This window comes from Silene latifolia, chromosome X (assembly GCF_048544455.1).
Source record: "Silene latifolia isolate original U9 population chromosome X, ASM4854445v1, whole genome shotgun sequence".
In the NCBI taxonomy this organism is placed as follows: domain Eukaryota; kingdom Viridiplantae; phylum Streptophyta; class Magnoliopsida; order Caryophyllales; family Caryophyllaceae; genus Silene; species Silene latifolia.
In genome coordinates this window covers 211,951,954-212,024,042 of record NC_133537.1, presented here as the reverse complement: position 1 = coordinate 212,024,042, position 72,089 = coordinate 211,951,954, and the positions used below count along the sequence as shown (strand labels likewise).

The 72,089-nt window shown below is 37.9% G+C and overlaps 1 non-coding gene across 1 annotated transcript; it reads right to left on the bottom strand.

Annotated features, from left to right (window-relative positions):
- Window positions 1-45,407: 45,407 nt before the first annotated feature.
- Window positions 45,408-45,514, bottom strand: LOC141625439 (small nucleolar RNA R71). Its single transcript, XR_012535219.1, has one exon. It is a non-coding gene; the product is annotated as a small nucleolar RNA R71 (small nucleolar RNA).
- Between the last annotated feature and the right edge of the window lie 26,575 nt (window positions 45,515-72,089).

Genomic DNA, 72,089 nt, shown 5'->3' with positions numbered 1-72,089 from the left:
GTAAATAACAGATACAAGTATATCAAAGATGAATTCCAGAGATTCAATATGAGTAAATCGAACCTCTAAAACCCGAATTAATTTCAATGACGAAAACCCGCAAATATGAATTATAAGGGATTTAAGTCGGGATTTAATGATGGATTAATTAATGATGATTTATTTACATGTTAAAATTATTATGTTCAAATTATCGGGTTAAAAGAAAGATGAACAATTGAAAACGAAACAAAACAATCGAATTATCAAAGACGAAGGAATAAGAAAGGAAGCAGGAACTGCGGCAGCCTCACGAAGAGGCGTAGCAGTTGCTGCGTCCTTTCTCGACAGTTGTCCACTGATAATCCGTAAAACGGGTTTTTAAACAAGGTTTTAAAAATCGGTTTTAAGAATACTTTCGACATAAATCTTACAATATTGATTACGATAATAAAGAACAATAAACAAAAAAAGGATTTACACCCTCAGACTTACATGTTTGACGAAACAAGATGAACTAAGTTAACGTTTAGTGATGCTCGACACGAATGTAGACGAAAGTGCCCTCTAGGAGGAAAACGAATAAGATTGATTAATGTTGATTGATGTGGAGTTGGTCAAATTGGTCGGTCATGCAAAACGAGTCTGGTACTCAGAACGATCCGAGCTTACATGGTCGAAAGTTCAAGCACGTAAACGCCAAGTAAAAACGTGGTTTAGAATACAAAGGGAGAAGAGAAGGGTGTACACTCGCGTGACAAATATGTGAGACTGAAGGTCTCTATTTATACTAATCACACGGAGAAAGTAGGGTTTTCGGAGAAACTTTGGAAGTGAATCTCGAAAAGATATGGAAAATATGTAAAAAAAAGGACTGCGGAAGAGGCGCAGCAGGCACTGCGTCTGTTGGAAGAGGCGCAGCACTTGCTGCGTCCTTTCCTCAGTGGTTTCCTCCTGCGGAAGAAATATTTCCGCGTTTCTATTATGGAATAGCGGATTAATCTCGTTTCCTTAATATTTTGTGTGAATATTACGGGAGATATTTTACCAAAGATTAAAAGATTGGAAAATATGGAATAGAAATATCCGGAACATTCCAGAACATTCTGACTCGGTTATTAGAAAATGAAGACGGTTTTTGACCCGGACTCCAAATGTACTCTAATTACTGCCAAAACGACCGTATCGGCACATAGATGACAATTAAGAGGTAGACACAAGTGTTTGAGCGATCACTTGACGATAAACTTACGAACTTTCATAAATCATTCCGTATACCAAACATGCGGCCCAATCATCACCGGGTGGTTTGCAGGAGGTGCAGAAATGAGGTATCTACAGAGCCCCCACTTTGACTGAGGCTTGGACAAGGCGAAAGTCTAAGTATAGCCATCGGGTCAATCGAAGATTACAACCTGACGAATATGGCGACGCGAGGCGACTCATGGGGTCTGAGCCAAGGACCTGTCGTCGGGAACATTTTAGAGTTTGTCGACTATCGGGGAGGGTCGTTCAAAGTCCATTAGACTACGTACACCAAACTGGGGGCTCGAGCCCGAAACATACAACCCAGCAGCAAACATAGTGTATAAAGTGCAGGTACAAATATACAACCTAGCAGCAAAGGCACTCATGCCATCATATATACAACCAAAAGGAATATGTACACCAAACTGGGGGCTCGAGTCCGAAACAAAGTGTATAAAGTGCAAAATGAAGGCCCTAAAATGTATAAAAGTGTGTAAAGTATAGCCAACAGAAAAAAAAAGCAACAAACTACTGTTGGTCGCCGTCTAACTCGGTAACTCTCACCTCGAGAGCAGCGATCTCGGCGTCGCGGACCTCTAGCTTCATTAGCAGGCGAGCCGTCTCCTCTCGGGACTGGGCTAGCTCTCGCTCCAAGTCACACTCCCTCTGCAAACGACAAGAATTGGCTTATGTCAATCATTTCAAAGAAAAAGAAAGATAGAAAATTCAAAAAGGAAGTAAACGGAAGGCTCATACCTGGCGTCCTCGATTGCCAGCAAGTGCCTCGATGTCACTAGCCCGTAGCCGGTTGGCTACCCTCCACAAAGCCACAAACCGTGATGGCGCAACCTACATTCCAATGAACAAGGATTCTCAATGATTGGATACGTTTAAACAAATGTGTTCTTATACAAAAATTAAACAAGTTGGGGAACATACCCTCCGAATCAGATGCCGCCACTCGTCCAGGCAAGCATCTGTCACCGCCACGTCAAAGTCGCGAATCTCGGAGATCGTCGTCATCCCTGTCGCATCAGTGTACTCGAGGGTCTCGGGGTACACTAGGGGCTCGATGCCCGCCACCTCAACCTCCTGCAAAATTCAAATGGTTTCAATTAGTTGATGATCATTCATCATGTTTTTAAGATAATCGAAAGAAGAATAAAGCACTTACCACAACTGGCCAGTACGCCAACCTCCGGTAGAGGAACGCCGAGTAGTCCTCACCAGGAAGAAGGAGGGCGTCGCCACCGACGTCTGCCAAATCAGCCTCCCTCTCAGCATCGGAAGGCTCCCTCAACATCGTCAGAGGAGGATCGATGGGGACCGTCAAGACATCACGAGAGCACTGACGAGTCAAACGCTAGCCCAAGTACCACACGGGACCCATCGACGTCCGCAGAAGCAACCGGCTCGAGCTCCTGGGTCGAAGGACCTCAACCACATAAGGAGGGATGCCAGTGTAGTCCGCCTAAGGCCTGGGCACCCACTATTAAAAGCAAACAAGAGGTCATTCTTATGATCAGTTCTAAAAGAAGCAATGAAGAAGCAAACAACGAATGGTGAGTCGAAGGTACTCACGCCCTCCAACTGCAGAGCGTTCACGTCCCGTCGACAAACGTCGTGAAACGAATGCTGGCTCTTTGTGCGACACATCACCCAATCCCTCACAACGGGATAGGCTCTCTCCACTGGCTCCGTCCTCTTGGGCGTGGGACTCGGAGAGTAGGAGTACACCCACTGCTGCAAGACAAGATAATCAATAATGATCTTTTGTGATTCGATAAGAAAAGGAAATGATCTTCCATGATACGAAATGAAGGTTCATACCTCCAGCAACAGTCCAGGGCCAACGGTGGTAGGAGAAGTCCCCTTCTCCATCAACTCCGGACGAACCATGGCTCTCATATAGCGAATGAGGACCGCAAAACCATAAGTGACCCAGTCCCAACGGCCTAGGTCACTCAAGTCAGAAAGGAAGGGAAAAAGCTTCGTCGACAGCCTCTCTCCCTTGTGTCCGTCGTAGATCGAAGACAAGAACCACCAGAGCCATAAAAGAGCTCTTTGCTCTGAAGTTCAAGGAGGAGGAGCCGTCTCCCTCCCATCGATCACCACCATCGTCGGTCTCTTCCCAGCGAAGTAATCCCGGACGTAGGAACTCAGCACCAACCCAGGAACTGCAGCTGCCTTCGGCATCAGGTTCCAACCGATCAAGCTCATAGCCTCGGCCGAGTCCACCAACATGGTTGTCTCCGGCCACACCATAACCTCAGTCCCACACGGCAAGCCATAAATCATGCCGTAATCCTCCAACGTGACCCCAACCTCGCCAAAAGGCATGTGAAAGGTAGAGGTCGTATCCTAAAACTGATCAAGAAAAGCTCGAACCAGGCTAAGGTTAGCCCGAATCTTCCTTCCCTTGATGTCCCTCCAAGCTCATACCAAGGCACCAAATGCTCCCCGCTCGATGATGGTCCGCTCCTCCGCCGACAACCTCCCGTAAAACTCCATCATCGTCGTGTAGCCCGAGAAAGACCTGATGTTCCCGGCCTGTTATTTTGATTCGAACTAAGTGCTATCTTTAGCTCGATTGAAAGAGAAAAGGAATAGCAAAAAATAATAAAAGAAGATAAATGAAAGAGTGATGAATTCAAATTACCAAGCTCTTCATCGTCTTATAGGACAGGTGACTCTTCGCTGCCCAGATGAGGTGTCTGCTGTCCCAGCTCTCAGCCCACTCCGGTGCTCCCCTCAGCTGACGACCACCTCGTCCAACGTTAGCCTGCCTTGGGGCCTCCTCCTCCTCAACATCCTCCTCCTCGACGACCTCGTCCTCAGCAGCTGTCACTACAGTAGTAAAAGCCTGCTCTAACGCCTCCTCGAGCGTACGAGAAGGGTCAAGAACGGTATCCACGTCCATAGGACATTACCCTGACGTAGACGCCTCGTCACTTGCAAAATTATAGTGAATTAGGCCGCGTCAAATGACGACGAGCCTTAGTTAAGGGATTTTCGAGTTTTCAAAGCTCTGAAATCGCTCTTTTCTCGCCATCTTTGGCCGTTTTCCCACAAACCTGTCCGCTCATGTGGTAGTATGGGTCAAGTCATGTCTAAGTTGAAGCCTAGTCATGGGTTCGAGTCGGAATTTCGACAACATTTCATTATTACGATGATTATGCCCTAGAAAAGTGTCCTGAAAATGCCGTCACAAATCGAAAATCCGAAATGGTAGGAAGTTTACCCATCATACAATGATTCTAAATATCAAATTTCGTCACAAATGGGCAATCCTAAGGCTATTTTCGAAGCAATTTACGGTTCAGCTGTGAGACCATCACAATTTCACTCAAATTCTCAAAACTCAATGAAAATTCGAAATGAAGACATGGTTATGATCCTTATACTACCAATTATCCATTTACCAATTAAATTTTACAAGGCAAAATTGTTTGGGGGAAAAGCCCCAAATTTTCGACATTTTTAAGGTTGGTAACCCTAATTTCTCGATCCAAACTGATCAAATATGGAAGATTAATGCAAACGTAATACACATAGCTCGATTAGTCATGGCAAATGCAAGCTTTTGATCAAATTTTGGCTAGAAATGGTTGGAATTTGAGAGAGTATTGTGACTATTTGTGAATAAAACCCGTGTTTTATCGAGTTTTTACCCAGACAAAGCCACATCCAGGAAAAGACGCAGCATGTGCTGCGCCTCTTTCAAGAGACGCAGCTCTTGCTGCGCCTCTTCCTGAGTTTCCCTCCAAATTAATTTTCTAAGATTCGTTATAAGTTCGTTATTTGTGGGCCCATCTTTGGTGCGCCTCTTCCTCAATACCATATATCATATATTTGGTCCTTTTGATGTTTATTCTTCACCCGGACCCGCATTTTCAAGCTAACTGCGAACTGTCGTGGTACGCTATGAAGACCTCGCTTGCCACAACGAGCGAGTACCCTCTGACAGGTGTTTCGACACACCTCTATTTTGTTCCCCCAGCGAGAGTCCTGGACAGACAATTGTCCCTCTCAAGACGTGGAGATCAGTCCCGATTATGTTCCCCCAGCGAGAGTTCCGGACAGACAGTCGTCCCTCTCAACACATAGAGATCAACATCAACCTCAAGTTTTGCCGAAGATTGTTTGAAAACCGACCCGAGCAGATTTCCCCAACAGTTCCTGCCGACGTCCTGCTACCTCTTCGATTTCACGTTTTGCCTTCCCTTGGAGTCTCAAGGAAGCTCGGGTATGGTCTCTTCTTATGGCTGGCGAGCCTCCATACGTAGTCTAATGGACTTTAAACGACCCTCCCAGATAGTCGACAGACTCTAAAATGTTCCCGGCGACAAGTCCTTGGCTCAGACCCCTTGAGTCGCCTCGCGTCGCCATAGTCGTCAGGTTGTAATCTTCGATTGACCTGATGGCTATACTTTGATTTTCGCTTTGTCCAAGCCCCAGTCAAAGTGGGGTCTCTGTAGATACCTCATTTCTGCACCTTCCGCAAGCCACCCGGTGATGATTGGGCCACATGTTTGGTACGCGGAACGATTTATGACAGTTCATAAGTTTATCCTCAAGTGCTAGCTCTAACACTTGTGTCTACCTCATAGTTGTCATCTACGCGCCGATAAGGTCGTTTTGACAGTAATTAGAGTACATTTGGAGTCCGGGTCAAAAAATGTCTTCATTTTCTAATAACCGTTTAAAATGCCTAGTCAGGATATTCTGGAATGGTCCGGATATTTCTATTCCATATTTTCAATCTTTTCATCTCCTTGGCAAATTATATCCGGGAATATTATATAAAATATTAAGGAAATTGAGATCAAACCGCAATTCCATAATAGAAACGCGGAAATCTTTTTGACGCAGGACGAAACGGTTGGAGTTAGTGTCCTCCACAATAGTGCGTTAACATAATAAATCTCATTAATGGAATATCATCAGATATTTAATTATTTGATCCTCGTCAGTTGATTAACGTAAATCGATAACGGTTGGCTAACTAGAGTTTGACGTTATTGTCGTGAGACGGCGGTGATCAACTGACCCCTTTCGATCACACCTATAGGAACGAACCCCAATAGACAACTAATTAATTGTATGAGATACAATTTATTTAGTCCCTTGATTTGTAGACTAAAAGGTTAGTCAATTATTTTAAGAGAGGTTTCGAGTTGCGAACTCGTGGAGCGGCAGTTATTATTTAATTATGTGATAATTGAATAATAAATTTTGGGAGACGGGTTTTAGTTAATTAACTGTTAATTTACTAAAATTGTACTAATTGATTAATGTGATTAATATTAGTACGTAATTAATATGTGTAGTGGTACACGTATATTTACGGAGTGAATTGGACGAATTAATTATGGAAGTATTTAAACATGAAACGATATTTAAAATAAAAATTACACGTATTTGTGCGACAAATATAAGAACCAACATAGACCCGTAAATGGGCAAGTGGACCGTGTAATATTGAGTAGTGGATGATTAGGAACATAATCATTTCACCTTACTTTGTATACTACCATAAGTTATCTTATATAAGATTTTGCATGTGATGTAAGATAAAAATATAAGATAAATTTTACACTCTTCCTCACCTAACACTCTACCCACCCGGTTTTCCCTTCCCATATAGACCAAAATTATTGTTCTTTTTATTACTTACTTCTTCACTTTGCATGTGAATCATTTTGGTCTTTCTCTCTCTAAAATAATACACATCTCTACTAAGATTGTTAGTATACATAAATTTTATGAATAAGAGAGTTAGTAATATTACAAATAATATCAAGGGTATAATATAACAAGTTCTAGTAAAATACTTGTTATTATTTTTGGGTAAGTTCTTGGGTGCAACAAGAAGGAGATATTCTCTTTGAATATTAGTAAGGAGGATCATCCATTTGGAATAAGCTCAAGAACAAGCTAGTAAGGTGAACTAGTTGGTGCCCTTTTTACCACAAAATCAATGTAAGGAAATTGTTTTTCCTTATACTTTTATATTATGCTTTCATAGTAGCATGCATGTTACATAGATCATCAAAATGACAAATTATGAGATAATTTAATTTTTATTAGAGAGTCTAATATGGATCTATGATCTTTCAAGTGGTATCAGAGTATAGGCTTGTAATTTGCATGTTGATTTTAAGCATTTTAATGAATTATGAGATAATTTATAAAAACTCAAAAATTGTGTTAGAAGAGGTTTTAGCACGAAATTTTAGGGACATGCATACCTACTGATCTCAAAAGGTTTGTGGTATTTTTTGGTGATTTTTGAAGTTATTTTGCTATTTTTAATGATTTTTGGTAGAAAACCGAGTCAAAATGTAGTATTTTAGTTAAAAATTGACAAAAATAGTTAAAAGTTGATTCGGTGCATGGATTTTTTATGGCATTTCATACATGTTTTCTACTGATTGAATGAAAAAATTTGAAGGTTTGTTCGAATTTTTGCATGTTAATTGATTTTATGAGATAAAAGTCGATAAAAATCAAATTAATTAATCATAATTTGGAAACATTTGATTCTGCCCATGATAAATTTATGTACATATAAAAATATTATTTAAATGTTAAAAGTGATTTTGCATGTGTATTTTCACTTTGTTTGGATGTTTAATGGTTTTAGTGGTTAAAAACCGATAAATATCGATCTTTTTCTTCATATAATTTATCCGGAATTTTTGGGCACTTTTTATGACATTTTGGTGTTCTTGGGAGTGTTCCAGAATATTAAAAATTTTTGTTTCAATTTTTTGGGTAATGTTTCAATTATTTTTGATTTTTACTTAAATATTATGATTTTATCGATTAAATTAGCAAAATATCACCAAATCAAACTAATTATTTATCATAAAATTAGTGAGTACTAATTTTGAGGTTCAAAACAGTTTGGACAATTAGTTTGGACTCAAATGAGATTTAAGAGTTGATTATTTATTTTTACATGTTAAAAATCGATTAAACCCACAAAAACCGAGATGGATACAACGAATGATAGATAGGGCGATTTTGGCATCATTTTACAGCATTTTAAGCACATTTATTTAAGTTGAATGAATGATTGTCATTTATTTAATGTATTTATCTTGTTGTACCTAGTATGGCCTAGTTAATTTTAATCGTTATTACCCGAAATGAATGGGAATATCGATTTGTTTGTAATTAAATACGATCTCGTATCGTCGGTTTGTAATTGATTAATAGTTTTATTTATTTTATTAATTAATGTATAATAGGAATAGGTATGTAATTCATTTGTAATAGTTATTTTTACCGGCGTTTCCAAAAGACGGATTACATCGAGACGGAATCTATTTTTGGAAGGTGTTCCAAATCCCACAAGGAGCCACTTTTGGAATGAAGAGGCAAGGGAGCAAGGAGTTGATTTCCGAAATGTAATAGACTAGTTTTTTATTAACTAGGTGGCCATACTAGGATTTATTCATATGCTTACATGTTTGCTTGTTTTATTTTCGCGCATGCCAAAATCGCCACTCACATGCATTTTATTTTCGCGGTTGTCAATTCACGTCATTTACATTCACCGAATTAATTCACTTATATGGAATTTATGACTAAATTGACAAGATCTCTCACATAACTAAAATTTAGATTAGCCTTACCAATTAGTAACACCTATGAATCTCTTGTTCATTAGAGCCACGCTCGCCCAAGCGGGGTGTTCTCTTTTTACCTTGAGTAAGTAGGGTGGTAAACGGTTATCACACGCTAAAATTGGTTGGACTAAACGGGATATAAGACGGTCTTGTGTTCCGGGGCTAGTAGATGGATTTAAGTAAATTCGTCGACCAAGAGTTCTAGAGGTAGAATTAGTCAACGTGACTTACCGAATTTACACAATTATAGGATGTTTCGCCCAAGCGATGCTCATTTTTGTTTAATATTTGGGTCTTGGAATCATTTATATAATTTAAAGGGAGATCATTATATAAATGTTAAAACTTGTTGAACATGTTTTTCACAAGTATTTTGAAAACATTGATTGTTAATTTTTCCTATTTTTCGTTCTTTTTCATTAATGTATTTACTATGACATCGCGCACTTCATTCTCTATTTATTATTATACTCGTTTCGTTCTTTCATAGAAAGCGGTTTCTTTAAAGAATTTGGTAGCAATGATTGGTAACATGATTTACTAATTCACCTACATAAGCTTACAACAATTATTGCGATTATTATACAACTTAACATCCATACATATTTAAAAAGGGGTTTTCATGTTGCAAACTCATATTACGAGTTTAAAAGGGAGTCAAATTTTATCAAGAGAGTCTTGATTTCGAAAGTGACACCTCCGTCATGATGATGACATATTAATTTTAATTACTCAAGAGTAATTTAAATGTTTGCGAAAAGAGTTTTCAAAAACACAAAGAATACTCCAATATAATACCGTCAAATGGCTCAATTCAATAAAAGCCAAATCTATTGTTTATGCGCTAAAGAATTTAGGCATATGATAACAATTGAACGGTTAGGTAGTCCAATTTCGCAAGAAGTTGAGATTTTGCCACATGTTTCACTCACTTTATAGTAATTCACTCTTACTAAGTGTATAAAATATCACAAATGACATGAAGAGAGGTCTTCATGAGATTCATTTTTGCTTGATTGAAGCAAAGAGGAATGTGAAAGTTAGTGGGAGTTAAGAAGTATCAACCTTAGATGTATGCGATAGAACAAAGTTGAAAGAGACATCTACTTAATGGATAGGCTAGTTCCACTATCTTGGTATGAAATAACAAGTACGGGTCATTTCTTTGTAAAGAAGTTTACATGAATTGATAAAACGTAAGACGTCTAGCATAGGACATTTTGTATCGAAATGGTGCTAGAGTAGGAATGATTTCGATGGGGACAAATGTACCTAAATTTGGTTTTAAAAGACTGTAATCATCTATGTTTATACATAGAAGCCATCACTTATGTGATTTAAAGCAAAATGTTGTACCTACTCCTATGATAACTTGGTGGTTGGTTTAGACCACTTAAGTTAGAGGAATTTTACATTTTTCATGAATACTAAGTGTTATACTATCTTGTAGATTTTAAAGTCTCTATTCCGGTGAACCCAATTGATCAAACATCAAGTAAATTCGTTTCAAACGAGTAAACAAAAAGCACATTGAACAACCATTTGATTGTGAGTCTTATGGTATGTGTGCATGTATTATGTTTTCTTTTGTAGAAAAGAAACACAATAGTGAGGTGATTGACCATATACATACGGATGTGTAAGGCCGATAGTTGGTAATATACATACTTGGTTACTTTTACCGTATTGTTAAGTAGATATGAAAACCTCGTATCTATTTAATAAGACATAAAAGTGATTTTTGAAACGTGGAATATTTTCAAAATAAAGTAGTAAACCAACAGCACGTCAAGATCAAGATGTTGATCGGAAGTTTCAAAGTAATGACTTTGAAGATCAAATGGGTAATATCAAGTAATGACCTTGATAATCACTAAGAAGATTGTGAACCAGTTCACATAATACATTCTCCTTGGGACACCATAGAGTATGGTGTAGTCAAGTATATAAACCGAACTTTATGAGATATAGTTTGAGGTTTTTCGCAATTTTGTAAGCTATTTTCTCACTAAAAGTTTAAAATCCTACTATAATAGCCTAAATGATTCCATATGAGATATGGATAGGGAGAGTCCCTAACTTGTCTTCACAGAACTAATTTGTGTATTTGTGAGGGTTATCCAAAATTGAACCACTTGGTTTTTACTCCTCCAAAACGAGAACAAAGAGTTTGTGGCTCATAATGCTGTCTTTCTAGAAAGATTTTCATTTTCTGGAAGACAGAGTGGGAGAAATTTTGAACTTACGGAAGTCCAAGACCCACAAACTGAGTACAATAAAAAAAGATGTTCTTTATTGAGTCTCATTGGTGAGTAAAATGCAAGAAGACGTTCTTTATTGTGTCTCAGTGGTTATAAGGAGGTAATTTTGCGATAATATTGCGTTACTTTTCAAAAGTGACGAATCTTAAACCCTTATCAAAGGCTTTTCTATAGTATGAACTCTATGTGATGGCGTGTTGCCATGCAATTCGAATTGATCTTCTTGCACACGATGTGATAAGGAAGGAAACATGAGATGTTTTCGAGACTTGATTTAAGATGAATACTTTGATTGGTTACCTTGATCTTGTCGTAAAGGTTACATAAGATGTTTAAAATTTTGGGCTTGTTATAGAGAGTTTTGTGACAACCCAAATGCCTTTATCAATTCGTATGTTCTTAGCAATATAGCTTCTCATGAGGATGAGATTCGGCAAATGAATAATGAAACTTTCTCCTTGGGAGAAGTTTTGTTGATGTTGTCAATGCTAGGAAGCCTAGCATGCTTGAAAGATCCCTTTTGTGATCTATATACGTCAAAGAGTTGGAACTTTGGGTTCAATCATGTAGTCTATCAAAATGGTATTACTCAAGTGTTGAGGTAACATGATGATACATGGAGTTTAGTGGGAGCTAAAGTGAGTTTCTTAGTCTAAATATGTGCTTGGCATATTAGTGACTAGAAATGTAGCTAAGGTGATGTTTCTTAGTCTAAATATGTGTTTGACATATTAGTGACTTCAAATATTCTCGGGTGAATATTTGAGAGTAGCATGGCGCATCATAAATATCCGGATCTAATGAGATAGATCTCCATGGATATTAGCATTATAGTCAAGAGACTTATGTCATAAGAGTCTTAACTCGTTCAAGTTGTTGAACAATTAAAATGATCTCTTGTGCTTCCGCTGCAGCATCTATTAAATATGCTAAATGCTTCTCTCGTCGGGACTTATCATGTTGAGAATATGAGAAGTCATTACTAATCATTTTCTGGTGAGTGTCACTATATTATTATCAAGAGCATCCTTGAGTACTTGAGAAGCACTGAGGATTTACTCTTATTGAATGGAGGAATTAATGAATTTCATGTAATAGGTTATACGGTTACATTCCTATGCTTATAAGATGTTATGAGTCTCGTTAAGGAATGGTTAGCATGTAAGAGTGTTATGTGCATAAAGAATAATATGTATAAGAAGTTATACATATATGTATAAGAAGTTATACATGTATAAAGCAAATATGTATGAGTAGTCATACATTAAAGATGTCATTGAAGGATGTGTATGTATAAGTGTTATACGTACAAATCATGAACGAAAGCTAAGTATATTACAACATCCGATGTTGTAAGAGAGATACTTGATAACCGGAATTTAATGGAACTAGAGTAGTTTCGTTAGCCGAATATCGTCTCCCGAGAAACTGTGAAAACAGTGGGAGTGTTTGATTGGCTTTAGAACCAGAGTCATAAAACTTGTTTAGACGTGTACATAGAAATGCTCTATGTGATGAAAAGATTGCATAGAACAAAGGAAAATAGCAATGGAAATTAGAGTGATGCAACTGTTGCTTATCCTCTAACCAAAGCCGTAGACATGATGGTTATGGCATCTCAATGTGAATTGAGGAGTATACCTTAATTGCTAAAGATCGTTATGTAAATATTGGATAGAGTATTGATATTTACATAAGTGATGATCGCATTCATTGTTCGAGTTTCTTTAAGAACTCAATTATTCAGTTTGACTGAAAACATTGAATACCTTGTTTATCTGAATAAGTTGTGGAGAAAATTTTGAACACTATTCAAGTGAATAAGATGAACATTGTATTTTGTCCCTAGTCATTTAATGAGGTGACGTCTCGGAGTGACTAGATTGTAAGTCGATTGATGGTTGTTCAACACCATAAGGTCATATATGATGACTGGTCGATTACATAGGTAGAGTGTGTGACACTTTGCCGGACAGTGACCATTTAGAGAGTCCCTAAGTTCTATTATAGACGCCTGGTCGTGGCGGGGATCTCTAAGATGTTCTAATAAGTCGATTCTTTTGACTGGAGACTATTATCTGAGCAAGTGCAGTTTCCGAGTGACTTTGATTTTTGTCCTAGGTCGTGCCGTGAAAGGAGGCCAAAAGGGCATTTACTAGGTCATGGTGAGCTGTAATGTGCAATAGGATAGATAGGGCATACAGGAATTGTCCACCCACGTTGGGTAATTATATTTCAAGGCCACTCGAGGAGTTAATGACTAAAAATGCATGGCCACGCTCGGAAGTAATCTGTGAGAGATTTTTCCGGTCAGGTAGTCACACTCCCGATCGAGAAAACCACTCGCGATATGTTCGTGTGCAAGTGCGACCTGAAAGACACCTTGCATTGAGTGGGAGATTAAAACGGACAAGAGAATTGGTAGCGCACACCTTGTGTCGGACAAGTGGGAGATTGTTGGAGTTAGTGTGCTCCACAATTGTGCGTTAACATAATAAATCTCATTAATGGAATATCATCAGATATTTAATTATTTGATCCTCGTCAGTTGATTAACGTAAATCGATAACGGTTGGCTGACTAGAGTTTGACGTTATTGTTGTGAGACGGCGGTGATCAACTGACCCCTTTTGGTCACACCTATAGGAACGAACCCTAATAGACAACTAATTAATTGTATGAGATACAATTTATTTAGTCTCTTGATTTGTAGACTAAAAGGTTAGTCAATTATTTTAAGAGAGATTTCGAGTTGCGAACTCGAGGAGCGGCAGTTATTATTTAATTTTGTGATAATTGAATAATAAATTTTGGGAGACGGGTTTTAGTTAATTAACTGTTAATTTACTAAAATTGTACTAATTGATTAATGTGATTAATATTAGTACGTAAATAATATGTGTAGTGGTACACGTATATTTACGGAGTGAATTGGACGAATTAATTATGAAAGTATTTAAACATGAAACGATGTTTAAAATAAAAATTACACGTATTTGTGCGACAAATATAAGAACCAACATGGACCCGTAAATGGGCAAGTGGACCGTGTAATATTGAGTAGTGGATGATTAGGAACATAATCATTTCACCTCACTTTGTATACTACCATAAGTTATCTTATACAAGATTTTGCATGTGATGTAAGATAAAAATATAAGATAAATTTTACACTCTTCCTCAGCTAACACTCTACCCACCCGGTTTTCCCTTCCCATATAGACCAAAATTATTGTTCTTTTTATTACTTACTTCTTCACTTTGCATGTGAATCATTTTGGTCTTCCTCTCTCTAAAATAATACACATCTCTACTAAGATTGTTAGTATACATAAATTTTATTAATAAGAGAGTTAGTAATATTACAAATAATATCAAGGGTATAATATTAACAAGTTCTAGTAAAATACTTGTTATTATTTTTGGGTAAGTTCTTGGGTGCAACAAGAAGGAGATCTTCTCTTTGAAGATTAGTAAGGAGGATCATCCATTTGGAATAAGCTCAAGAACAAGCTAGTAAGGTGAACTAGTTTGTGCCCTTTTTACCACAAAATCAATGTAAGGCAATTGGTTTTCCTTATACTTTCATTTTATGCTTTCATATTAGCATGCATGTTACATAGATCATCACAATGACAAATTATGAGATAATTTAATTTTTATTAGAGAGTCTAATATTGAATCTATGAAATTCATTCATTGATATATTTCCATTTGTTTATTATCATTGCCATCATTAGTTTGTCATTAATAACCTAATTAATTTGATTAGTTTGTTAATTTGTATCATTAATCCCGTAATTAGCCTTTTTATTGATTTGTCCTGTTAGTTTTACCCGTCATTTATTGTTTTTATGACCCAATCATATGTAAATAATATGTTAAATCACTTCTAACCGAGTCAAATGTCCATAATCGATCCTTAAATCACCAAAGAATATTAATAATTTGCAATTCCGGCTTCACAGCCAGAACTGAACTCAGGAACAGACGCAGCGTTTGCTGCGCCTCTTCCAATGGACGCAGCTCTGCTTTGCCTGTTCCGGGTTGAATTCTGTCTTTGAACTCCCGTTTCTGCCTTGACCTAGTTTATTAATTACGTATTAATTAACAATTATTCGTATTATCACTAATAATCTGTTAGTTAGTTTGTTTATTCTTTCTTTTCTCAAATCATCCATTTTAAATGTATTTTCGACATAAATGTGACACCCCCATACTCCAAGTGCCTTACCAGGACCACTCAGGTATAAGAACGTCATCATCTCGATTTCCCGAGGCAATGATAATCAAATGACAATAAAGAAACATAATTTAAATAGCTAAATTGTTTAAGGTGATTACAATTCCAAATCCAAACTGACAAAAGGTACAATACATGTTCTCAAAAACCAAATGTCTAAACAACTAAAATATGACAGCGGAAGACTCTAATCAGTTCGTGGTGATACATCCCAGCTAGCCCAAATGCCTCTAGTTAAACCTGCTCAACAACTGCTCACCATCCCCGAATGGATCACCATAGTTTTTAATACAATTAAACGGGTTTACTACTAATTACACAAAACAAGATACAATACAACAATTACCAAACAGCTCAATCATCACATCAAACCCCGGTCTCCATAATCAATCTCCACGTAACTGACTACACACTAAAGTCTGTAGCCCTGCCAGAGTACCCATCGCAACAGATACTCCACACCACCAGTGGGGGACCGCAACCGTACCCACCAAATCCCCGCTCATCTCCATCGAGCGATAAACCCAAGTCCATTAATGTGCACATCCCTTCTGTGGCGGGTTCCACAGAAGGCAAATCATGGGCGTGAAGCCACTCCCACAAGTGACTCCACTCAGCCTGGGATATGCCCCGAAGAACACAGACAGAGAAACAGTAACCATAACACAAAAATCAACAACCGTCTGAATCAATCAACAAGATATAATCACAACCGTCTGAATCAATCAACAATCACTAACTACAGCACAATTGGCCACACATATCATGTAACTACTACTGAGTAGGGAAAACCCTACCTGAAATGCAATCACAAACAGCAGACGATCTAGCAGCTGTCTCAAAATCGTTCTTCCACAAATCCTCCTCCTATTAACATAATCATATAATCACTACCAACACAACAAATCATAAAAACCCCCAATCCCAAAATTAGGGTTTAAACAAAGTCAACCAAACGCTATAAAATTGGTATGTAGGACTTACCCTTGATGCAAGGATCACAAGGACACAAAGAACAATGAAATCCGACCTCTCAAGCTCTGTGATTTGCCAATAATGCGGATAAAGAGAACAACGTAGTTTGAATCTCCTTTTTTAGTGTATTAGGTTTATAAAAGTGTTTAGGAAAGATAACGACATAATATATATACTAATCCGCATTATTAACAAAACCCGTCAAAACATAACCCGCTAACCGACTTACTCGATCGAGTAAGCAATGTACACGATCGAGTGCCTCTTACTCGATCGAATACCAAGGCTACTCGATCGAGTACCCTACAGACAGAATACTGTTTCATAAATCAAAACACCCTTACCCGACAGAGTAAGGCCCACTCGATAAAGTACCCAGAGACCCATAAAACCATAGTTTTACTGTCTTCCCTCCTTAAAAAGAACTTCGTCCCCGAAGTTCAAACCACAACAAAACAAAAACACACTAACCCTCTGCCGACACAACAACAAAAACAAAACTCAACATAAACAAACTCAACATAAAAACTCCGATACATACTACCAACCAACTCAACCCGACTCAAACCACTACTATCAATACCAAAGACAACTTAAAAAGATGTAAAAACTCTTCGCGATCATCTCCTACCCCCTAAAAGAAACAAGGTTACGTCCCCGTAACCATACATACCCGATAAAAAAGGAACATATACCGCTCTCTCATGGCCTCTTCTGCCTCCCATGTAGCTTCCTCAACCTCATAATTAGACCAAGGAATCTTAAGCAAGACCGTCTCACCATATCTAGTCTTCCTAACCTTCCGGTCAAGAATCTGCTTAGGCACCTCAAGATAACACAAGGACTCATCTAACTCTATCTTCTCCACCTCTAACACATGTGACAGATCACTCACATACTTCCGCAGCTGAGAAACATGAAACACATTATGTACCCTATCCAAAGCAGACGGTAAAGCCAAACGATAAGTAACCTCTCCAACCCGGTCTAAGATCTCATATGGTCCTATGAACTTCTGACTCAGTTTGCCTTTCTTACCAAATATCATGACCCCACGCATAGGAGACACTTTCAGAAGAACCTTTTCCCCAACCTGAAACTCTATATCCCGGCGATGTAGATCTGCATAACTCTGTTGTCTATCCTGAGCCGCTCTTATCCTCTCCCTGATCAGCTTAATCTGCTTAACCATCTTATGTACCATCTCTGGTCCTTAAACCACTGCCTCAGCACTGTCGTCCCAACAAATCGGACTCCTACATCTCCTCCCATATAAAGCCTCAAATGGCGCCATGCCAATACTGGTGTGATAGCTGTTGTTGTAAGAAAACTCAATCAAATCTAGCCTCTGTTCCCAGCTACCACCAAAATCCATCACACAAGCTCGTAATATATCCTCAAGAGTCTTGATTGTCCTCTTTATCTGACCATCGGTTGCAGGATGAAACGTTGTACTCATCTTCAATGTCGTTCCCCAAGAATCCTGCAACTCCTTCTAAAACCTTGAGATAAATCTCGAATCTCTGTCAGATACTATGTCTTTAGGCACCCCATGTAATCTCAGTACATTCTTTCGATAAGCTATAGCCAATTGTGCCTTAGTCCATGTATCTTTCATTGGCACAAAATGAGCTGACTTGGTCAGTCCAACCACTAGAACCCATATCATGTTGTTACCCTGCTGACTCTTCGGCAAACCCATGATAAAATCCATAGAGATGGACTCCCACTTCCAGTCAGGCACCTCTAAAGACTGAATCTTACCTTGTGGTCTTCGCTGCTCCCCTTTAACTCTCTGACATGTCAAACAAAGGGCCACGAACTCAACTGTTTCTTTCTTTATCCCAGGCCACCAGAAAGTCTTCTTTAAATCCTTGTATAACTTTTCACCACCTGGATGTACCGAATATGGTGTACAATGTGCCTCTTTCATGATTGTCTTTTTCAGTTCCTCATCATTAGGGACACACCACCTCCTATCAAACCTCAAACTACCATCTGTATGAATAGAGAATCGAGACACTGTCCCTTTCTCTACTCCAGCTCTCCACTCCACCATCTTGGGATCCAACTCCTTTTTACCGCGAATATCATCATAGAGATCAGGCTGCACCGTCAAATCTCCCATGGCATCCCCTTTCTGGATCATATGTATCCCAAACCTCCCAACCTCATCTCTCAATCTCATCAACGATATAGCTGTGCACAAAGAATTTACACTCTTCCTACTCAAAGCATCTGCAACTATATTGGCCTTCCCCTCATGGTAGATAATATCCATGTCATAATCGCCAATCAGCTCCATCCACCTCCTCTGTCTCATGTTCAACTCCTTTTGAGTGAAGATGTACTTGAGATTCTTGTAATCTGAAAATACCTTAAAGGTCGCCCCATACAGGTAATGTCTCCAAATCTTGGGAGCAAACACAACTGCACCCAACTCCAGATCGTGTGTAGGATAATTCTCCTCGTAAGGCTTCAATTGCCTAGAAGCATAGGCAATCACTTTACCATTTTGCATCAACACACATCCCAACCCATTCTTTGAAACATCCTTATACACTTCGAAGTTATCACTCCCTTTAGGCAATGCTAAGATTGGAGCTGTGGTAAAACGCTCCTTTAATGTTTGGAACGCCGTCTCATAACTCTCATCCCAACGAAAACTGTTTTCTTTCCTCATCAAAGCTGTCATAGGTCTAGCAATCTTGGAGAAATACTTCACAAACCGTCGATAATATCCAGCTAAACCCATGAAACTCCCGATCTCAGCTATATTCTTCAGTGCTTCCCACTTGGTAACTGCCTCAATCTTTGCAGGATCCACAGCTACCTCTTACTTTGAAATCACATGCCCAGAAAGGCAACTTTCTCTAACCAGAACTCACACTTGGACAACTTGCCACATAACTCATGCTCCCTCAAGGTATGCAACACAATCCTGAGATGCTCCTCATGCTCCTCCTTAGTCTTGGAAAAGACTAAGATGTCATCTATGAAAACCACCACAAACGTGTCCAAAAACTGACTGAAGACTCTGTTCATCAAGTCCATAAACAAAGCTGGTGCATTAGATAACCCAAACGGCATAACTACATACTCATAATGGCCATACCTCGACGTGAAAGCTGTCTTTGGTATGTCATCCTCTCTAATCTTAACCTGATGGTACCCTGACCTCAAATCAATCTTAGAAAAGACTGTTGCGCCACTCAAATGATCAAACAGGTCATCTATCCTTGGCAAAGGATACTTGTTCTTCACCGTCACTCTGTTCAACTCCATGTAATCTATGCACAACCTCAAACTCCCATCTTTCTTTTTCACAAATAGAACTGGCGCTCCCCACGGTGATACACTAGGTCTATTGTATCCCCTCTCAATCAAATCATCCAACTGCTTCCTGAACTCCTCCAACTCCTTAGGACCCATCCGGTACGGTGCCTTAGAGATTGGCCCCGTCCCCGGTTTCAGATTAACACTGAAATCTATCTCCCTCTTCGGTGACAACCTAGGAATATCCTCATGAAAGACATCTGGAAACTCCCCCACAACCGGTATCTGCTCAACTGTCGGACTCTCCATCCTGTCATCTCTCACATGGCACAAGATCAACGGGCACCCTTTCCTCAGATAGGACTTCAAGGTCACAGCTGCAATCAACTTAACTTTGGGTTTGACAACAAACCCACAGTAAGACACACTAATGCCCTTAGGACCTCTCAGAGACACTTTCTTTTGATGACAGTCTATCTTAGCCTTGTACTTTCCTAACCAATCCATCCCGACTATCATCTCAAAGCCGTCTAACGGAAACTCTAGCAAGTCTACAGGTAGTTCAACTTGCCCTACTATCATTGATACATCTCTATACAACCTCCCACACGATACAGACTCACCCGAAGGTATAAAAACTTCCTCTCTTATAGACTCATACTCTCTCAGACACAACTGTTTAACATGACTCGAAGATACAAACGACTGTGATGCTCCTGAATCAAACAAAACGAAGGTATAAACACCATTAACAAGAAAAGTACAAGTGATAACATGAGCGTCGTCCTCAGCCGCTTTCTTCTCCATCATAAACAGACTTGCCATTTGGTCTTCCGCCCACCCTCGTGGACGAGATTAGTGAAGTAGTCGGTTTAGCACCCGACCCCTGGTTGTTGTTGGTGTTCGTAGCTGGTTTATGATAAGAATTACCGCCATTGCAGTTGCCCCCACCGTTGTTGTTCTAACCTCCCCTGTTGTTCCATGACCCAACCGGTTTGTTACTCGCATAACTCTGTGCAGGACCCTGAGAAAAGCTCCCCTGTCCCGGCCTCTGAAAACCTCCACTCACCGCACTGGTGCACTCATGTCTCTTGTGGCCCATACCGCCATAGTTGTAGCAGGTCATACCCCAGCTACCACCACTACTACCACGGCCTCGCCCCAATGAATCCCCAGCACTAAACCCCGAGCCCGATGAATATCCTCTCGCCTGAGTGTGGTTACCCTTCTTATAGTTGGATTGGCCACCTCCCTCACTCTCAGCCTTTCTTTTTTCATCACCTCTCTCTCGGGTCATCTCCACTTGCCTCTCAGCCCTCCCAACTCTCTCATAATCTTCCTTAGCATCCGTAAGGACTCCCACAGGTAGTTTCTCCATGATCTTGGGGGTTAACCCCTTCTCAAATCTCAGAGTTAAGTTCTCATCACTCAACCCTATGTCCTCAGCATACCTAGCCTTCTCATTAAACTTACGATAGTACTCAGCCACCGTCATGTCAAATGTCATCTTAAAATCATCGAACTCCTCTCTCAACTTGCTCCGCACATGTTCCGGTACGAACTCTCGCCTCATGGCTCTCCTGAACTCATCCCAAGGTATAGGAGGTAGTCCCTGCTTCATGTACATCTCCCTAGCACCCACCTTGACCTTATCCCACCACTCACCTGCCGCTTCCCTCAAGTAGAACGCAGCTTGTTCCAGTTTCAACTCATCCGGACAACGAACTAACTCCAAGATATTCTCCATCTCCCTGTGCCAATTATCTAGAAGAATTGGCTCCTCGGTCCCCTTATACTCTTTCGGGTTGAATCTCGATATGTGGATGTTGATCTTTGAATGATCAGCCTCCTTATCCTTTCCCACTCTTTTCAACGCTTCCGTAAGAGTATCCTGGTGCTCCAACATCTTTACTATATCATCGGTGGTCAAGTTCTCAGCCCTAGCATATAGGGCATTTCTCTTTGGCGGCATCTTGAAACTATATAAGAAAAGGTAGATATAAACACACATACTATAACCCAAAACACGTATATAACCTGCACAAACCCCACTCGATCGAGTACCAGAACCCACTCGATCGAGTTGAGGCCACTCGATCGATTGGCCAACCTACTCGATCGAGTGCCTCGACTCCAGAACATAACCAGACTTCTGCCCAAAAACATACTCGACCGAGCTGACAAGCCACTCGATCGAGTGCCCCCTACTCGATCGAGTGCCCCTACGTACTCGATCGAGTACCCAAAAACACGATTCTGTCCAGAAAACATCAAACTACCTACTCGACCGAGTCACACCCACTCGATCAAGTACGTCACCTACTCGATCGAGTGCCCCCCACTCGATCGAGTCATGCAGACTTGTATACACTACCCGCATGTTCATCTCACTTTCCCAACATTATATACAGCTACTATACTTTCAATAAGATAGCAACAACTACGCATACATTTCTACGAAACTCTTTACGTAATCAACAAATGATCTATTCATATTATCAATATGCCACATTATAAACATTCAACATACTTTTCATTCAATTCAACATATAAAACACTTATCTTTCAACTTTATCCATACTTCCAATTCTCCACATCTAACATCCAACAATTCACAGCACATGCCACTATGTACACATATAGACCAAAAGACAACAAATACGACCCTGACACGTACCCCATGTGACCGGTTCAAAATTGCAGGGCGAGTTTGCGACTTTAGGACGTCTCCCAAGCCTTTGCATTAGTTCCTACAACTTCTACCCAGGGTTCATTTTAATAGACACCCTATGTTCATTAGATTCATTGGTACAGGTTTTAGGATCGTCGCTCTGATACCACTTTGTGACACCCCCATACTCCCAGTGCCTTACCAGGACCACTCAGGTATAAGAACGTCACCATCTCGGTTTCCCGAGGCAATGATAATCAAGTGACAATAAAGAAACATAATTTAAATAGCCAAACTTTTTAAGGTGATTACAATTCCAAATCCAAACTGACAAAAGGTACAATACATGTTCTCAAAAACCAAATGTCTAAACAACTAAAATATAACAGCGGAAGACTCTAATCAGCTCGTGGTGACACATCCCAGCTAGCCCAAATGCCTCAAGTCAAACTTGCTCAACAACTGCTCACCATCCCCGAAAGGATCACCACAGTTTTTAAAACAAGTAAATGGGGTCAGTACTAATTACACAAAACAAGATACAATACAACAATTACCAAACAGCTCAATCGTCACATCAAACCCCGGTCTCCATTATCAATCTCCATGTAACTGACTACACACTAAAGTGTGTAGCCCTGCCAGAGTACCCATCGCAACAGATACTCCACACCGCCAGTGGGGGACCGCATCCGTACCCACCAAATCCCTGCTCATCTCCATCGAACGATAAACCCAAGTCCATTAATGTGCACATCCCTTCTGTGTCAGGTTCCACAAAAGTTAAATCATGGGCGTGAAGCCACTCTCACAAGTGACTCCACTCAGCCAGGGACACGCCCCGAAGAACACAGACAGACAAACAGTAACCATAACACCAAAATCAATAACCGTCTGAATCAATCAACAAGATATAATCACAACCGTCTGAATCAATCAACAATCACTAACTACAGCACAATTCACCACACATATCATGTAACTAATACTGAATAGGGAAAACTCTACCTGAAATGCAATCACAAACAGCAGACAATCTAGCAGCTGTCTCAAAATCGTTCTTCTACGAATCCTCCTCCTATTCACATAATCATATAATCACTACCAACACAACAAATCATAAAAACCCCCAATCCCAAAATTAGGGTTTAAACAAAGTCAACCAAACGCTATAAAATTGGTATGTAGGACTTACCCTTGACGCAAGGATCACAAGGACACAAAGAACAATGAAACCCGACCTCTCAAGCTCCGGGATTTGCCAATAATGCGGATGAAGATAACAACGTAGTTTGAATATCGTTTTTGAGTGTATTAGGTTTATAAAAGTGTTTAGGAAAGATGACGAAATAATATATATACTAATCCGCATTATTAACAAAACCCGTCAAAACATAACCCGCTAACCGGCTTACTCGATCGAGTAAGCAATGTACTCGATTGAGTGCCCCTTATTCGATCGAGTGCCAAGGCTACCCGATCGAGTACCCTACAGACAGAATACTGTTTCGTAAATCAAATCAACCTTACTCGACAGAGTAAGGCCCACTCGATAGAGTACCCAGAGACCCATAAAACCGTAGTATTACAGTAAATCGATTAACCTATTGTAATTATTGTAATTTTCTTTATTGTATTTCTTTATTATTTATTATTGCTTGTATGCTCTCACATGTAATTAACATTAAATTTCTACTTTAAACCAATTTGTGTGTTAATTACGTGTTAACTGACTTAGTCTAAATTCACATGCTAGGATTAATTTATTGGATGTTGCTATTGTATATATTTTATATTTTGTATTTTGTGAAAGTGAATAAAACTTGTGGTTTGCTATTGTATATATAGTAGTAAGGTAGAATCGTTTTAGGAAAGTTTATAAGTTGTAAGATATAATTTATGGCAGGTAAAATAAATAATAATAATAATAATAATAATAATAATAATAATAATAATAATAATAATAATAATAATAATAATAATAATAATAATAATAATAATAATAATAATAATAATAATAATAATAATAATAATAATAATAATAATAATAATAATAATGGCAGGTAGAATCGGTTTGGTTGATGGGCATGGTGGCTCTCTTCGTCCTGCGGATTTATTGCTTTATTCTTGGGACAGGGGGCGTGATGTGTGCGTCGACCTGACAGGTTCTTCACCTTTGACTCAGACTGGGTTAGCGGATTTTGTGCCGGGCCGGGTTGTCGCTGATGCTGCTCAGCGAAAGTGTGCTAAGTATGGGGTTTTGTGCGCGGTAGCGGGTTATGGTTTCCTACCTTTCTCTTTCTCTTCACTTGGGGAGTTGAGTTCGGATGCTGTTGCCTTGCTCAAGCGGATCCAGAAATTCTCGGCATCTCAGGATGCTGGGGCTCGGGTAGCCGCTTACATTTTTACTCGTATTAGCTTTACTATTGCTAAGGGTGTGGGAGCCCAGATTGTCTCTCGGCTCCCCACCAATTTCATGTAAACCTTTTATTTTTATTATAATGAAAGCTGCGCGCATTTTTATAATAATAATAATAATAATAATAATAATAATAATAATAATAATAATAATAATAATAATAATAATAATGGGATATAATATTATATTATTATGAATATTATAGTAAGGTGCGAAATTATGAAACTAATTAGCGCGTAACATCACTCATCTAGTTCAGCTTTGCGCACTGATTTTCAAACAGCTGTCATTTATTCGTTACTCATCGGAATCAAGCTTGTGACCATGCGTTGGAAAGCTAAGACAATAAGCTTTCACCTAAAATTTGAATCACCCTCATAGAGGCTGTAAAACTCTAGATATTTCATTTCAAATTACCCCTAAAACAAGTGATCATATTTCCGTAATTGGCATGTTTGTGCAAGCTTCCTATTAACCTTTCATAGTCTACCTTGTACTTTAGACACACACAAAGGTCATATAACCATAAAATATGAAGGGTATTACAGTCTTCCCTCCTTAAAATGAACTTTGTCCTCAAAGTTCGCGCATACTAACAACCACTCAAAACCTATTCCACCTAGACCGTGCATGCTAATCAAAATGTTATCACTGCTAACTCACATTATGACGCCACTTACACATATTACCCAACATATATACCATTAACGTCAGTAGTATTACATTCTACCTCACTTAAAAATAACTTCGTCCCGAAGTTCCTCCTCTATCTTAACACCACTATAATCCCAAATATTAACAGGCTACGTGGTCTTATCCAATTCTCTCCCCCAGATACTCACACGCTACGTGGTGCACCACCAACATTTACAACAACTAAATCCTTATGTCAACTCTAATGCTACAACAGATCTCATCACGCTTACCAATATTTCTTAAGACAACCAAATAAAAAATAAAAAGAAGTGATACTAACAAAATAAGACATCCAACCCTACTTAAAATTAAGGTTACGTCCGCGTAACCTCAAAGACTACACAACACTCACCAAGATCCTCCAGACTTGTTAACATGACTACCAACTTACTTATATTTACAAAATATTCGTGCTTACATTCCACTCATCGTTCTGCCAACAAGAGTCCATAACAATTTCTTGTGTAATAAATATCAATCTTTCAAATTATAACATTCTTATCTTATCAATCTCAATACACCATATGCATAAATCATACTCATTGTCAAGAATTCTTAAGTTCGCATAAATCCTTATTCATCTTACTCATCTTAAAATTATTTAACAACCCAAATCATTACTCTTACTATTTAATCCTCAAGGCTCGGCTATTTTATCTTTACTCCTTACCTAAATCCAACAATTCATAAAAATAGTTTTTCTCCGAAACATGTTTCAGTTATTTGCTCCCTTATCAAACACATTATTTAAATTCAGGCACTCTAATTCTCAATTGCCACCATTAAATTCAATCATCCGTCGACATTTCATCTTTAGTTATCATACCCATCATTAATAATACCCAAAATCTAAAATTTTACCTCATCCTGGTAACTCATAACTGACATACACCCTAAAGTTACCTCTTAGTAACCCAAATTTCTAAGCATCCCAGTCATCTAAAATTTCATACAATAACATAAAACAAATTAAGCTCATTAAATAAAATTCACTTCTATCCTATTATAATATATCGTTCTCATGAACATTTAACTTTTTTTTTTTTAATTTCTTATCCTTACCTACACCTTATTCCTGTCACAATCAACAAGAAAACCACACTAATACTTCACTAAATTTATTGTCTATATCACCCTTTAAATCACATTACTTACCTTGTTATCGCATCAATCATCAATCTCACTTCTCTTATACACCTGTGTTTCCCAATAATCTCAGACTATATATCTTTCTTATATGATCCATAAAAATATTAAAAATATCGTTCACATCTGATAACCTTTCTCACAAAAAAATTTTAAGGTAATTGTTGTCGTAAATCTCACCTTAGATTACCCCACAATTCCCTTATAAGACACATTTATTCCCTTAGGTTCCCTCAAAGACACTTTATTTTGATAGCAGTCAATAAATCCTCTATTTTTTTTCCCAATCAATTCATCCCTAAGATGATCTCTAAATCTCTCAAAGATGTTCAATTAAATCCATAGAGAAACAATTTTTCCGATTAAAATATTCACACCCTGATGTATCTTCCCAAAGGTTAATGACTCCCCCCAAGATATTTCTACATCAAATTTTATCACATCAAAATAATTTCAATTCTAAGGTGGGAGCATGCTTACTAGAAATAAATAAATGCGTACAAATTATTTTGCCATGATTTCTTTATAATTTGTCACAATTTCCTCATAACTTACCACAATTTTGTTGTAATTTGCCACAATTTTCGTTTTTTTTTTCGTGTCACTCCATTCATGCCTACCTGCCTTTCTTTTAAACATTTATCATACTACTTAATCTTTGACAATTAAAAACTTTTATAACAATTCTATAGCATAAATGTCACAAATCGGTTCAGGGTAGCACATTCCGCATATCTCTAGACATGAAATTTCTAAGCATGAAATTCACATATATATATATATACAACCAATACATATAAAGATGCAATAATTCACAGTTCATGTTCCTCCAATTTATGTCACTCATGACATGCCAATAAAATTTCCATGCGCAATTATGCAACGAATTAAAACAAATTCAATTCAATGTGACCGCCATCTCATAGACCACACGCCTTCCCTTTTTATTCGTCTCAAAATTTCATACCTTTTTGTTCTCAAATTGCGATAAAATTAGTATTTCTCACATCTTCAGGGCACAATTAGACCCTTAAGTTAAAACATCCACGCTAACTACCCTTCTCTCTCCTTAACCTTTCTCGAGGTGACCGGCTCAAAACTGAAAAGGGCCAGGTCAAGGACGTCTCCCTAACCTAGAAGAGGGCTCCTAAACAATTTCTACCCTGGGTTCATTTTATTAGACTCATCCTAAGTTCATTAAATTCATTGGTTTAGGCCTTAGGATCGTTCGCTCTGATACCACTTTGTAACACTCTCATTTATTCAGGAGCCTTTAGCTAGACATTCCCAAATAAATAAGACTATTACCATCTCGGTTTCCCAAGGTAGTGAATAACAAAAGTCCAACTCACCAAAGTACTTTAAATTAAAACTTTAACGAATACATATGTATTACAGATTAATCAACTAAAACTTAATATAAAATAATTATAACTCACAGCGGAAATAAATAAAGTGATCTCATAATCTACGTGGTCTAGACTTCTAGGTAGATTGGCCAAGTCCTCACCTATCCCATAGCTCCCAAGTTAGCTAATCTTTAGTACCTGTCAAATCTGCTCCCCATTATGGTTCACCACAGGTGTTCACGAATACACTGTCAACCACGAGGTTGAGTAGGAATAGCTAAACAACAACAATAAATGAATACAAGACACTATCAAATGCAAATGAAATGCATGCTCATGATCAATCCTCCGACGCTCTCGTTCATCCCGCCAATCCCTGGCCGGGGTAATCTCAATAACATCCCAGAGACAAGTCCTGCAGAACCAGCCTGGGGAAACCAATGCAAGTGCTCATGAAATGATATGGAAACAATATATTTACCATCCCAAACACGAGGTTGGGCAAACCAAATCAATATAAGCATCTCAGTCACGAGCTGAGGTAGTCAATTATCAAATCATCTCACTCACAAGCTGAGGTATTCATTAAACAATATATCTTAATACAACCAACCAACAATCATATATCATCCATCATAATTCAACTTGTAAAATTAGATAATACCATTCAAGTAAACATTAAAGTGATTGAGTAGCTATCATACCTGTATAGCAAAGCGGCTCAACAAAATCCAAATATCAAAGCATATGAATCCAAGCAACAAAACCCGTCTCAAAAAAGCGTCACCAAATAACCTTAAGATAAAAAAAGATGAACAAGCTCCTTATCTCTCTCTATATATATTTTATGTTTTGTGAATGTGAATAAAACTTGTGGTTTTCTATTGTATATATAGTAGTAAGGTAGTATCGTTTTAGGAATGTTTATAAGTTGTAAGATATAATAATATTATAATAAAATATTTATGGCAGGTAAAATAAATAAATAAATAAATAAATAAATAAATAAATAAATAAATAAATAATAATAATAATAATAATAATAATAATAATAATAAAAATAATAATAATAATAATAATAATAATAATAATAATAATAATAATAATAATAATAATAATAATAATCATAATAATAATGGGATATAATATTATATTATTATGAATATTATATAAGGTGCGAAATTATGAAACTAATTAGCGCGTAACATCACTCAGCGAGTTCAGCTTTGCGCACTGATTTTCAAACAATTGTCATTTCTTCGTTACTCATCGGAATCAAGCTTGTGACCATGCGTTGGAAAGCTAAGACAATAAGCTTTCACCTAAAATTTGAATCACCCTCATAGAGGATGTAAAACTCTAGATATTTCATTTCAAATTACCCCTAAAACAAGTGATCATATTTCCGTAATTGGCACATTTGTGCAAGCTTCTTATTAACCTTTCATAGTCTACCTTGTACTTTAGACACACACAAAGGTCATATAACCATAAAATATGAGGGTTATTACATGACCTCTTTAGCTTGGCTATCTTTTTGCATTTGGGTGAAAAATTCTTGTTGGTTCTTTTGCATTTGGAGGACCGCTTTTTGAACATCAAAGCTTTGGTCATTTGATTGGTTGTAGGAAGGTTGATTTTGGTAACCTTGGCTTTGGTTGAAAAAGAGTTTTTGAGCTTGGTTTCTCATTGGAGGTGGGGGTTTTGGACATTTTGGCTCTTGTATGAAAGATTTGGATGTAATTTGGTATTCTCATTATAGTAGTTGGAATAAGGGGTGCCACTCTTGTATGCTTGGAAAGCAATAACTTGTTCATTTGTTCCCCTACATTCGCTTTGATCATGTCCCAAGGTTCCACAACTTTCACATACTCCACTTGGGATTGAGGATGATGCCACCATAGCATTAACATGTTGTTTGGGTGATTTGGAAGCTTCATCAAGCTTAGCCATGGCTTTCTCAAACTTCAAATTGATGGTGTCGATATGAGCACTTAGTTGAGCACCCAATTGAGTGATGGAATCTACCTCATGCTTTCCTTCTTCTGTGGCCTTTCGAGGCCTACTATATTGGGAATTATGAACCGCCATCTCTTCGATTTTGGCCCATGTTCGATTGTCATCAACTTCGGTAAACATCCCATTGGACCCCATATTGAGAATATTGTGGGAATCATCATATAAACCTTTCCAAAATTGTTGCACAAGAAACCACTCACTAAGCCCATGGTGTGGACAAAAACGACAAGTGTCCTTAAATCTCTCCCATGCTTCATATAATGACTCCTTATCCCTTTGTTTCAACCCGGTGATTTGGGCCCTTAACATATTAGTCTTCTTCGGAGGATAGAATTTCTTGTAGAAGGCAAGTGCTAACTTCTTCCATGAGTCAATACCGAGGGTAGCCTTGTCTAGGCTCTTCAACCATTCCTTTGCTGTATCGATTAAAGAAAAAGGAAAAATACCCATCGGGTTTGATCTTGAGTAACTCCGGTTTGAGAAATTGCGTCACAATAGTCACAAAAAGTCTTCAGATGTAAATGGGGTTCTTCGCTAGGCATCCCTCCAAATTGACTTCTCTCAACTAATTGTATGAATGTGGATTTGGCAATGAAATTACTGGTTAAATGTGGTGGTGTAGGAGTACTGTTTGGTAGGTTCTCCTCGGTTGGTACGGAATGTGATGAAAATTTAGGCATTGTAGGTTGATTTTATGGTGGGTTTTGAATTCGGTTATCCTCTCCTTCTCTTGCAAAAGGGTTGACAAACTCAATGTTATTTGGTTGAATGTCCACAATCTCACCAATACCTACAACTCTTGAAGTACCTCTAGCAACTCTTCTATTGTTGGTTAAGGTCCTTTCAATCTCGAAATCAATAGGTAATAAACTATCTTGTGATCTCCTAGTCATGCAAAATATCAAACAACTCGAAAACAATTAGAATAACCTTGAGGAGAATGACTTCCCCTAGGTAAAGAAAGACACAACTAAAAACAATTAAGGAAAATAAAATCGATTGAACACCATCCTCGGTAACGGCGCCACTTTTGGTTCGGTTAAAACTCGTCGTCAAAAGCTACCATTTCCATTATACATTCCATTCTCATGGCATATTCGACTTGTTCTTCAAGTTCATCAACCTCATCATATTCAAATTCCATGATAAATTCATCTAGCTCCTCGGCTTGTATGGTATGATCTTCGGTTGCTTGTTCATCTTCAATGGATTGGGATGCTTCCTCAAGAATGTCATGTTTCAATACGTATTGCTCATAAGTAAGTTCTTTGTTGTCTAGAGCGGCCTCAAAGAGATCTACTTCCAATTCCCAATGCTTATTTTTGGCCTCACTTGCTTCTAAAGCTTCTAATGCTTGCAAAGGGTCTTTGAAGAAAGGGATACTCAAGTGGTTCTCAACAAAACAATCTATAATATCCATCTTGCAAAATATACTAAGAGAAAAGGTGAAAAGTACCTTGAGGAAGTGCTCTCCTTCAAGGTAAGGAAAGACACACCTAAAAACAATTAATGAAAATCAAATCAAGTTAACACCGTCCCCGGCAACGGCGCCATTTTTGGTGAGGGTTAAACTCGTCGTCAAAAGCTTCCTAACCAAAAGAATATTTATAACTTCACAAACTACTCTTAGTAAAGAGGTAAGTAAAGGTCGGATCCCAAGGAACGGGTATTGATGTAGGATTTTCAATTGCAAGGGTGTCACAAATTGGGTTGAGATGAGATGTGGTCTAAACTAATCAACAAGATTAAGTAAAGCAAGTAAAGGGGTTTGTAAACATTTGATTAAAGGCACTAGGGTGTCATAGGTTCATAGGGGATTCATGGAAATAGATTATACAAACATGTTCTCAAATAGATGCAACCACTTATTGTTGTGATGGGATCGAGTTAGTGTATATCTTACAATCCTTATGAGAATTTAGGTCCCGGAGCCGAGTCGTCTAGACTGTACAACACCTACAAGTCGACTTAGTCTCCCCCTATTCACTACTTATGCATGGTCTAATGAGGCTCGAGTTTGTTTATGCCTTACAAGCCTGATTAAAAAGATAGGAGATGGGTAAAAAATGCAAGGATTCATAGGCTCGCATTTCATGAAACATAACATGTGCATAGATTGAAATCACAACAAGCAAGCAAATTAATTATGAAAACATATTAGATTAAGCATAGATCAATTCCCATGTTTGTTTCCCCTAATTCCCCATTAACCTTAACTAAAGAACAACTCACTCATGATCAAGTTTAGCATGCTAATAAGGTTGTCAATCATACTAACAAAGCAAAACATGATGAATAAATGATGTGATTAACAATAATTAAACAAGGGTAAAAAGGAATTATACCTATGAAGATGATCCAAATAATAAAGCAAAGAATAATAGAAGTACTTGATGATTGATGGATGGTTGTCAATCCTCTAATAAACCCAAATGATCTTCTATTTACCCAAATAAAACTAAGAACAATTGAGAAATTAAGGAAAGACTAAGATGAGATTAATATTGAGATATGTATTACAACTAAATTAAGAGAGGATTAAGAGTTGATTAAGAATGGATTAAGAATGGATTAAGGACGGATGATCATCTAGGTAGTACGAAAGAAGTATATATACTAAAATTAAGTACATAGATTAGGGTTACTAAGGGCTTAAATGACTATCAAGACCCTAAGAAAAGCATGAGGAATTCCAACTCCCGAGGAACATGCGCGGATCATGCTTGCAACTCCCACCAGGATCCACTCGTCCTCACCTGATGTACGGGTGGTCCAGTAAGAAGATCCGCTCGGGCTGGCAGTCAGGACACCCGGATTTTGCTTTGGTACGCTCGGATCATGCTCAGGGACGCTCGAATCGTTGCTCTGCATCCGCTCGTCCTGAGCTTGGGCCGCTCGGATAGTGGCACAAGATTCTTCTCTTGCTTGATTCCTTAACAATCCGCGGGGATTGTGTTGGTGATGCAAGGATCTTTTCATCATTGCCCATTTAACTCTATTTATTTGCTTAGGCCTCTAGTATCGGTCTCATCTTTGACGCTTGGTAATTAGATGCGATCCATTTAGCTCCATTTTGCTCCTTAAATACAAGGTTAGCAATCCTCTCCTACCAAGGACACAAAACCTCAAAGAATATGCAAAATAGGAAACCAAAGATAAGAAATGACCCTAATATATGCTAGAAAGCATGAGAACGAGGTTAATTCGGGGAAATGTTCTCAAATATTAGTCACATCAGAAGTATGACGGACTAGGTGAACCATCTTTCCTAGGAGATTGTCACATGGAGTTTGACAACCTTTTTTATTTGCTGAGTTGTCCTGCGGAGCTAAAAGTAGATCAGGTTGCGTACTATTTGAGGGAAAAAGTTGGTTTGTGGTGGAATCGTAGTAAGGAGGTCATAAGGGAATCATGGAGGGAGAGTAATGAATCTTTTATCACTTGGAAGGGTTTCAAGGAGATTACGTGGGTTGTATTTGTACTAGAACATATTTGGAGTAAGATGAGAGTTGAATTTGATTCTAGCAAGATGACTGATGAAATGACGGTGGAGAGCTATCACAATAGCTTTATGAAACTGGTAGAATCTGTGTCTGATTTGAACTTAAGTGAGGAGATACTAGCTTTAAGGTTTGGGAAGGGGTTGACAACAACTGTTAAGAAGAGGCTTGCAGCTGGGCAGCCAAGTAAAATAGATGATGTTTATCAAAGAGTTGAGCATATGGAGAGGATTGCTGATATGTTACAAGGGGAAAAGAAGGCGAGGGGGGAAAAGAAGAAGCCTGAGACATCAAGTGTGAGAGCTGGGGGTAGTAAGAAGAAAAACAATACTCAACCTAAACAATTTATAGTTGGAGGATCTAGTTATGGGGGTGGAGCGAGCTTGGGTGGTGGTAATGGGGGTCAGCGTTCTAGTGCAATTTTTGGGTGAAGATGTTACAATTGCAACAGGTTGGGTCACCGAGCTTTTGAATGTAGAAGTACACCCAAGAACGACAATGGAGGGGGTAACCAAGGGAGATACCGAACTCCAGCACCAAGTGTTAGGAGCAATAGGTATCCGGTGAAATGGAGTACCCAGAGGAGCTATAACAATAAGCAAGGCATTGGGGTGATCAGAGTAATGGTGGGAAGGCATTTGGAAAAGGTAGCACAATACAAGAGAATGGGGAGAAGGGTAACTAGTATTTGTTAGGAAGATAGAGTCTTACCATTTATAAGTATTTAAGTTGCTAGTAATTTTAATAAAGTAGTGGTAGTTTTGAAACTTCGTGACGAAGTTTATTTTTAGGGGTAGAATGTGACACCTCATGTTTTGAGTTTATTTTGAGATAAGTTTCTATTTGTTAACTTTATTTTGTGATGCATTTGATAAGTTGATATAGCTTGATAATAATAACTGGTTAATTATGTTGCAATGATCATAAGTTGGAAGGGTACTCAAGTGAATGGATGTTTATAGAGGCTTTCGTAGCATTTATGAGTGAACTTCGGGACGAAGTTCTTTTTAAAGGGGGAAGACGGTAATACCTCGTAATTTGATAAGAATTTGTAATACCTGAGATATTTGAACTGTTGGGTAATCTATCGAGTAGGGCTTACTCTGTCGAGTAAGTCTTTGTCGCGTTCTGGACGTTGTTCTGCTTCATAGTTACTCGATCGAGTAAGGGAAATTCGATCGAGTAGTTGGGTTTGATAGTAGTGCGTGAGGAGTGATATAAAGTTATTTTGAAAGTTTACTTTTAATTTTTACTTTATTCTCCAAACTTTTTACAAAAGAAAAACAACTACGTTCATTCTCTTCACTCTTTGCTATAAAATCAAGGGCTAGGGTTGTCATATTTCTGAGTTCATCGTACCTTTGTGATCGTTATATTGTGGGTAAGAATACTATAATGTTTTTATGTCAGATAGTTGATGTGACTCATATTTATGCACATTTAGTCCCCTAACTAGCCTCGTTCTTATGATTTCTTGCATGCATTAGTGTCGTTTCTTATCTTTAGCTTCCTACTTTGCATATTCTTTGAGATTTTGTGTCCTTGGTAGGAGAGGAATGTTAACCTTGCTTATATGGAGCAAAACGGAGCTAAATGGATAGAATCTAACGACCAAGAAACAAAGAGGAGACCAATACTAAAGGCCTAGGTTAATGAAACAAGTATTTGGGCAATGATGAAGGACCCCCAAATCTCCTCAACGATCCTCACGGATCATGAGGCAACCATTTGAAGAAGAAGTTAAACTGACCTATGAGACGGCCGTCCCAAGCTCAACCCGAGCATCCTGAAGATCAAGATGGGCGTCCCAAGACTCAGCCCGAGTGTCTCACAAGCAGGACGGGCGTATTCCTTTAAAGCATGGGCGTGCAAGAGGGGCAGGTCGAGCGTCTCTTTGAGGGAATTACAAGGCGTTAATCTTCATTTTAGAGACTTAATCGTCATTTAAGCCCTTAGTTACCATAATACTTGTACTTAGTATAAATACCCCATTGTATTAGGAGATTAATCATCAAGTTATCATAAAGTTTATTACCAAGTTTTATTAGTGTTAATCAAGTTTTATGACACAATTAAATCTTAATCACATCTTAATCTTTCCTTTATTATTTAAGTGTTCTTAGATTTAGTCAGGTAATTGGAAGACTAGTTGGGTTTATTGGAGAATTGACAACTCTTCATCATTCATCAAATTTTCTTCTATTACTCTTTGCGTTTTATTTGATCATCCTAAGTTGGTACAATTTCTCTATTCCTTACTTAATCCTTATTTATTGTTTTACTCTTTCATCATGTTTAAGCTTGTTAATATGATTGATTTACACCCTTGTTAGCATATTTGCCATTATCATGAGTGATTAGTCTCCTAACTAGTGTTAGGGGGGATTAGGGGAGTTAATCAGGGGTCGATCTTTATTCAATAAGTTCGATCATATGATTTCTTGCTTGTTGTAGTTTCAATTTATGCACATGTTATGCTTGATGGAATGCTTTATTGACAACCTAGCATGAATCTCTTATCCATTCAACAAGACTTGTAAGACATAAGCTAACTCAAGGCTTGTTAGACCATACATATAGTTAAATAGGGATAATTAAGTCAACTTGTGGGAGTTATAAAGTCTTGATCGACTCGGCTCCGAGACCCAAAACCTCATAGGAATTGTGAGATATAAACTAACTCGATTCCACTACAACAATAATTTGCTTGCATCTATGAAACTTGTTTATGTGATCTCACCATGATTCCCCTATGAACCCATGACAACCTAGTGTTTCAATCAATTGTTTATAAACTCCCATTTAATTTGCTTGCTTTGCTTTACTTTCATTTGTTTACATTTCCTTTGTTAAGAAGTTTAGATTGCAATTCTCAAACCCAAATTGTGACACCAAAGACATAGCATCCTACAACCGATCTGACCTTTACTTACCACTCTAGTAAGAGTATTTTGTTGAAATTATAAATTGTGTTTTGATTGGTAAGCTTAAACGACAAAGTTTCAAGCGAATCTAAAATGGCGTCGTTGCCGGGGACGGTGTTCAATTGAACTGTTATCATTTGTTGTTTTTAGTTATGTCTTTCTTAACCTTGGGGAAGTCAAACTTCACAAGGTTGTTTTAATTGTTTTCTAGTTGTTTGATTTTTTCATGTCTAGGAAATCACAAGGCTGTCTTTTGCCGATTGATCCCGAAATCGAGAGAACTTAGACAAATATTAGAAGAACCGTTCGAGGGACTTCAACAATTGTGGGTATTGAAGAACTTGTGGACATTGGTATCATCCAATCGGATAGTGTTTAGTTTACCAACCTTTTTGCAAGACAAGGAGAGGAGAACCCAATTTAAACCAACCACAAAATCAACCTACAATGCCTAAATTTTCATCTCATTCCGTACCAACCGAGGAGAACCTACCAAATGGTACTCCAACACCACCCACATGACAGGTAATTTCATTGCCAAATCCGCATTTATACAATTAGTTGAGAGAAGTCAATTTGGAGGGATGCCTAGTGAGGATCCTCATCTACACATGGAGACATTTTGTGACTATTGTGATGCAATTTCCCAAACGGGGGTTACTCATAGTACTACAAAAAAATGGCAAAGAAACCGGTTAAAAAAGCTATAAGAAACCAGTTTATAACCGGTCTCTAGCTCATAGGTGTCTTAGCCTAAGAGTCCGGTTATTTAACCGGTTTCTTTAGTAATATCAAAGAGACCAGTTATAAAAAAAAAATCGGTTTCTTAGATTAGTAGGTGGGACATCGGTTATAAGACAAAACCAGTTTCTTTGATATTATCTTTGAAACCAGTTTTGTAGTAAAACCGGTCTCTTTGATATTATTTTTAAAACCGGCTTTCGACTAAAACTGGTCTCTTATATTTAATTTAAAAAAAAAAAATTGAAAAAAGTAAAACCAGTAATAATATTAATCAAAAGCTACAATCACTCAAATTTTACAGTTATTATATTATATAATCACCATCAACTATAATCACCATTAAAAATCATCAAAGGACCACCAGTTCAACCAATTCAAACCCCATAAACAGAAATGGGGCCACGGACATAAACCACTACAACAGACAAATTACACGATTCATCATAAATCAAGTAACCAGCTGCAGTGCTTCCTTTTAACTGCCTCAGGCAAGACACATTGAATCCGCATAATAACCTGCTCCTTGATCCAGATGAAAATAATCTTTGGTCAGGGGATCACATGCTCAATTCTGTAGCTATTCCTAGTGAACCATGTATGTACATTAATCCAGTAAGGGCAGCAACTATTACCTTCTTCTTTAGAAGAGAAGAGAAGGGAACCGTGTTGCAGCCCACCAATAAGTCACATTTGTTGCAGGGATCACCTCTTTAAGCACTTCTTACTGAACGCACACTGGAAAAACAACTGAGGAAGAGTCTCATCTACATTATCGCATAAAGGACATAAACTGCATTCTTCTCAGTCTGTCATTAGTAAGTAGCCTACCTTATAATTATATTCGAATTCGTATAATCTAAAGGAATAAATCAAGCAAAACAATAAAATTTCAAGTTAACTTTGAAGTTGAAATCATCGTCTAATATGTACCTAAACTCGAAGTCATCACATTGACCTTGCTCCTGCACGAAGGGGAAAAACACAACTGAATTCTTATAGATGCCTATTGCAATATGATATTCAACATGTAGAACTAATTTTCAAAATGGGTGATATTAGCTAGACACGTAATAAGTATTCCATATTCAAGAAACTAAATAGAACTAAGATAATTACTTCAAGAAACCACTAGTAGGTGTTGTGGTTACAAGGATATGTTCACAAACAATATGATGACCTATTAGTACATGTAATTGAAATGATATTATTCAAGTGTTCTTAGATTTAGTTGGGTAATTTGAAGACCATTTGGGTTTATTGGAGAATTGACAACTCTTCATCATTCATCAAGTTTTCTTCTATTATTCTTTGCTTTTTATTTAATCATCCTAAGTTGGTAGAATTTCTCTACTCTTTACGTAATCCTTGTTTATTGTATTACTCTTTCATCATGTTTAGACATGTTAATATGCTTGACACCCTTGTTAGCATGTTTTCCATTATCATGAGTGAGTAGTCTCCTAACTAGGGTTAGTGGTGGATTAGGGGAGTTAATCATGGGGTAGATCTTTACTTAATAAGTTTATATGATTGCTTACTTGTTGTAGTTTTAACTTATGCACATGTTATATGCTTGATGAAATGCTTGATTGACAAACTAGCATGAATCACTTATCCATTCAACAAGACTTGAAAGACATAAACTAACTCAAGGCTTGTTAGACCATGCATATAGTTGAATATGGGGAATTAAGTTGACTTGTAGGAGTTGTAAAGTCTTGACTAACTCGGCTCCAAGACCCAAAACGTCTTAGGAATTGTAAGATATAAACTAACTCGAGTCTACTACAACAATAATTTGCTTGCATCTATGAAACTTGTTTATATGATCTCACCATGATTTCCCAATGAACCCATGATACCCTAGTGTTTCAATCAATTATTTACAAACCCTCATTTAATTTGCTTGTTTTGCTTTACTTTCATTTGTTGACATTTCCTTTATTAAGTAATTTAGATTGCAACTCTCAAACCCAAATTGTGAGACCAAAGACATAGCTTCCTACAGCCGATAAATCAATACAATACCCGTCACTTGGGATCCAACCTTTACTTACCACTCTACTAAGAGTAGTTTGTTAAGATAAAAAATAGTATTTTGATTAGTAAACTTAGACGACAAAGTTTCAACCGAATCAATAGTTAATGTTGGTTAAACCCTAATTGGGTGATTTGGGCAGTTTTGGGGAGTATTATTTGATATATTTGTGTTTATGTGATTTTGATTATAGGAGGTGATTTCGTAGAGAAGCTTTTTTTTTCTGCCACGTTGATTGTTGATGATTTCGTCTCAGGTAGGGTTTCCCTACTCAGTTGACTGTGTAAATATTATAAGATTGGCATGATTGTTTGATTTGCATGATTATTGTTATCGTTAATTGGACTTGGTGTTGTTTACATAGGTATTGTGGATTGATTGTTTGTTTATCTATGGTTCGCGAGGTGTGCCCTCGGCTGAATGGAGTCACTTGCGAGAGTGGCATCACGCCCTTGATTTGCCCCTTGTGGTTTCTGTCACAAGGGGGATGTGCACATTAATGAACATGGGTTATTCGGTCTACAGTGTTGAGCGAGGCTTAGGTTGTACGGCTGCGGTCCCCACTGGTGGTGAGGAATATCTGTTGCGATGGGTATTCTTGCAGGGCTACACACTTTAGTGTGTAGTCAGATGATTGGTGAGGAGATGGATTTGGAGGAAGGTGATTGTGTAATTGAATGTTGTTGATTTCTTTTATTGTTTATGCAGTAACTGACCCCGTTTAAATGTTTTAAAAACTGTGGTGATACATTCGGGGATGGTGAGCAGTTGATTAGCAATTATTTCTTTGGAGTACTCGCGGGATCTAGCCGGGGATGAAGTCATCACATATCAGAGTCTTTAGTCTTTCGCTGTGTTTTGTTGAGACAGTTTACTTAGTTGGTTTGCAGTTTTGAGAACAGTTGTATTTCACTTTCAGTTTGGCTTTATTTTACGCACATTAAACTTATTTACTTAATGTACGTTTCTTTACCGTCTACTTTGATTACTATGCCTCCGATAATCGCGATGGTAGCATCTCCGTGTGCTAGGGTGATCTTGGTAAGGCACCTTGGTGTATAGGGGTGTTACAAAGTGGTATCCGAGCGACAATTTTGGAACCTGTAACCAATGAACTTAATAAACCTAGGGAGTCTAATTAAAATGAACCCGGGTAGAAGTTTTTAGGAGCTAATGCAAAGGCTTGAGAGACGCGCTAAAGCCGCGAACTCGCCCTACAACTTTGAACCGGTCACTATTGTAACACCCGCGCTTTTGCGAAACTGCTTTAAAATATGTTTACCGCTTTATTTAATTAATTATATTTGTAAAGCGTAATTTCTATAAAAATATGTATTTTAGTAGTAAAATAATAATAATAATGATGATAATAAGAATTTTTTTCCCGTCTTGAGTTTATAGTGGACTCGAGATGTAAATTCTAGCAACAACCGACTCAAAAAGCGGGTGTTGACCAAGTTTGACTAAGGCAACCTACCTAGTCATCCTCCTCCACTTACCCCCTTCATTTCCAACCCTAATTCCACCATTTTCCACCAACATTTAAGCTCTTCAACTTCTCTTTACCTCCATTTTCTTTCAATTACTTCAAATTCACAAAAAAACTCATAACTTTTTCGTTTCTTGTCAGATTCAAGTTTTTTTTGTGCCTAGTTGTTTCTCTCATCGCCCTCCATCTACTAGGTAAGAAAAATATTAACTTTCATCGTCCCTACCCTCTGGCCGTGCCATTTATGGCACGTTTTCTCATGCTAAACCGCCTCTTTGTATGTAGGTGTTATTTTGGACAACCCCGAGTACTTTTGAGTCGGAATTGTGAAGAACAAAAGGTAACGGTGATGGGTTACTCATTATTATGTCAATTTATTTGTTAGTATGGTGTATTTATGTGTTGTGCTTCATTCTTATATTTTATAAATGGAATTTTAGTGAATGTGTTAGTGTTGTGTTGATTTTGAGACGACTTTTCTACTAGTTATACTTGACGTTTTTAAGTAAAGATGGTACTTTAGTGTTCATGGTGAAGTGCGTAAATGAGTTGGGTTAATTATTTGGGTGAATACTACCATTTTCTTGTTCGAAATTGCGTTTTAAGACGGTCACAAAATGACCAAAAACCGTGTATATGGAGCTGGACAGCCGTGTTTGGTACTCGAATTTTGTGCTGATTTTGTTGTCGGTTTGAGCCAATTTGTTAGCTTCTATATTGTATACATATCCATGAATGAATTGGGTCACTTGTTTGGGTGAATTCTGTCTCGTATCATGCTTAAATTTTCATCTTAAAACGGTATAACGAATTGTTTATACATATTGTGTTGGGCTGTTTTCCTCCGTCTTTTGAGTTGTTGTTCGTTACTAACTTAAGTTAATTTGTCATCTTCCGTATCATACGTATATACATGGATGTATTGGGTTGCCTACATGTTCGAATTTTGTCTTGTTTACGCTTAGAAACCCGTCCCAATTTGGCCACGAAGTGGACTGTTTTGAGTTGCTGGAATCACGTGTTGTTACTGACCAGCTTTCGTAGAATGGCTATAACTTCATCGTTTCTTATTTGTTTTGGGCTTATAACCTACCGTTAGAACCGTAAGCGGATAAGCTATCATCTTTTATCGGTTTCACCTTATTATAATTTTTAGAACTCGATTTATAATCATGTGAAGTTGAATCTTGTTGTAGCCAAGTTCTAAACTTGTTGTTTTGAATTGGGATTTTAGTCCCCTGCTTTCCCCCTTCTTGGCCGGCACCACCACCTCCCTTGGTTATGCCTAGACTTCCCTAACTGTGGGTGGCTTGGGTTAGGTGGTCCATTGTTTTTTGTGGGGTAGTTTTGAGCCGTATATGGGTCGACTTGGAGCATGTATGTATTACTTGTTTGGCGCCATGTATTCGTGTTTGAATGAACTAAATTTTGTCTCGTGTTTTATATAATGTAATTCATTATTTATCGTTATTTCTAAGTTTCTCACATGAATCGTAATTCGTTACTAATTGTTTATTTATCTATATTTTACATGATTCGTATTTGGATTATATGCGTCTTGCTCCAAATTTTATATGAAGTAATTCATCTCTTATTGGCTATTTCTACGCTCTTAATATTTCATGTTAATGTGGAATTTATTATTTAAATTACGGTAAAATCATATGAAATATCTAATTTTTTTCATAATATGAATTTTAATTAATTCATTCTCATTTATTTATCGTATTTCCATTATGGGTGATTTAGTTTACTTGAATAATTGGATGAGCCGTATCCATGTGAAATTGCCAATATACTATACTTTTGCTTGACTTACAATTATACCTCACTTGTGCTGTTCTTGAAACTGCGGGTTTATCTCACTCTTTGCCCACCTTTTTCGTGCTGGTCTGATGAATTTGGTATACCGGGCTTCTGTTCTGTTGCATAGGTCTTAGGTCTGAGATGTTTATGGTATACTGAGAAGGTAACGATCTAGTATGGTTCTTGGGTGTCTACGTATGGTGGTGTCATATTCTGTAGCATACTAGCTTGACTATCCTTATGCCTTACTTGTGCCGTTCTGCCAAGTGTTGGTTAACTCATGCTTTTTTTGCCTCTTTCGTGCCGTTCTACCAAATTCGAGGTACTTGACTTCCGTTCTGTCGATCGAGTCTTGGATGTGAAACGTTTATCGCTTGTCGAAACCTCCCGAGAGTCTGGCTAGATTTAGACTAGGACCATATATTTTATCATCGTTCTACCAGGAGGAACAGAGTTTTAGAGAGTAAAAGTCTTGCATAGTTATGAGTCTTACATATGCCATTTACCGTGAGAATGATACCTTTTGATTGTTTGGATGGTAAGAGTGTTTCGGTCCTATTGAGCACTAGGGGTGAGATGCAAGCCACCTAGTATCTATATGATGTGACTCATATTTGAGCACTTTTAGTCCCCGAATTAACCTCGTTCCCATGCTTTCTAGCATATATTAGGGTCATTTCTTACCATTAGTTACCCATTTTGCAGATTCTTTGAGGTTTTGTGTCCTTGGTAGGAGAGGATCGATAACTTTGCATTTATGGAGCGAAATGGAGCTAAATGGATTACATCTAATGACCAAGCATCGAAGAGGAGACCGAAACTAGAGGCCTAAGCAAATAAATAGAGTGAAATGGGCAATGATGAAAAGATCCTTGCGTCCCTGGCACAATCCCGCGGATTAATAAGGAGCCAACAAGAGAAGAATCTTGTCCAACGATCCGAGCGGCCCAAGCTCAGGACGAGTGGATCAGAGTAACAATCCGAGCGTCCCTGAGCATAATTCGAGCGTACCAGAGCTCGATCTGAGCGTCCCGACTGCCAGTCCGAGCGGATCTCCTTGCAGGACAACCCGTGCTTCAGGTGAGGACGAGCGGATCTTGGTGGGAGTTACAGCATGATCCGCACATGTCCCTCGGGAGTTCCATTTCCTCAAGCTTCTCTTAGGGTCTTAATAGTCATTTAAGCCCTTAGTAACCCTAATCTTTGTACTTAATTTTAGTATAAATATCGCTTTTGTACTACCTAGATTATCATCTTAATCAAGATTTAATCGTCTCTTAATTTAGTTATAATACACATTTCAATATTAATTACATCTTAATCTTTCCTTAATTCTCTCAATTGTTCTTGGTTTTATTTGGGTAATTAGAAGATTATTGGGGTTTATTGGTGGATTGACAACCTTCCATCAATCATCAAGTACTTCTATTATTCTTTGCTTTATTATTTGGACCATCTTCATAGGTATAATTCCTTTTTACCCTTGTTTAATTATTGTTAATCACATCATTTATTCATCATGTTTTGCTTTGTTAGTATGATTGACAACCTTATTAGCATGCTAAACTTGATTATGAGTGAGTAGTTCTTTAGCTAGGGTTAATGGGAAGTTAGGGGAAACAAACATGGGAATTGATCTATGCTTAATCTAATATGTTTTCATAATTAATTTGCTTCTTGTTGTGATTTCAACCTATGCACATGTTATGTTTGATGAAATGCGAGCCTATGAATCCTTACATTTTTTTTACCCATCTCCTATCTTTTCTACGAGGCTTGTAAGATATAAACCAACTCGAGCCTCATTAGACCATGCATAAGAGTTGAATAGGGGGAGACTAAGTCGACTTGTAGGTGTTGTACAGTCTAGACGACTCGGCTCCGGGACCTAAATTCTCTTAGGGATTGTAAGATATACACGAACTCGATCCCATCATAACAATAAGTGCTTGCATCTATTTGAGAACATGTTTGTATAATCTATTTCCATATATCCCCGATGAACCCATGACACCCTAGTGCTTTTAATCAATTGTTTTCAACCCCTTTATTTGCTTTACTGACATCTTGTTGATTAGTTTAGACCACATCTCATCTCAAACCCAATTTGCGACACCCTAAGACATAGCTACTTGCAATTGAAATTCCTACATCAATACCCGTCCCTTGGGATCCGACCTTTACTTACCTCTTTACTAAGAGTAATTTGTGAAGTTATAAATATTGTTTTGGTTGGTAGCTTTTGACGACGAGTTATAGCCACACCAAAAATGGCGTCGTTGCCAGGGACGGTGTTCAATTGATTTGATTTTCGTTAATTGTTTTTAGTTGTGTCTTTCTTTACCTTGGGAAAGTCAATCTCCTCAAGGTTGTTCTAATTGTTTTCGAGTTGTTTGATATTTTTAATGACTAGGAGATCACAAGGTAATTTATTACCTATTGATATTGAGATTGAAAGGACCTTAAACAACAATAGAAGAGTTGCTAGGTACTTCAAGAGTTGTAGGTGTTGGTGAGATTGTCGACATTCAACCAAATAACATTGAGTTTGTCAACCCTTTTGCAATAGAAGGAGAGGATAACCCAATTCTAAACCCATCACAAAATAAACCTACAATGCCTAAATTTTGATCACATTCCGTATCAACCGAGGAGAACCTACCAAACGGTACTCCTACACCACCACATTTAACCAGTAACTTCATTGCCAAATCCGCATTCATACAATTAGTTGAGAGAAGTCAATTCGGAGGGATGCCTAATGAAGGCCCTCACTCACATATGGAGATGTTTTGTGACTATTGTGATGCAATCTCTTAAACCGGAGTTACTCAAGACCAAATCCGATGGGTATTGTTTCCTTTTTCTTTAATCGGTACCGCAAAGCAATGGTTAAAGAGCCTAGACAAGGCTACCCTTGGTATTGATTCATGGAAGAAGTTAGCACTTTCCTTCTACAAGAAATTCTACCCCCAGAGAAGACTAATATGTTGAGAGCCCAAATCACCAGGTTCAAGCAGAGGGATGAGGAATCGTTATATGAAGCATGGGAGATATTTAAGGACACTTGTCGTTCTTGTCCACACCATGGTCTTTTGTGAGTGGTTCCTTGTGAAACAATTTTGGAACAGTTTATATGAAGATTCCCGCAATGTTCTCAAGATGGGATCCAATGGGATGTTTAGCAAAGTTGATGACAATCAAACATGGGCCAAAATCGAAGAGATGGCAGTTTATAATTCCCAATATAGTAAGCCTCGAAAGGCCACAAGAAGAGGAAAGCATGAGGTAGATTTCATCACTCAATTGGGTGCTCAACTAAATGCTCATATCGACACCATCAATTTGAAGTTTGAGAAAGTCATGGCTAAGCTTAATGAAGCTTCCAAATCACCCAAACAACATGTCAATGCTATGGTGGCACCATCCTTAATTCCAAGTGGAGTATGTGAAAGTTGTGGAACCTTGGGATATGATCAAAATGAATGTAGGGGAACAAATGAACAAGTTAATGCTTTCCAAGCATACAAGAGTGGCACCCCTTATTCCAATTACTATAATGAGAACACCAAATTCCATCCAAATCTTTCATACAAAAGCCAAAACGTCAAAAACCCCCAACAAACATACACCCCACCTCCAATGAGAAACCGAGGTCAAAGACCCTTTTTCAACCAAAGCCAAGGTTACCAACATCAACCTTCCTACAACCAATCAAATGACCAAAGCTTTGATGTTCAAAAAGCGGTCCTCCAAATGCAAAAGAACCAACAAGAATTTTTCACCCAAATGCAAAAGGATAGCCAAGCTAAAGAGATCACCATAAAAAACATTCTTGCCCACACCAAAATGTTAGAAACTCAAATGACTCAATTAGCATCTTCTAGCTCTAAAAGACAAAAGGGGCAATTACCGCCTCAAGGTAATCCCCCAATACATGAGACGGTTAGTGCCATCCATTTGAGAAGTGGTACAAGATATGAGGGGCCAAAGAGGCCAATTGATGAAGATATCGTGGATGTTAGTGACAAGCAAACAATTATGGAGAACTCTAAGGAGGTAGATCCTACCACCAATGAAATTTCAAAGAAGAAGAATGAAAAGAAGGCTAAGGAAAAAGAACCTATTGTGATTAGACTTCCATTCCCAAGTCGCCAAGCTAAGCCTATGCTTGATGACCAACTTTGAAAGTTCATGGAAATTGTGAAGAACTTAGAAGTCTCAATCCCATTCACGGAATTGATCAATCATGTTCCGGCTTTTGCAAAGTACATGAAAGATATTCTTACCAAGAAGAAATCCATCCGAAAGTTTGAGACTATTGCCTTTACCTAAGTGAGTAGTGCTATTCTTTAAGGGAGTTCCCCTCTAAAGCTCAATGATCCGGGAAGTTTTTCTATTCCGTGTACCATTGGCGACACTACAATCAATAAAGCATTATGTAACCTTGGAGCAAGTGTAAGTGTCATGACATACTCGATATGTAAGAGGCTAGGAATGGGAGAGCTCAAATGCACCAACATCACTCATCAAATGGCGGATCGATCAACAAAGGTACCTTTAGGGGTATGGAATGATGGGCCCGTGAGAATTGGCAAATTCTTCATCCCGGTAGACTTTGTCATTGTAGACATGGAAGAGGATTCCAACATTCCTATCATTTTAGGAAGACCTTTCTTGCATACCGCCGGAGCGGTAATCGATGTGAAACATGGACAGCTCACACTTGAAGTAGGGGATGAGACAATCACTTTCAATCTTGACAAAACAATGAGAGCTCCCCGACTACATGAGCAATGTTTCATGGTCGATCATTATAGCCGAGAAAGTGATAGGAAGAAGTTAGAATCTCTATGCAAAGATCAAGCCATGGGTAAAGAAACACCACCCATATGGAAGAAGAAAGTGGATGTCCTTCAAGTAGCTCTATTCGGAGAGCAAGGAATTTTCAACAACAATGAGAGCTTGAATAGCTCACCTATCATAACAATTAATGAAGAAGGCCTCATTGGCCAAGAGAACAAGAAAGAGGAGTTGCCCTTGTCAACTCATGACATCATTGGGGAACAAGTTAGTGAAGTTTGCGGTCTATGGGACGATGAATTTGAAGATTGGTCAATACTTGTATTGGAAATGCTATAAACTTAGACCAAGGCTTTGTTGATCCTTGACATCACTATGACTTTGAATGAAACAATGAAGAGAACAATGTGCAAAGGTCTTCCCAAGACTTCTATCATGAAAATGAGCAAGCCTTCGACTACTTCTATAAGGTGTTTAGCAACATCAACAACACCTTGGCTTTGCCCCTTTGACATCTCATCCAAGATTGAGAGTTTGGTGGAGTCCTCCAAAAACCACCATTTGTAAATATTATAACCCCTTAACTTGCATTTTATTTCCTTTATTGCATTTTTGGATTTGCATTTTTGTGCTTTCATCAAGATTTTTGACATGAGAGCAAGTGAGGGAGGTATTTTAACGTGTTTTGATGTCTAGTGTTTTACCAATTGTGGGGATAGCAAATGCCTGGGCTAACTAAGCCTTTGTAGTGCACCCACAACATTTAGACAAAGGAAAAGAAGGAAGAACGACATGGGAAAAAGGATCCCCACGAGCGGACCTGTGCTCGTGGGAGCTGGAAAGGATGCGAGCATCCCCAAGGGAATCCGAGCGTCCCCAGCTTGCATCCGAGCGTCATGGCCTTAGGACGCGGGTCCTTAGAAAGTTTGAATTGAAGAAAACACCCTGTAAGAAAATCTGAGCAGATCATCCTCATGACGCTCGTCCCCATCTTTAGGACGCTCGTCTTAGCGTCAATCCGCGCGTCCTGGTATGCATCAAGTATGTGAATTTCACGTTGTAAGGAAATCCGAGCGTCTCCTCAGAAATCCGCTCGAGCTGAAAGTGATCCGCGCGTCCAGGCCCAGGTTTGCAATTTCTGAAAATCCTGTAAGCTGATCCGCGCGTCCCCTGAAGGATACGAGCGTCCCTTGCTGCTACTTAAGCAAAACACGGGACTTCCTTTCCTTATTCCTAATTCATTTCTATCTTCTACAAACACAAACACACACCTTTTCTTCCACTAAAACCCTCAATCCCATCATTCAAAAACACCAATTTCTCAACAAAATTCACCACCATTCAAACAAAACTTGCTTAAAACAAGATTAAATCACTCCTTTATCAACAAATAACCATCTAAATATCAAATTCCTCACAAATTGAATCAATTTTCTAGGGTTTGGGCAAAAATTCGAAAATCCTAAATTGATTGAGGAATTGATTGATGTTTGAGAAAGCAAGGAACATTCAAGCAAAATCTTGGTTTGTTGATACCAATTTGAGAAGGAGAACACAATGGGAAGGATCAAAGACGGAACCAAGGCACCAAAGACTCCAAATTTACCAAAGAGACAACAAGCTCTTCTTGCATCTAAGGCTTTGGTAGTGACACAACCAAGGGTGGAAATCCAAGAAATCACAACTCCTATTGAGGAAGCTACCACACCTACTCTGGTTATAGAACAATTGCCAAATTTCCGGAGGTAACTTTCTTAACCGATGCTCCTAGGAATGCATTCTTATCCTTTACTAGAAAGACTATTGTGGCTACCAAGTTTATATGTCAAGACACTTTGGAAAAATTGGGTGTGCTTGAGCGAACTAGAACATTTTTCGAGTCCATGAGGTTGTTAGCCCTCTTTGAAATGGAATAATTGACCTACCCTTCATTAAACATGGAGTTTATAAGTTCCTTGAAGGTTTCTAAGATAGAGACTCGACATTATGTTGAATTCCGTCTTGAGAACAAGAGTAGAAACATGACTTTGAGTGAGTTTGGTAATGTGTTTGGTCTTTTACAATATCAACATTATAAGAAGAAGCCTTTAAAATATGATGCCGCACCCCTTTGGAAAGCCATTACTGGTCGGAAAATTGACACTTTCCGGGAGTGTCATGCTTTATATGTTCATCATCCGTGCATAAGAGTATGGCACAAGTTTGTGGGCAATACCTTGATTGCTTGCAAAGGCACCAATCACTTCACCGAACTTGATTTTGTCTACCTTGAGTCCTACATGAATATCAATGGAAAGTTCACCAAAAACTACAACATTCTTCAACTTTTGCTTGATCGGTGCCTTGAGATTGATAATGGGAAAGACGGAGCGGCCTTAATTGTAAACGGCGGCTTAGTAACAAGGCTAGCTATGCACTTTAACCCAAATTTCAACAAAGATAACACATACAAACCGGTTAAAGGGAGCAACCTCCTTGATATGAGCATTATGATCAACAAATTCCATTGGGTCAAGAATGACAATCTTGACAACAAATATGAGTGGCTCATCAAAGAAGCTAAGTCCTTTGTCTTGCATAGCAAGATTTGCCGTCTCTCCGTCCGTAGACTAAACTACCTATTGCCCGTCTGATGTGATCAATATTTGAGCATATTTAGTCCCCGAATTAGCCTCGTTCCTATGCTTTTTAGTGCATATTTGGGTCATTTACTATCTTTAGTCCTTTGTTTTGCATATTCTTTATGGTTTTCTTTCCTTGGTAGGAAAGGAGTCTAAACCTTGCATTTTCATGGAAAAATAGAGGAAAATTGATCGAATCTAATGACCAAGCGTGAAAGAAAAGACAGGACTAGAAGGCCTTTGTAGATAATGTAGTAGATGGGCAATGATGGAGAAGATCCTTGCATCCCCGACTAAATCCCCGAGGATTGTTGGAAGAAGAAAAGAAGAAATGGCAAAGATCCGAGCGTCTCACCTATCGGGACACCCGTCCAGAAGCTCCACATGCCGCTCGTCCAAGCCCTACACAATCCGCTCGTCCCGACCTTTTGGACGCTCGGATTGTCCTCCAGAGCAACACGTCCCCTTCTTTCTTCATTTGTGATGCGCATATTTTTGGAAGACTAGCTAAAAGGAGACCCGCATCTTTTCTTGGGAGGAGCGATTCCTCAAGGACTTAATCGTCATTTAAGCCCTTAGTAACCCTAATTTGTGCACCTAATCCCCACTATAAATACCCCATTAGTCTAATTAGATTATCATGTTCTTCTTATCAATCTTTAGTATAGTTTATATTATTTTTATCTCTCTTTAATCTTGTAATCAACTTCTCATCAAGTATTAATAAAAATCTCATTTCCTTAATTTCTCTATTGTTCATCCTTTATTTTGGGTAATTGAAGATTATTTGGGTTTATTGGGAGATTGACAACCTTCCATCAATCATCAAGTACTTCTATTATTCTTTGCATTATTATTTTGGAATCATCATTAGGTATAATTCTCTTAAGCCCTTTTTAATTATTGTTAGTCATCTTCATTTATTCATCATGTTTTGCTTTGTTAATATGATTGACAACCTTGTTAACATGTCAAACTTGATAATGAGTGAGTAGTTTCTTTAACTAGGGTTAATGGGGAATTAGGGGAAACCAACATGGGGGATGATTGATGCTTAATCTAATATGTTCACATAATTTATTTCCTTGCTTGTTGTGATCTCAACTTATGCACATGTTGTGTTTGATGAAATGCGAGCCTATGAATCCTTGCATTTTTTACCCATCACTTACCGTTTCAATGAGACTTGTAAGACATAAACCAACTCGAGTCTCATTAGACCATGCATATAGTTGAGTAGGGAGGATTAAGTCGACTTGTAGGTGTTGTACAATCTAATCGATTCGGCTCCGGGACCCAAACCTCTCTAGGATTGTAAGATATAAACCAACTCGATCCTATCACAACAATAATTGCTTTCTTATAATTTGAGAATATGTTTATATGATCAATTCCCATGAATCCCCTATGAACCCATGACACCCTAGTGCTTTTAATCAATTGTTTACATCTCATTTTAGTCATGTTGCTTGTTTACTTTTATTGTTATTTAGTTTAGTGATCTTCTTATCTCAACCCAAATTGTGACACCCCTAGACACCACTACTTGCAATCGAAAATCCTACATCAATACCCGTCCCTTAGGATCCGACCTTTACTTGCCTCTTTACTAGTGGTGGAGTTGTTTGTGAAGTTATAAATATTGTTTTGGTCTAGGTGCACCTAACGACAAGTAACCGAAATCTAAGCTCAAAGCGGACCGACCAAAAATGGCACCGTTGCCGGGGACGGTGTTAATTTGATTTGATTTTCTATGATTATTATTAGTTGTGTCTTTCTTTGCCTTATGGAAGTAAAACTACTCAAGGTTTGTTCTAATTATTTTCAAGTTGTTCGATATTTTGCAAGATGGATATCATAGATTGTTTTGTGGAGGACCACTTGAGTATACGTTTCTTCAAAGACCTCATGCAAGCATTGGAAGCCTTGGAAGCAAGTGAGGCCAAAAATATGCATTGGGAGTTGGAGGTAGATCTTCTTGAGGCCGCTCTAGCTAACAAAGAACTTACTCATGAGCAATCCAAATTAGTACATAACATCCTTGTGGAAGCATATCAACCTATGGAACAAGAGCAAGCAATCATAGAGGACATCATACAAACCGAAGAGCAAGAAGAATTTGTCATGGAATTTGAGTATGATGAGATTAGTGAGCTTGAAGAACAAGTTGAATATGCCATGAGAATGGAGTGCCTAATGGAAATGGAGCAAGTTCTCAATGAACCTTCAATGGATGAAAGCGAGGTACAAGTTCCAACTTTAAAACCCCTTCCCCCAAATTTGAAATATGCTTATCTTGATGAATATAAGACCAAACCCGTGATTGTTAATGACAAACTTGATGGAAACTAATTAGGAAAAATGCTTGATGTGTTGAAATAACATGAAAAGGCTACAGGTTATAGTCTAGATGACCTTAAGGGGATAAGTCCCAATTTTTGTATGCGTAGAATTCATCTAGAGGAGGACCATAGACCCACCATCCAATCTCAAAGGAGATTAAACCCCCACATGCAAGAAGTTGTTAAAGGAGAGGTTATGAAATTACTTGATGCGGGAATCATATATACCATATCGGACTCTTTGTGGGTTAGCCCCGTTCAAGTGGTACCTAAGAAAGGAGGTACCACGCTAGTGACAAATGAAAAGAATGAGCTAATACCCACAAGGAAGATGACCGGTTGGCGTATGTGTATTGACTATCGAAAATTGAACTTCCGCAACAAGAAAAGATCATTTCCCCCTACCATTCATTGACCAAATGCTTGAGAGGCTAGCCTCCAACAAGTTGTTTTGCTACCTTGACGGGTATTCGGGATTCTTTCAAATCCCTATATACTCGGATGACCAACACAAGACCACCTTCACATGCCCTTATGGTACTTTTGAATATAGGAGGATGCTTTTTGGCTTGTGTAATGCCCCCGCTAATTTTCAAAGATGCATGATGAGTGTCTTCTCCGATTACCTAGAGACCATAATGGAGGTTTTTATGGATGATTTTAGCGTTTATGGAAAAGACTTTGACTCATGCTTGCATAATCTTTATCTTCTATTGCAAAAATGTGAAGATGTTAGTCTCGTTTTAAATTGGGAAAAGTGTCAGTTCATGGTCAACGAAAGAATTGTTTTGGGTCATTTAATCTCGGAAAAGGGCATCGAGGACGATAAAGCTAAGGTTGCGGGGATAGAGAAACTCCCACCTCTCGTGAATGTTAGAGGGGTGAGAAGTTTTCTCGGTCACGCGGGTTTCTATCGCCGTTTCATAAAAGATTTTTCAAAAATTGCGAAACCCCTCACTCAACTCTTACTTAAAGAAGCCCAATTCCATTTCACTAATGAGTGTGTTGAAGCCTTTAATAGAGTCAAGGAAGCACTAATCTCGGCACCGATTATTCAACCACCAAATTGGGAACTACCATTCGAGATTATGTGTGATGCTAGTAACTACGCCGTTGGAGCAGTTCTTGGCCAACGGGTAAAGATGCCCAATTACATTTTCCAAGTGAACTATGATACCACCGAGAAGGAGCTTCTTGCCATTGTCTATGCTCTGGACAAATTCTGTTCCTACTTACTTGGATCCAAAGTGATTGTCTTTTCGGATCACCGTGCCCTTTGACATCTCTTGATAAAGAAAGAGGCAAAACCAAGGTTGTTGAGATGGATTTTGCTTCTTCAAGAATTCGATTTGGAAATAAGAGATAAGAAAGGTGCCGAGAATGTCGTGGCGGACCACTTGTCAAGGATCCGGTTTCATGATGAAGAAGGAGAAACACCGATCAATGACTCTTTCCCCGATGATATCTTGATGGCTATTCAAACACAACTTGAGAGACATATCACCCCATGGTTTGCAGATTATGCCAACTATATTGTTGGAAGAGTACTCCCTCCAAACTTAAACTACAACCAAAGGAAGAGGTTCTTATTCGAAGTAAAGAGGTATTTTTGGTATGACCCAAATCTTTACAAGGAGTGTAGTGATGGGCTCTACCGAAGGTGCATCCCTCAATGGGTAATTCAAGGAGTTTTGGAAGGATGCCACTCATCACCTTACGGTGGACACCATGGAGCAAGGAGAACTATTGCAAAAATTCTTCAATCGGGCTTCTATTGGCCTACGATGTTCCAAGATGCAAGGGAATTCATCCTTCATTGTGATGCTTGTCAAAGGACGAAGAATATCTCTTGGAGGAATGAAATGCCACAAAGGGGCATACTAGAGGTGGAGATCTTCGACGTTTGGGGGATCGACTACCAAGGGCCATTCGTGACATCCAAAGGAAACAAATATATCCTTGTGGCCATAGACTATGTCTCAAAATGGGTAGAGGCAATTGCCAACCCAACCGATGATGCAAAAACGGTCACTAAGCTCTTTAAGAAAATAATCTTCCCAAGATTCGGAGTCCCTAGAGCAATCATAAGTGATGGAGGAACCCATTTTCACGAAAAGAAGCTCACATCCCTTTTGACCAAATATGGTGTTCAATATAGAACCGGCTTAGGATATCATCCTTAAACAAGCGTTCAAGTTGAAGTTTCAAATAGAGAGATCAAGAAAATTCTTGAGAAAGCTGTAAATAAGACTCGTAAAGATTGGAGCATGAAGCTTGATGACGCTCTTTGGGCTTATAGGACGGCCTATAAGACTCCCATAGGAGCTTCCCCTTACAAACTTGTCTATGAGAAAGCATGCCACTTGCCAATTGAGTTAGAATACAAAGCCTTTTGGGCAATCATAGCTCTCAACCTTGATCTCAAATTAAGTGGTCAAAGGAGGATGATTCAAATCAAAGAGTTGGAAGAATTTCGACTACAATCTTATGAGAATGCCAAGATCTACACGGAAAGGACAAAGTTGCTTCATGACAAGAGAATCAAGCAAAAAGCCTTGCACAAAGGAGATAAAGTCCTTCTATTTATTTCCCGATATCGACTCATTCCCAGGAAGTTGAACTCTAGGTGGTTGGGTCCTTATGTGATCACCGAGGTAGGGAGGTATGGAGACTTGGAGATCAAATCGGAAGATGGAAGCAAATTCAAGGTCAATGGCCAAAGATTGAAGCCATTTTATGAGGGGGCATTCATTGGAGAGGTCGAGGTCACCTACCTCGGGCCTCCTCATTCTTGAAGATATCATCAAAAGGAGAGTTTGGTGGAGTCCTCCCTAAACCACCACTTGTAAATATACTAGCCCTTCTTACTTGTACTTCTAATTTTATTGTATTTCTATCATAAACATGATTCTTTCCATGAGAGTAAAGTGAGGGAGGGTCACTAATCATTTTGATGAATGAAGGAACTAATTTTCAAGTGTGGGGAAACATTTCTATCCAAGTGAAAGAAAGGCAGGAGGAACCCGAGCGTCCCGAGAGGAAGACGCTCGTCCAAGCAGGAAATCCGAGCGTCGCACAGGGAATCCGCTCGTCCTACGAGAGCTGACAAGCAGCTGTTTTGTTCTGACCCAAAATCCGAGCGTCTCAAGTGCTAATCTGCTCGTCTTGTTCTGGACGCCCGTCACATTGGGAATCCGCTCGTCTCGTTAGCAATAATTTCTGCGATTTCTCGCTGTAAGAAAATCCGAGCATCTCCCAGAGAAGCCGCTCGTCCTACTATTGCAAGACGCTCGTCCCGACCTGTATACGCTCGTCCTGGCTACTTCAAAATCTGGAATTTCTCTCTGTAAGAGAATTCGAGCGTCTCCTAGAGAATCCGCTCGTCCCAGTACCCAGAAATCCGAGCGTCCCGATGACGAATCCTCCCGTCTCCCTGCGTATTTTATTCCCGATTTTCGCAATCTAATTTCTCCCCCACCACACAATTTGTGACACCTCATCATTCCTTCCACCTACAGTAGAAAAACCCCATCTCTTATGACTCCAAAACATGTCTCAAGCACTCATTCACTCCACAAAAACAAAAACCCCCAAATTCTAGGGTTTCAAAAAGATTCAAAAGCAAGATCTAATTCACAAAGAGCATCTCCATATTTCAACAAATCAAATTCCAAATCTACAATCAAATAATGGGACCAAGAGGATCTTTATTTAGGGAAAGAAGAAGACCAAGAGTGAGAGGAAGCTCATCTACTTCTCACATCAACACTTTAAGAAAGGAACATGAAGAGATTGTGGATCTCACCAAGCTTGACGATTTTTCCAACATAGAGTTTGTGAACGATGTTTAGAGGCTTGTCTTTCACCGACTACTTGGTAAGAATATTCTTCCTACCAAATTTCTATGCCATAAAACATTAAGAAAGCTTGGAATATACCATCAAACGAAAGCCCTTTTTGAGTTGTTCGGTCTTTCTACCTTGTTTCACTTACATGAGCAAACCTACCGACCTCTTGTTCTTGAGTTCTTAAGTTTCTTAAAGATCACAATTTTGAACAAAACGATTTGCATAGAGTTTAGATTGGAGAATGTAACAAGGATGATGACTTTTGTTGAGTTTGCAAATGTGCCCGGTTTGGATGTTTCGCCTACCCGAACATCAAGACCAAAGAAGTATAGTGTGGCACCATTGTGGAGAGCCATGACCGGTCGGGACTTTTTGTATATCAAGGAATGTTTGGCATTTCACATCCAAAACCCTATTCTAAGGCTCACTTACCGGTTTTTATCCGGAACTATCCTCGCACGCCGAGACCCGGTAATTGTGAATGAGCTTGATCTCTTATTCATAGAATCATATCTTGAGATCTAAGGAAGAAGTGGATATCATTTCAATGCACCACTTGTACTCCTTGAGAAATGGGCTAAGTTTCGAAATGGGGACGACGATGGGATGAAGCATATCGTCAATGGAGGACTCATTACAAGACTCGCAAAACAGTTCAATCCAAGGTTCAATGAGAACAACGAGTACACTCCTCTTCCGGGAAATACAAGGATAAATGAGGAGCTAATTCTTGTGCAACATCATTGGATAACCCACGAGGGTCTTGAAAAGAAAATCAAATGGATAACAAAAGGGAGCAATCCTCTCTACTTGCCAAAGAACGGTTTCCGAGAATTTCACCAAGGAGGGACCCTCTATCCCCAATCCCGTCATACCTCATCCCCACATATCCGAACCAAGAAAATCAAGCACCCCCACAAACCCAACAACAACAACATGAGCCACAACAACAAAATGAAAAGATCAAGATACCTCCCTAGCCTTTTCAATACCAACCATACAATCACCCTAACCCCTTCATCCTTCCTCGAGACGATTTTGTGACGGGGATTCTCCAAGACATGCATCTCCGTCAATATGAAGCCGCCGTGGATAGCTACTATGCTCTATACCCACAATTCCACCATTTGGTTCAACAAGGGAGGGTTAGCGAGGAGGGAATGTTTCCCTCTTGGGCCCAAATGGACATTCTCTTCCCAAACTCGGCAAGGGCCAATGAAGGAGCAGATGGGCAAGAAGGCGGAGGGAGTGATAAATCTTGTGGTGGAGATACGGTGGAGCTCAATAGTGAGGGAGATGAGTTCATGGACTTCAATACGAGTGATGCATCCAAAGAAGCTTCGGATAGCGACTTAGAGTGGAATGATGGCGATCTCTAGAGATCTCTGCATAGCTTGATGGAACGGGCAAGAGGCATCCATCAAGGCTTAAGTGAAGTTTCCTTTATCCCTTCTCTCTTTAATTTTCATGAAAAGAATTTGATGTTTTCATACTTTGTTATACCATATTTGTTTTGATCATTTTGTGGAGTCCTAGCAACATTGGAGGACTAACACCTTGGCTTCATTAAGGTGTTCTTTATTATTGTTCCCGACTTGTAAAATCCAAAATGATAATCTTTAGTTTCATGCATTGCATTCCATGTGCATAAACTCCCCCGAAATTCCTGACATTAGAAATAATGTCTATTTTGGTTTGGGGAAGTCCATGGATATGCATTGGGAGCTAATTTAAATTATGCTCTCCACCATAACAAAAAAACATGCATCATGTAGTGTAGCTTAGTATATTTTGCATTTAGTTTAGAAATCATGCATATTCATTGCATAATTTCCTATCGTATTGGTCATTGAGGACAATGCCCATACTAGTGTGGAGATGGGAAATTCTAACTTGACTTTTAGACAAAATCCAAAAAAATCAAAAATTTCGAAAAATCCAAAAAAATTGTAAAATTAAAAATCCAAAAACAAGTTAATTTCCTTTGTAGTGTAGTCTTTTATATATTGTTTTGTATATATTGTGTTTGTTCATCCTTGTTCACATTAATTGACTACGCCACATCCGAGACATGAGGATATTGAAGACCGCATGGTATGGTCTTTCAATCTCCTTTTTTCTCTTTATGTTAATGACTATGTGGCTTTATTTTGATTGATGCGGTATAAACAATGTGAATTTAGGACTTGCATTTAGATAATTTGGCATACTATTTGGTAGAAGCATATGCATTAGGATGTATAAATGTTAGCTTCATCATGGCATATAGTTGCATTTAGGAAAAATTATGAGAAACCGTCTATTTGGGAAGCTTGACAAGTGTATATAGGCCTTAGTAAATGCTTTTTCTTCTTAAAACTTTGCTTGTTAGAATACTTGTAAAAAACCCTAGGATGTGTCATGCTACTATCCTTTGACCCATGGATTAAGGCCTAGTCAAGAGTACCTTGTGGTGTGATAACTCATTGGCTACCGTTTATTCCAAGGTGACCCTTGAAACCATGCAACCACCATTCATCCATGTTCTACCACATTTTGTCATCAATGGGAATGGGCACAAAAATTATTCAAATTTGAGTTCAAGAAATGAAATGAAATGTCAAAAAGTTTGAAAATGCATCAAAAGAAAAGAGGAGTAACAAAAATGAAAAAAAAAACTCCTATGCTTCAAATATAAGGCACCCTCGTTACTAATTGGGGTGACTTTGAAAATGTTCAAAAGAAAATGCAAAAGTTGAAAGTTGACAAGTATTGAAATGCCAAAAATCAAAAGAAATAGCAAAAAGAAAGTGTTCTCAAATGTCAAATACCACAAGAAATTGGGGGAAATAAAAAAACTACAACAAAAGCAAACTCCCACATGAAGCTCAAATACTATTGATCCCTTTATTCATCGTATTCATTTTTGTGCATGGTAGAGAGGGGATGACCCTTTTTCTTGTTTAGGCAAGAAGGGGAATTCCGCGATCCTCTAGTGTTTCTAACACCATAGGGAGTCTATTGTTAACAAAAGTATTTACCAATTGAGGACAAAGGTACCCTAACTTGACACAACTTGGAGGTGACTTATTGGTATCCTTCTAGGCTTAGTAGTTTGAAGAAACCATATCTATGAAGGAGTGTGTACCCTTAAATTGCTTCCCCTTTACATAATTTCCGCCACTTAGATGAGAAAAGTGGCTATTCTTTTTGTAGATGCATCCATTACTTGATTTTGTGTGCTTTAATGATTGAATGTGTCGCCATTTTGGCAAGACCCACCTTGTCTTGCAAGAAGGCATCCTACCTCATGGTTGTCTTGTTGTGAGTTGTAGGGGCGAAGTGAGACCCGCTAATTGTCTCATATCGGCTATATTAGTAGGTTATTTTAAATAAGGGTCCTATTTTTGTCACCTCTTTACTCGGGACGAGCAAATGTTCGGTTTGGGGATATTTGATGTGATCAATATTTGAGCATATTTAGTCCCCGAATTAGCCTCGTTCCTATGCTTTTTAGTGCATATTTGGGTTATTTACTATCTTTAGTCCTTTGTTTTGCATATTCTTTGAGGTTTTGTTTCCTTGGTAGGAGAGGAGTGTAAACCTTGCATTTTCATGGAAAAATAGAGCTAAATTGATCGAATGTAATGACCAAGCGTTAAAGAAAAGACAAGACTAGAAGGCCTTTGTACATAATCTATTAGATGGCCAATGATGAAGAAGATCCTTGCATCCCCGACTAAATCCCGGAGGATTGTTCGAAGAAGAAAAGAAGAGAAGAAGAAATGGCAAAGATCCGAGGGTCTCACCTATCGGGACGCCCGTCCAGAAGCTCCACAGGCCGCTCGTCCAAGCTGCCAGGCCGCTCGTCCAAGCCCTACACAATCCGCTCGTCCCGACCTTTCGGACGCTCGGATTGTCCTCCAGAGCAACATTTCCCCTTCTTTCTTCATTCGAGATGCGCATATTTTTGGAAGACTAGCTAAAAGGAGACCCGCATCTTTTCTTGAGATGAGCGATTCCTCAAAGACTAAATCGTCATTTAAGCCCTTAGTAACTCTAGTTTGTGTATCTAATCCCCACTATAAATACCCCATTAGTCTAATTATATTATCATGTTCTTCTTATCAATATTTAGTATAGTTTATATTATTCTAATCTCTATTTAATCTTGTAATCAACTTCTAATCAAGTATTAATACAAATCTCATTTCCTTAATTTCTCTATTGTTCATCCTTTATTTTGGGTAATTGAAGATTATTTGGGTTTATTGGGAGATTAACAACCTTCCATCAATCACCAAGTACTTCTATTATTCTTTGCATTATTATTTTGGAATCATCATTAGGTATAATTCTCTTAATCCCTTTTTAATTATTGTTAATCATATTCATTTATTCATCATGTTTTGCTTTGTTAATATGATTGACAACCTTTTTTTTAGCTGAAATGTGAGTATATTTATATATATCAATTAAACAACCAGTCAACATACAAAGGTTTGGGGTTCAAACCCCCATATGCTTCAAAACAAACAACCAACCAAGCTAAAACTAGCAACAAACATTATAATTCAAAGCAATTTAGCCACCCATTTGTTATGTGAATCACTCTAGGGCCAGTTTTGCTACAACCTCTCCTTCTTGCAATATCCTCATCTTGAGCTGCCACAATTTCAGGTCTCAGGACTGAAAACTGAAGCCTTGTATTGTTTCTCTGGTGCCAGATAGTATAGAGATAGACATTGAACAACATAGTCATTGCTTTGCATTGCATACTATTTTTCCTACCATTCTGAAGCTCAGTGAGACTAGGAAAGGATCTCCCCAGCCAGACAGCAAGAGCTTCCCTGATTCTGCAGCTGTAGATACAATCATAGAACAGATGAGCTATCGTTTCAGGTAACTCCCCACAGATTAAGCATAGATTGTCCTCACAGTAGCCAAACTAGAAAAGTCTGGTCTTAACATTTAACCCCTTCTGCATTATAAGCTAGGAAATGACTGAGTGTTTGGGTATGTTCCAGCTGTTCCATACCAGAGAACACCAATCCAATTTAGTTTGTTGAGTACAGAGCCATATATATCCATTCTTGAGAGTGTCACCTTTCTCATTAGGCATCCAACAATTTTTAGTAAATCCCTCCTTCAGTTTATCCTTAATCTTGCATATATTTTTCCAATATGATTAACAACATTGTTAACATGTCAACCTTGATAATAAGTGAGTAGTTTCCTTAACTAGGGTTAATGAGGAATTAGGGGAAACCAACATGAGGGATGATTCATGCTTAATCTAATATGTTCACATAATTTATTTGCTTGCTTGTTCTGATCTAAACTTATGCACATGTTATGTTTGATACAATGCGAGCCTATGAATCCTTGCATTTTTTACCCATCACTTACCTTTTCAATGAGACTTGTAAGACCTAAACCTACTCGAGTCTCACTAGACCATGCATATAGTTGAGTAGGGAGGATTAAGTCGACTTGTAGGTGTTGTACAATCTAATCGATCCGGCTCCAGGACCCAATCCTTCCTAGGATTGTAAGATATAAACCAACTCGATCCTATCACAATAATAATTGCTTGCTTATAATTTGAGAATATGTTGGTATGATAAATTCCCATGAATCCCCTATGAACCCATGACACCCTAGTGCTATTAATCAATTGTTTACATCTCATTTTAGCTATCTTGCTTGTTTACTTTTATTGTTATTTAGTTTAGTGATCTTCTTATCTCAACCCAAATTGTGACACCCCTAGACACCACTACTTGCAATCGAAAATCCTACATCAATACCCGTCCCTTGGGATCCAACCTTTACTTGCCTTTTTACTAGTAATAGAGTTGTTTGTGAAGTTATAAAAATTCTTTTGGTCTAGGTGCTCCTAACGACAAGTAACCGAAATCTAAGCTCAAAGAGGACCGACCACCGTCTTCAAGGAAGCCAAAGTGATAATTAAGCAACATAGGGAACTAATTGCAAAGCCCTCCTCCTCCACCATTGTGACTCCATCATACCCCTTTGCCTACCAAGAATTCAAACCGAGTGGCTCTAATGTCATGGTAGGCAACGACTATTTGACCCAACTAATGCAACAAATGTATAAAGAAGCTCATGAAGATCGGGTGAATGCCTATCATGCCCAATATCCACCCCGTCTACATCTAGCTAGGCAAGGACTTCTTGATCCTTCATGTCCTTTGCCTAGTTGGGCGGATAGAGAGGTATTCTTCCCTAATGCTTCTCAAGATGCCGAAATGGATAGTCGAGTGGCACAACATGGAAAGGAGGTTGTTGTTTATGAAGACGGGGAAGGTAATGATTCATGCCAAGAAGAAGAAGACCAAGGTTCAAGTTCCAAAGATGATGATGGAAATGGTGAATCCTCCGGGTCAATGGAGGTGGATGATGAAAAAGTTAATGACGAAATTGATGATGAAAGCAATGATGATGATGACGGCAATAATGCCGGTGATGAGGATGTCGCAATGAGCGATAATTGAGGGTTGACAAGCTATTTGGAGGATGCCACATATGCGGGGTTGATTACTTGACTTCAGCCTATTCCATTGTGAGTATCCTACACCTCCTTTAGCTTTGTTTATATCTCTTGCTTTAGAATTTTAATCTTGATCATTTATTTTGAGTCCTAGCAACACTTAAAGGACTCCCACCTCGGTTCCAATGAGTAGGCTCATTTATTGTTCCCACTTATACAATCCAAAATGACAATTAGGATTCATGCATTGCATCCTCTCCTTTTGCATGAATACCCCCTATTTTTACACTAGAAATAATGTCTTACTTGGTTTGGGGAAGTTCAAACACAAGGGATGTGAGTTAATTCAAATTAGCTCTCCGAACAATAGAAAGCATGCATCATTTAGAATAGATTAGAATGCATATGTATATATGTCATATACTATGCATATAAGTGTAGAAATCATGCATATTCATTTAGCTTGCATTGCATAATTTCCTATCGTATTGGTCATTGAGTACAATGCCCATACTAGTGTGGGGATGAGAAATTCTAACTTAACTTTTAAAATCAAAAATAATAAAAATTGAAATTTTTTGAAAAAAATCAAAAATATGTTATTTTATTTCATAAAAACAAAAACATAAAAATTTTAAAAATTTAAAAATCCAAAAACATGTCCTTTCCTTTCTAGTGTGGAATTGTATATTGTGTATATACTTGTGTTTGTTTGTCCTCTTAAAACATTGGATCGACTACGCCACATCCGAGGCATGAGGAATATGAAGACTGCATTATATGATCTTTCCAATTTCCTTTTTCCTCTCTATGTTAATGACTATGTGGCTTTATTTTGATTGATGCGGTACAAACCAATGTGATCTTAGGAGGTGCATGTAATTTATATGGCATACTAGTTGATAGAAGCATATGCATTAGGTTGTATAAATGTTAGTTGCATCATGGCATGTAGTTGCATTTTAGGAAACGTTTTGTGAAAACATCTATTTGGGAAACTTGACAAGTGTATATAAGGCCCTTGTAGATACTTTTTCTTCTTGAGACTGTGCTCACTAGAATATCTCTAAAACACCCTAGGATGTGTCATGCTAGTATCCTTTGACCGATGGACTAAGGCCTAGTCAAGAGTACCTTGTCATGTGATGACTCCTTTGCTACCGTTTATTCCAAGGTGACCCTTGAAACCATGCAACCATCTTCCACTTCTATCATCATTTTTGTCAACAAAAAATGGGAATGGGCACAAAAATTATCAACTTGAGTTCAAGTACCAAAATAAATAAAAAACAAGAAGTTTGCACAAAGTTGAATCAAAGAAAAGAGGAGTACAAAAATAAGAACTCCTATGCTTCAAATAAAAGCACCTTTGTTACAAATTGAGGTGACTTTGAAAATGTTCAAAAAATGCAAAAGTTGAAAATTGCCAAGCATCAAATTGCCAAACATCTAAGAAATGGCAAAAGAAATTGTTCTAAAAAATGTCAAATGCCACAAGAAATTGGGGGGAATAACAACATCAAAAGCAAACTCCCTTTACGAAACTCAGAGTACATTGATCCCTTTTTCCATTGAACCCACTTTTGTGCATGGTATAGAGGGGACGACTCTTCTTTTTGTCTAACATCATAAGGAGTCTACTCTTGACGAAAGCATTGAGCAATTGAGGACGAAGGTACCCTAGCTTGACACAACTTGGAGGTGATTTATTGGTATCCTTTTAGGCTTAGTAACTTGAAGAAACCATATCTATAATGAAGTGTTGGTTCGTCGGTTTTGTTACTTGTCGTTAAAAGTTACCTAGACAAAAACAATATTTATAACTTCACAAACTACTCTACTATTAGTAAAGAGGTAAGTAAAGGTCGGATCCCAAGGGATGAGTATTGATGTAGGATTTTCGATTGCAAATGGTCGTGTCTAAGGGTGTCACAATTTGGGTTGAGATAAGAGATCACTAAACTAAATAACAATGTAAATAAACAAGCAAGATGATTAAAATGAGATGTAAACAATTGATTAAAAGCACTAGGGTGTCATGGGTTCATAGGGGATACATGGGAATTGATCATACAAACATATTCTAAAATTATAAGCAAGCAATTATTATTGTGATAGGATCGAGTTGGTTTATATCTTATAATCCTAGGAAGGTTTGGGTCCCGGAGCCGAATCGATTAGATTGTACAACACCTACAAGTCGACTTAATCCTCTCTACTCAACTATATGCATGGTCTAATGAGACACGAGTTTGTTTATGTCTTACAAGTCTCATTGAAAAGATAAGTGATGGGCAAAAAATGCAAGGATTCATAGGCTCGCATTTCATCAAACATAACATGTGCATAAGTTGAGATCACAACAAGCAAGCAAATAAATTATTTGAACTTATAAGATTAACCATGAATCATCCCCCATGTTGATTTCCCCTAATTACCCATTATCCCTAGTTAAGAAACTACTTCTGTTAGAAATCTATATCTCATTACTTGACATATTCATATATGTGTTGATTTAATTTAGTCATAAAATTAAATGTTGATCTTATGCATGCAAACAATAATAAAATTAAAGAAGAAATCATCATCTTACATTGAAGATTTCGGATTTTATGGGCACAAGTGAGTTCTCCTACTCACTTGTTCTTGAGCTTCCTTAAGTGGATGAACAAGGATTCAAGTAGAGAATCCCTCCCAAGGATTTATACCCAAAGTAACAACTTAATAAAATATTATTATTACTAGAACAACATTAATTTTGTATAGAATGAATAATGATACACTAGTTTTTCATGTAGTGCATAAGGTAAATTATAGAGCAAAAGACCCTTGGCCTTGCTCTTGAAAAACCGGGTAAGGGGGGTGGAAATAGCCAATGCATGATCAAGGTTCTCTTCACAAAGACAAGTAGGTTTGCATGGCTATTCCTTAGGTTAATGATTGTGTTTTCCATATAAAATAATCAACACAATATTTTGCCTAATACACCCTAAATTTCGGTACATATGGTGTAAAATGAAAAATCCATTTTACACATTATTTTGTCAATTTGTCACATGTAACATGTTTCATGACATTAGGTATATAAAATGTATTTTTATCAATTAAAAATCAAAATATTAATAAAATATGTCATTTATTAAATTAACCCAGTAATTCATAATTACTTGTACCGTAATGGATTCCCGAGTCATAAAATACAACATTTTGTATTTATAATAATCAATTCATTCCGTTTCAATTGTTTCCGTAAACAATAATTTCATCTAAGTAATAAAACAATTCGATTACTTAGACCGTATCTAATTTAATCAAATTACAATGAGACACGTAAATATTACTTCAAAAATCGTCCGTCAATTTTTAGTAATTTAATTGACCCGTATCGTCATACGATCAATTAAATGATCAATTAAGAGTGTTACCCTTTAGGTATGACCTAAGGGGATCAATCGGGTCACCACCGTCTCACGACAAAGTAATGTCAAACTCTAGTCACCAATCATTACCGATATGTGTGGACCGATTGTTGACAAGAAAATTACTTCCCAATTGTATTCTTTAAAATGAGACTTAAACATGTGATCATTATGATCAACAGTTGTGATCGCATTATTGTCGGAGGACACATATCCCAACAATCTCCCACTTGTCCTCGACAAGTGTGCGTCACCAATTCTCTTGTCCTATTACTATCTCCCACTCAATGCAAGGTGTCTTTCAGGTCGTACTTGCAAGTGATCATATCGAGAGAGGTTTCCTCGATCTAGAGAATAACTGATTGACCGGATTTATCTACCATAGATATCTTCCGAGCGTGGCCAAGCATTTCCAGTTCATTACTCCTCGAGTGGCCCTAAGATATTGTTATAACCCTGACTAGGGGTGGACAATTCCTATCGCACTCATTCCCTTCGACTAGCCACAGTCATCATAACCCAAAATATGCCCATTTGACCCCATTTACGAAGGTCGTAGTAACACAAATCAAAGTTAATCTGATACTGTGCCATCTTAGGCGAATAGTCTTTAGTCAAAAGAATCGACTAATTAGAATACTATAGTAGCTCTCGCCACGAACAGGCTATATAAATTTGCCAGAACTCTATAAGCGGTCATAAGGCCCGACAAAGTGTTCCTAACAGTCTGCCTATATGATCGACTAGTCATTCTCATATGACTCCATGGCACTTGAACTTGTCATCAATCGCATCACACTCTAGTCACTTCGAGACGTCACCTCATATAAGTAAATATGAGCGAATACAATGATAATCCGTGTTCACTTTAACGGGGTTCAATTGTCTCCACAACCCGTTTGGATGTAACAAAGTATAAGGTGAGTTAATAATAACTCAAACGACAAATGTTGACATCACATCCGGGTAGTCAATACCGTATTATAACCTTGTGATGCAAATCGTAAGTGTGTAAACACTTGTTGATTGCAATAGAAGTTTAACATACCATGTGTCCATGTGTTCAAACTTCTTAATCGCAATTTCCTTTATATTCATGTTATCTCTCATAGCATGAACCTTACCAAGTACACATATAGGTTCCCAACCTCGGTTTGGGTTCTTTATCTTGAAAGAACTTTCTGGTCGCTTATCACATAACCAATGAATTTGTGGTGAATGATATAACTTGCACTGATCAAGTACTCCACCTACTCACAATGTACTAGGTAAATGTTTTGCAGAGTCTTGCAACAATTGTCAAGATGATTTAGCCTAGCACTTCTCACAAGTCCTAGTATATTAGAAAATATTAGTTTTGAGTAACTTCTTACTTCAACTAAGTATCTTTCCAAACTTCTTATTTCTTCTTTTAGCTTGAAAAGCTTAGGATTATCATAAATCCTTACGCGTGTTCGGATTTTTAATACGTGCAACCTCTTGACACATAACAGAGTGTTCTGTCCAACACTGAAATCGCTCATCGGATTCTCCTTGAGAATACATGACGATTATTTTATGGCTTGCCAATGAATCATCATGCTCTTATGCATATGATTTATTATTGGACATGTGCATAATTATTCTAATGGCGGAAACATTAGTAACTTTTAATCATGTCATCAACTATACTTAGGTTCAATGAATGACCATGACTGCTTATGGTAATTCCATTTTCATCGATATGAATAACCTACGTTTCTTGTTGATTTGATGCGTATATCTCAATACTTATCCAACATCTCATGATGTGATTGGATTCATCATAGTCCATTTTTCATCCAGAATTGAAAACTCAAATACTTCTTTGTGAAAGAATGGTATTAGCTCGTCATTCCCAATGAGTAATGAGTTATAAACCTTTACAAGATGATTGCTCCCACTAAATTCCATGTCTTCACATGATAACTTCCAAACTCCCACTTAATTCCACATGTTTCGAAATTGACTACTCAATTTAAACATTTCAAGAATTGAAATATATTGCTTTGCTAAGTTATTAAGATAAAACCATATATGTTCCCATCATATCCTTTCAAAATACCTATTTTGAAGAGGTCTCATCTTAACCTTATGGAAAGAGATTTTAATCTCTAACTCATTCATTTTATAATGATGCGTAACAATGTCATTATTTAAATATGAATAATATCTAATACACGTCCTTCAAAATACCCTTTTCGGAAGGAGGTTTAACCATTTCATTTTCATAATGAGGTTAAGTAATGACATTAGCGTGGTTAATACTTAACTTAGCTATTGTGGATATCGGTATATCAATCCTTGCAACTTCTAGTCATAAATCTCGTTTATTTTCTAGGATATTACTTTGATTCATTTAGGCTCTTAAGTAAATATCAATACTGAAACTATTGGTCAAAAATATCATAAACTAGTCAATTAAGACTTTACATTAGTCTTTCTTCTTCCAAAACTTTCTTTTGGTCTCCTCGTGTAGTTATCTTGAGAACATATTCTTTTGAGTACTTCACTTGGTCTCTTTTGTCATGTAGATCTATTCGAGACCATAGATCTCATCTATTCGTGTATACTATATAAATTGATATACCTTTATTCAAATCATTCTTCCTTGCGTAGATCTCATTTACACAAATTTTTCTTGATGTTCTTTGTGTCTTCATTTTTCTCCCACTCTATCTTTAGAATGAATACACTAGAGATTCAAAGATAGCTTATGAGACACAAATAATGATTTTGAAGTAGAAGGAGGACTATCTCATAGGTTAACTAATTGTTTTAAATTTGATAAGTGTACTTGGTGATTGACATTCCTTTAAGAGAGTTCATCAACTCAATATCACTTTATAATTGATCATATACAAGCCTTAAGCTTGTGGACACATAATGAATCCCATCATTATAGTTGTCTATTAGATCACTTTAAGTGAATGATCATATATTTCTATGAGCAAGCGGATAAAGACGAATTTTAGAACAAGGATAAAATACGATAAAACGGGTGACTTGGGTTGCAAACCAAGCCACCATTATCCAAAATACAACCAATATCCAAAAACATTTCCATGTCGAACACGGAAATCAAAAGGTTCTAAAATCCGAAACATAAATTAAAATTAGACATTAAAAACCAAGCTTCATGGAAGCTACTCCTAGCTTCTCGATGGTTTCTCAAGCTTGCTTTTCTTTTCCCTTATCCTTGCTTGGTGGAGGCCCTATTTACAATAAAAAGGGGATACATTATCACAAATTTGTATCACAATACCATAGTTGAAATAGAAACATAAAAGAAAGGATAGTCATTTACCTACTGGAGTGATCTTTCCAGCTTTAATGTCACCAAGGTATTTGGAACAATTTCTTTTCCAATGTCCAACACCATTACAATAATGGCATTTATCAAGAGGACCCTTCTTGATCTTGGAAGTGCTAGCTTCATAAGTCTTAGCTTTGGTGAAAGTGGGAGCTTGCTTCTTACCTTTCTTCCCATTCTTCTTGAACTTCCCCTTGCTTTTGGTGCTAATATTAAGCACATCCTTAGGTGGGTTGACATTTAACCCCATGTCTCTTTCGGCTTGCACAAGTAACTTGTGCAATTCTTCAAGAGACACGTCCTTGTCTTGCGTGTTAAAATTCACCCGGAATTGAACATATGCCTTGACTTTGGATAAGGAGTGTAGAATCCTATCTACAATGAGTTCTTTGGAGATTTCAACCTTTTGAATCTTCAAAGTCTCGACTAGCTCCATTAATTTGAGCACGTGAGGGCTAACCTTTTGGCCCTCTTTGAAGTCGAGATCAAAGAATGCCGCGGCCGCCTCATATTGGACGATCCGCGGAGTTTGTGAAAACATTGTCACAAGCTTGGAATAGATTTCATTAGCGGTGCCCATCTTAAAGGATCTCCTTTGGAGATCCGCCTCCATCGCAAAGATCAATACATTTTTCATTGCGGCGGACTCCTTGTGGTAAGCCTCATATGATTCCCTAGTAGCGGCACTCGACCTGGCATTAGGTTCGGGTGGAGAGGCCTCGGTGAGGTAACGAAGCTTGTCGTCACCTTGGGCGTCTAATTTGAGTTGGGCATATCCCAATCGGAGAAATTTGACCCATTCTTTTCAAGTTTACAACGATCCATGAAGGATCGGAGCCATGCAGTATTAGTGAGAGGTGTGGCGTTTGGGTTTGGAGTAGCCATTGGTTATGAGAAATAGAAGCGGTCTACAAAACAAAATAGAAGGAGTAAAACAAATGTCATTTTCATAATAATAATACTCGTAAAAATTTTAATTTAAACAAGTTTTATTGCATTTTTCTAGTGACCTCTACCCAACTAGATAAATGATTCCAAGACCCAAATTCATATCAACTTAGGCACGGGGTAGCCGATGAAACCCTTATCAATATAACTTGGTGGATTAACCTTCTAATCGATTCTACTTCTAGAACTTTTGGTCGATAAAATTACTCTAATATTTATCTTTAGCCCAAAACACATCCGCCAAGGGCACGGGGTGGCCGATGAAACCCTTATGAAAAACTTTTGTTGAGTTCAATCCAAATTTCGAATAAATGTGTCCATGATCCAAACCCATATTAACTTGGGCACGGGGTAGCCGATGAAATCCTCATCAATATGAATTCGGTGGTTAGACATTTATCACCCACTTCCCCTATGTAACAAGGTTTGTACCCCGGGGTGGCCGAGTGCACTCCCTTGCGAAATAGGTTTTCATGGTTTCTACTATTTGGTAAGGCTATGTCTCAATTGTTTATTTTAGCGGGAGGTCATGTCAATTTATTATCTATCACGTTTTAAGTGAACTAAAGCGGTGAACTACGATAATTCTAATTGACACGGCCGATGAACTCGATTAAAAGATGATGTATGTTTTAGTTATGGCGATTTAGCGATGCATGCGACATATAAATAAAATGCAAAGCATAAAATAAATCCTAGTATGGCCTTCCTAAAATAGAAAATCTAATTAACTATTACATATTCGGAAACCAACTCCATTGGTCCCTTGAACTTCGGTTTTGGCACGCATCTCGAGGTAACACCGTCTTTATGTATCGCCTTCTTGTGTGACACCGTCTTCAAGGAACTCCGGAATAAATAAATTACATAACAAATTACATAATTTCCTATTATACATTTGTAATTAAAGTAAAATAAAACTATTAAATTACAAAACGGTGATACGAGATCACAATAAATTACAACCGAATCGATATTCCCATACATTTCGGGTAATACCAATTAAAAACTAAGGCCATGCTAGGTAAAATTACATAATTCAAAAAATTACATAAAATCACAATAAATTACATAAATCACAATAAAATCACAATAAATCACAATAAATCACAATAAATTTTATAACGGTGTATGAACATGCCCAATTTTATGCTAAATCGCCTTTAAAGAGCCAATATCGTATATTAAACGATTTTTACGGATTTGCGTGATTCAACCTTTTAAAATCACAATAAATTACATAAATTCATATTTATGCACAAGTTAATTACCCTAACCAACTTAGGACTCAAAATTAGTCTCCACTAACTATTTGACTATAATTAACTTATATTTCTTAAAATTGTTCATTAATGGACCCAAAATTACAATAAAATGCTATAAACTTCAAAAAAATCACAAAAATTTCAAATAAATTCAAAATTTGAAATTTAAACTCTTGAACATTTTGGAAAAATACCATGACACTCATAATGTTCAAAAAACTTAGGTTAAAATTTTGAAAAATTATCGGAAAAACTATGTTGCGATTTATCGGATTTATCAATAATAATCATAAAAACATGAGAAAAAATATATTCATCAACTTTTCAATTTTAGATCTAAAAAAGATAATAAAAAGCAACATGTGACGTGTTTCCTTAGTCATGGAGTATGTTTTAGCAATTATTCACTAATTAAGTCACTATTTATGCTATTTTTCATCAAAAATTCATAAATCATGCATGAAGACTTCATTATAGCTTATTATTTTACACACATCTTGTAAAATTGCATGTGACAACATACTAAATTTATATGACCAGATTCGAAATTTATCTCATATTAACCTATTTTTCATCTAAATACGATTTATATCATGAAA